The sequence below is a fragment of the Gallinula chloropus genome, assembly GCF_964237585.1.
Source record: "Gallinula chloropus genome assembly, chromosome: 19".
In the NCBI taxonomy this organism is placed as follows: Eukaryota; Metazoa; Chordata; class Aves; order Gruiformes; family Rallidae; genus Gallinula; species Gallinula chloropus.
This window is the reverse complement of record NC_140104.1, coordinates 838,580-890,228: the sequence shown is the minus strand read 5'-3', so window position 1 is coordinate 890,228 and position 51,649 is coordinate 838,580. Positions and strand designations below refer to the sequence as shown.

At 59.6% G+C, this 51,649-nt stretch overlaps 3 protein-coding genes across 3 annotated transcripts; 1 reads left to right on the top strand and 2 right to left on the bottom strand.

The window, feature by feature from the left end:
* Positions 1–207: 207 nt before the first annotated feature.
* YWHAG (tyrosine 3-monooxygenase/tryptophan 5-monooxygenase activation protein gamma) lies at positions 208–18,926 on the top strand. Its single transcript, XM_084273163.1, has 2 exons — positions 208–462; positions 18,210–18,926. Exons 1-2 carry the CDS (start codon positions 376–378, stop codon positions 18,864–18,866), a joined length of 744 nt encoding a protein of 247 aa, XP_084129289.1. The 5' UTR covers positions 208–375; the 3' UTR covers positions 18,867–18,926.
* Positions 18,927–24,687: 5,761 nt separating this feature from the next.
* On the bottom strand, positions 24,688–26,746 carry HSPB1 (heat shock protein family B (small) member 1). Its single transcript, XM_084272866.1, has 3 exons — positions 26,357–26,746; positions 25,296–25,359; positions 24,688–25,041 (listed from the first exon to the last, which is right to left on the bottom strand). Exons 1-3 carry the CDS (start codon positions 26,715–26,717, stop codon positions 24,882–24,884), a joined length of 585 nt encoding a protein of 194 aa, XP_084128992.1. The 5' UTR covers positions 26,718–26,746; the 3' UTR covers positions 24,688–24,881.
* Positions 26,747–30,503: 3,757 nt separating this feature from the next.
* Positions 30,504–51,289, bottom strand: SRRM3 (serine/arginine repetitive matrix 3; the record flags this gene model as incomplete). Its single annotated transcript, XM_084272993.1, has 14 exons — positions 30,504–30,726; positions 33,325–33,462; positions 33,687–33,914; positions 34,825–35,138; positions 41,015–41,186; positions 41,735–41,839; positions 41,932–41,982; positions 42,670–42,705; positions 42,988–43,056; positions 43,466–43,495; positions 43,930–44,010; positions 44,147–44,278; positions 47,775–47,876; positions 51,066–51,289. 14 exons carry the CDS (start codon positions 51,287–51,289, stop codon positions 30,504–30,506), a joined length of 1,905 nt encoding a protein of 634 aa, XP_084129119.1.
* Positions 51,290–51,649: the final 360 nt, after the last annotated feature.

Here is a 51,649-nt window from a genome sequence, read left to right as displayed (position 1 = left end):
TCTCCCGCGCCGGGCACGACGGGAGTTGTAGTCCAAGAAGGGGAACGCGGCGGCCGCTGACCCCCCTCCTTAGACTACAACTCCCATGGTGCCCCGCGCGAGGTGTTGGGGGGGGTGTAGACGGGTGAGGCGGGGCGGGGTGAGGCGGGAGGGGAGGGGGGGGTTGTGGTGGCCCGCGGCGCGCGCACAGCACCGGGTGCAGCCGCCGCCTCAGCCGCAGCAGCAGCCGCCGCCCGTTCGCCTTTCCTCCTCCTCCTCCTCCTCCTCCCGTTGTCCGCCCTTCCTCGCCCTCTCCCCTCTTTCCTCCCGAGGCTCCGCAGCTCCTCTTCAACCCTCGTTCTCTTTCCCCCCTCCCTTTCCCCGGCCCCGCGAAAGATGGTGGACCGCGAGCAGCTGGTGCAGAAGGCCCGGCTGGCCGAGCAAGCCGAGAGATACGACGACATGGCGGCCGCCATGAAGAACGTGAGTCCCGTCCCGCGTCCCGCCGCCCGGCCCCGAGCCCCCGCGGCCCCTGCGGGGCTGGGCGCTCGCGGCTCCCCCTCGCTCCCAGCCGGCTGGCCGGGGTCGGGATGGGAAGGGGGGGCGCGGGGTGTCCGTGTGTGTGTGTGAGCGGGGCCCCGGCCTCTCGCCGGTGCAGCCTTTTCGCCGTCCCCCCCCCCCCCGCCCCGGGCGGCTCCGGCCCTTGTGCCGCTCCCTTGTCCCGTTCCCTTTGCCTTTCCCCGCCCAGGGACACGCTGTTCTCTGCCGGCCCCAGTCGCTTGCCCTAGAGCCCCCCGCGCACCCCTCTGCTCTAGAGCCCCCCCATCCACCCAGCGCCACGCACCCCTCCGCTCTGGAGACCCCCACGCACCCCTCTGCTCTGCCCTAGAGCCCCCCACCCACCCGGCGCCACGCACCCCTCTGCCCTGGAGACCCCCACGCACCCCTCTGCTCTGCCCTGGAGCTCCCCCCGCTTCTGCCTCACACGCGTCTCTCCCCAGCACTGGAGCTCCCGCACATTCTCTGCCCTGTCCTGCAGCCCCCCTCTCTGCCCCCCCCCGCCTCTTCCGCCTGCCCTAGAGCCCCCCACCCTGCCCCACTCGTCGCCTCCCCACCCCATCCCTTCTTTCCCCCCACACCAGCCCCCCCCCCCCCCCCCCCGCCTGCCCCCATCCCCAGCGCAGGGGGCAGAGGAGCCAGCCCTGGGGTGTGGTGTTCCCCAGGGAGAGGGGGGCTGCCGAGCTCCATGCAGCAAGGCTGTGGGGAACCCCCGGGGTGGGGAGGGGTGGGTTGGGGGGGGTGTTGTGGGCACACCTCTCCCCGCTGCCGAAATACCCCCCATGACTCCCGTGCATCTCCTTCCCGCGTGCGGTCGGTGAGGCTGGTGTGTGCTCGTGACCCCAAAGATCAGGAGCCCTTTGGCTGCCAAAGCTCTTATTTTTACTGCACTTGGTTGGAGATTTATGAATTGAGTCATGTTGTATTCATTTCACGCTCTTAAAATAAAGACTCTGCATATAGCAGGCTGATCTGATTTGTGACACTGAACGCTCCCCTTCAATACTGACATTTTGACAATGTAAGAAGGGGAAAAAAAACATATCTCTGATCTGATCTTGCAAACAAAGCAATCGTGGGAGGCAGGATCAAGTCATTCCAGAAGATTCTGCATTTGTCATATTGCAGAGAGGCTAGACTGGGTGGAGGGAGGGAGGGGGTGCTTTAAAGGGGAAAACTGTGCTTTATGTTTGTCTTCTTAGTCAGGTCTGAACCTTTGCGAGGAGCTGGGGTGTCCTCCCTGGCTGATGGAGAGGGAATGCTGATCTGGGAATGTCGCAGTCTGCCGTGGGTGCAGCTCTGTTTGCCCATATTGCACCATTTTGTCAATAACCTTGCATTTATCAAGCAGGGAAAGCTGTCACAGCCTGAGAACGGGGAGGGAGGAGATGTCTTATCAAGGAATGAAATACGGATAATGGGAGCAAGATATTATCATATTAAACCAACTGGGCTGTTCCCCTGCTGCACTGTGGCTTTTACACCGTTTGCTGATCGCGACAGCTATTCATTTGAAAGCCCAGCCTGCTGTGTGAGCAGATCCTCCAGCTCATTTCCTACGGATAATGCAGCGGCTGTGACAAAGCCACCAGGGCTGTGCCCGGGACGGACGCACAGCCGCCTGGCAGCACCCCTGCCCGGCCAGCTTCCCCAGCCTGCCCCCCAGGCTGGGTGTCTGGACCAGGGGGGTCGCTGGGGGTTAGATATAAAATGGGGTTGGGTGGTTTTTTTTCCCTTTTAGCCCTTACTGGCCCTGGTGAAACAGTAACCCGGGGTAATGCTGCTTATCAGTCGCTGTGTAGTTTGGCCGTAAGAAAATGATTCACAGCGGGAGCGCTGACGCCTCCCAAAACAGCAAACAAAAGGCAGAGCTTTGTTCTTCCTTTCTGCTGCCCGAACCCGGCCTGTCCGGCGGTGATGGGCATGTCACACTCGCTTATCCCTGTCACCCTCCTCTGTGGTGCCCATCCCCCCCTCCCTACCCCCCCACCCCAATCCCCCCCCCCCTCCCCAAGCTCCGGTTGTGCGGGGAGGCTGATGACCTCGCACTCATTTCCGTAGCAACGCCTAGTGATGTCATACGCGATGGTCCAAGCTGCAATGCACCCAGGTGGTAGCAGAGAGCATGCAGCCTGCGCCTAGCTGAGGTGCTGCAGCAGCATTCCCCTGGTCGTCGCCGTTCTGTCTCCTGCTCTCTAAAGCTAGCTGCCCACCGCCGTGCCGCCTTGAGAAACGCCAGGCTGCTTTCCTGGAAAGCCTGGCGTGGTAACGGTGTGCAGGAAAGAGGATGGCTTCCCTGCAGCTTGGTCTTGCTGTTGTGTTTCAGTGGCTGTCTCATGGGTGGTGGCATGGAAGCCAGGCACGGCATCCGCAAGCCCCAGCCCTGCCTGCTCCAGAGCCTGTGCCCGATGGCTGGTTTCGTGGTTGGAAATGGGAATGGTGTACTGGAGCTCTTACTGTCTTCTATTCACCCAGTGCTGCTTGCCACGGTGTACTGGATCACAGCAGTTTCTTCCAAATATTATATATAATTTTTTATATATATAGTAAGTTCTAGAGCCTTCCTTGCATCAACTGCCAGTGACCAGTGCTCTTCACTGGTACATGTAATCGTGTCGCTGCTGCAGGAGCAGGACTGCTCCTTCAGCCCCCAAATGTGACAGGGTCACTGGAGCTTCCTGGTGAAGCCCAGCAGATGGTCCCCTCACCTGCCAGAGGGAGTGGAAGGGGGTGCCATACCTGGGCAGGGTGATGTGGCTGTGCCCAGGGTATGGCTACATGACCTTGGTCACGTCCCTTGTCACCTCAGCCCTCTCTGGGGCTACAGTTGGCCCTATAACGTGCTGGGGAGTGGGAAAGCTCCTGGCTGGTCCCTGGAGTGGTGGCTGTGTCTGCTGGCCATCAGGTAGACCTTGGGCTTGGCTCCCAAGCAGCATCAGCAGTTTCTTTCCTGGCTCCTGCCCTCTCTGGGGTTTGGCTGCCTGCAGTGCCCATGATTGCAGTGAGGTGCCTTTTATTGTCTGGTTCAGCTCCATGAAGATTTTACCGTCTGACCCAGCGCCAGGGCTGCGGATCGATATCCATTAGCTGAGGAGCAGCGATGCTGCTGGAGGCTTTTTGGAGGTGGAGCCCTGCCAAGCCCCTGTTGGGTGCTGCCTGGGGAACAGAGCACGTGCCCCCCCGCAGACCCTTAGGGCAGGGGGTCCTGCAGGTGAACACGCAATACAACTGCAGTAACCTTTACAGGAAAGAAGGTGCCTAAAAAGGGTGGGGGGAGGATCATTGCACTGCCCCTGCGTGTCATACGTGAGTTCTTGAGCTCACCTGAAGGTTCCCTGTGAGGGGAACATCTGGCAGCTTAACTTTGGGGACCCAGCATCTGCAGTGGGGCTGTGGCTGTGCTGCACGTGAGGGCCATCAGCACCAGAGGTGGGTGTGGAGAGGGGAACTGCTGGAATGCAGACTGCTGCTGCCCAGGGTTTAGAGACAGACAGCTACTGGTACAGCTGATTGTGGTTGTGGGTGGAGGAGGAGGAGGAGGGCAAGTGTGGGGAACCACAGGCCTTCCCTGGCAGGGGCCGTGTGGGCTTGGGCCGTGTCTCTGGCCAGGCTGACAGGCTCTCACCCTCCACAGCCTGTGACCAGGTTACTGCAGATAGCAGGCTTGCCCTTGGAAAGGCTGGGAGTAACACAGATACCAATCCCTGCTATCGGGGGAGTCCCAGGGGAGGGGAGCAGGGATGATTAGCTGCTTTCTGCTTTGGAGACAAAAGGGTGAGCTGGAAAGGCTTCTCCTGGAGTAGTGCTGGGCAGGCCATCTGTGATGGTAGGAAGGGAGCAAGGAGGATGAGCTGCTGTAGTAGCGCTTCCCAGGGGGCTGGGGAAGGCTTTTGGAGAAACCATTTCCAGTGCCAGGTGGAGAGGGTGCAGTGGCATCTAATGACTGCATCCATGCTCTTGTCGCTGCCCCTTTCGCAGGTGTCTCGAGCATGGTCTCCTGAGCCACCACAGCACGGGGCTGTGTGGCTCTCGTTGTGCTTCTTGACCTTCTTTTGCTCTTGCCCGTTGGCAGACTTGAGTGATGGGTGGGCATCTGAGACAGCACGGAGCAGGGCTTCTTTCCCAGAGGGTCACAGGGTTAGGGCAGGGTGGCTGCTGTCACCAGCTGCTGTCCTGCTGTGCTTCTGACCTCCTAACAGTCCACGGCCTGGGTTGTCCTTGTGTAAATCGGCCTCAGGACCTTGTGGCATTAGGCTGGCTCTTGAGCCATGGGCAGGTAGCAACAGGCCCTGTATGCCAGTCCAGTGGGCAGCACACATACCAACTGTGCTAACTGGTGAGGCTTCAGCAGCTCAAGAGCAGAAATTTCCTTCAAGCTCCTGCTAAGTCGACATCTACAGGCTTTAGGACAAGCCATCTTAGGATGGAAGACCATCCTAGGTTTCCCTGAGTTGGCCAAGTGTAACAGCCAGGTGTGGATTTCATTAGAAATAGCTCTTTTTTTAGCTGAACAGAAATTATCTGGAGGCTGTGACAGAGAATGTAGCTGTTGAATCCTCTGCAGATATCTGGGGTAGATGGAAACAGTGATGCTCTTGGGCAGGGGCTTTCCAAGAGCCCTTAAATGTTTTGGGCTTAGCCAGCAGAACTTTGGGGGGGTGGCTAGCTGTGAAGGTGCAGAGAGGGAGTTGCCATGCTTTTTTCCTTGTGGTGCTTCTTGCAGATAAAGATGGCTGGCTCACAGGAGATGGGGGCTTGGGGGGGTGGAGGATGTGTTTGGAATGTCAAATGAACTTCATAATATGTATGGACAAGCCCTACCTGCCCGATCTTTGTTCTCCAGCTGATCCCAAAGTTGCTTTCTGGAATAAGGAACTGTATTTGTGCAATGGTGATGTGAACTCAGGCTTGCTAGAAGCTATTTAAGGGCAACCACAGCACTGCAGCTCCAAGTGGTCTCTGAATAGGACATTTCTGCACCTCTGGAGCACGTGCACTTGCTTCTTGGTGTCTCACCTGAACTGGGCAGTCTTGTTTGGCGTCCTCTTAACAGTTCCCATGAACATACTGGATGGTGCTCACAGCAGAAATGAGGGGCTGTCCAGATAACTGTGTTGTATCCTTCTCCCTCCTCTGCCCATCCCTTCTGCACTGGGTATTACTGGGCTGCTTTGTTGTAAGCTGTTTCCATTCTTGTGCCTGGGCCAAGAGCAGTTAGAGCTGGTCAGGAGTGTGGTCAGCTTGGCTCTGTGGGTAGGAGTAAGAGCAGTCTGATGGTCCCCCATGGCCCATGAGGAGACCTGGACTAGACCAGGGGGTTGTTCCCACGCTGGTGGGTGACCCCAGCCCCTTTGCAGTCGTAATGACAAGGATTTCCAGAGCCTGGCATTTCACTGCACCATTCCATACTGGGGTGCTTGGAAGAAGCACAGTTAGGGCTGAGATGAAGAAAGATGCCTCTGTGGTCAGGTTGGTGCAGAGATGGGGGACTCCAGCTGAACCACAGAGCTGCTCTTCTGCCTCCTGCTGAAATGCTGGGGTGGGGTGGTTCGTGCCGTTTGGGAGAGCCAGAGCTGTGCCCACAAAGGGCCTCTGCAAGTGCAGAATGTGCCTGGTGGGAGGTTTGTCAGCTTGTGTGGTCAGGGGCTGCTGCTGTGGTGGGACTGGTGACTTAACCTTGGGTTCAGTAAATGCTCTGGGATAACATAATGCCTACCTGGGTGTTGTGGAACTGCAGATTTGGGCCAGGTGAGGCGTGGAGCCCGTGGATCTTCATGCCACAAGGCATCAGGAAAGATGACATGTGCTTGTCACCGTTTTGATTGACGCATAGCTGGAGTTAGGAATTGATCCCTGTGACTCCCGAGGAGACAAGCAGCAGCATGTCTCTGGGTGCAGCTGATGGAGCAGGGAACCTCCGTGGTGTGTCACACGTCGGGGAGGTTACAGTGTGTGAGCTCTGCAGCTGAGCTCCTCAGCTTCCATTTTGAGCAGCTCCACGCTAAGTAAACCATGTGTAAATGGATGCATGGAAAGCTGTGTGCAGGGGTTCCTGTTCAGGAAAAAGACATGATCCAAGGTTTTGTGTGTCCAGCCACCGATGCTTGTGTGACCAGCTGGTTCTTGGGTAGTGGCTTTGAGCTCAGCCGTGTCCTTAGATGCTGAGCACTGCTGGGCTCGTGGGTGCTGCTTCTCTCCCTTGGCAGAGGTGAGTAGTGTGTTGGGAGCTCAATGCCCATCTGGCAGGGAAGAGCAAAAAGCAGTGTCAGAGCTAGCTGCTTGGTGGGTCCTGGCCAGACACCGGGCTGTTGAGGGGCAGGTACAGAGGAAGAGGAGGTTGGGAAATGCCTGCGGTCTGGGAGTGACAGTGAAAAATGAGTGTGTAGGGAAATAGCTGCAGCACACAGCAGGGTGAAACAGGACTGGCTTCCCTAGAATTCCTCCACTGGTGGCCTTGAGAGGATACAGGCATCGCCCTCTGCTCCACTGTGGCCATGTGGTGCAGGGCTTTGGTTGTCCCTGGGTAGCTGCTGTACCCTTGGTGCTTCCAGGCAGCTTCAGTGCCCTGCAGCTCAAGAGAGCGTTTCCCAAGGCTCTGTTACCAGTGTTTTTGTGTTAAGTGGAGTCAGATTAGACCCTCTTTTCTTTGCTGTTCAGGCCTTCATTGCTATCTTTGCTACAAAGATGACTAACCTGGCCTGTCCTTGGCTGAAGTCTCCCTCCCTCCTATTAGATACACGTGACTGAAGGCAAATGGCAATTAGATGTCTGGAAAGCAAAAATGTTGTGAGAACAGTAGCAAGTGTTTTCTGCATTCCTTTCTGCAAGCGATGGGCACTGCTGGAAAGCACCTGCTAAACCCAAGGGGAAGTAGCTGTGAAGATACGGTGGGTTTGTCTTTCAGCCTCCAAGACCTTCAGCCTGGCTTCAGGTCAGATAAATAGCCACGGCCGGTCTCATGCCGGTGCTGGTTAGATAAACAGCTCTGCCGAGGCTGCCAGGCTCTGCCAGTGCAACTGCAGGTCTTTGCAGATGGGGGAACTCTCCTTCCTCCCCCCATGCAGGCCAAGTGGCTCTGTGGGAACCCATCCCCAGCTTGCACTGCGTGGGTGTGGGAGGACCCTGCACGCTGTGCGAGGCTCTGGTCTGCACAGAGCTCTGTGCTGGCATTGCTGAGGTCCCTCCTGAGCACCGCTTCCGCCTCCTCCTGCCTTCCCCTCCCTGAAAGCAGAGCAGGCTTGGAGCAGCTGTGGAGGACTTCACAGATCTGCACTTGGTCTGCAGTGAGCAGGAAAGGGGAAGGATGTGGACCCGCAACCAGCTGTGGGGTTGGTGTGACTTGGTGGTGCATCATCTCCTTCTCTGGGCACGGGCAGTGCTGTTACAGACAGCCTGCTCTTGTTCCTTCCCCTGGCTGCTCCATCTAATGGGCAAAGTCCCTCCTCCCGTCCTAAAATGAAGGAAAAAGGTGACAAAAAGACTTCAACTTTTTCCCCCTCCCCCATTTAAGAGGCTGGACCCCTCTCTCCAGAGTCCAGACTTCGAGATGCTGAATTCCTGGCTCTGGGTGGGGAACCTGCCTCGGGGAGGAGCCCGGCAGCAGGATGGCTTTGTCCAGCTTCTCCGATCGCACAATGGCCACAAGCCTGAGCTGCTGCATCTCTCCAGCCCCTCCGGTGGGCTGGGACCTGCTGGGGCTGGTGGAGTGCAGGGCTTGATGTCCACCCAGCAGCCTCACCCTGGCTGCAGTGCTGGTTTGCTGGAGATGCTCAGAAATGGTAAATTCTGGAAAAGTGAGCTGAAATGATGAGGCAGCAATCCTTGGGCTGCAGGAAACACTGAGGCTGTCTCTCAGCAGCAGTGCCTTTGTGTATCCAGTGAAACAAAAGCCTTTGTCTGCCTACTTAAGTACGAACTTCCCCCAGTCTTAGGTCTTTCTGTTCTAACTGGGATTTACTCACATCTCAGGAATGACCCAGAACATGCCCAGTTAGGGACTGAACAAACCTGGGGTTTGGCCCAAAACTGGTGAGGTAGTGACCAGGGGCAGTGCATTAGTTAATAGTAGTAGGGGAGTAACCAGAGAACATGTCACTGGTGACGGCATGAGATTCCCTTAAAGTGATCCCCAGATTAGGGATTAGAGTACTTACTGGTTTTCTTCCGTAAAGGAGAGGTTAGAATTGAGTCAGGCCATGGGAGTCTGCGGCAGCTGCGCTGGGACCTACGCAAGTCTGCAGGGACTCAAAGTACAAAACATTCCCTAATTGTTTGCAAATTCCCTCTGATCTTACTGGATGGGTTGGCTTGCTTGGGATGTATCTCTGCTTACGTACCAGGCAAAGCTACTTGGCATGCCAGGGCTTCTGATTCCTCTCTGAGATGGTGTCAGCACAGCTCTAGAAAAACACTGGTGAGAAGCCTCAGCCTGGGCGCTTAACGAGGCTGCTGATGGACACGTTATTTGGACAGTTGTGGTGCTCTGCAGCACAAAGTTTATTAATAGCAATTGGAGAAGCTGTTGCTGTGCTTTATGCTAATGGACCTGCTGTAGGAGATCTGCGCCTGTAAAAGACTAATGCTTAGCATTCAGCAGTGAATGAGAACTAGGAGAAGATTAACAACCTTTGATTTACACCCAGCTGAGGAAGGCAGTGGAGCTTTGCCTGTTTATGCTGTTGGGCTTCGTTAAGGTGGGATGAATATTTCATTACCTTGAAGTTGGGAGCTTGGCTTCTTGTGCTTGGTGGTGTCAAGACGTCTGCGCCTGAGGGGCTCTGTCACCTGTGATGAACTGAGATCAAATCTGTGGTTGTAGTCCCTTGGGCTTCAAGAGAGGGCTGGAAGAAGATGGCTGGAGCCAGGCAAGTGTACTTAATTCCACAGTCAGATCTAGAATAGTAAAGTCACCCTCCTTTTAATTTAAAATTGGCTGCAGCGCTCCAGAAAGCTGCCAGAGCAAAGAGTTGACTTTCTGTTCCACAAGTTCGTTTAAGAAATTAAAAAACAAACTCTCTGTTAGAGGTCTGTAAGATCAAGCCTGAAATCCCTCAAGCAGTGGGAGGGGAAAGTACATCTGGAGGAATAATCACCTCACTCACTGATGCAGAAATTAAACCTGTCATGGAGCTGGCATGCTGGAGTCCACCTGGGTGTTCTGGAAAGTCTCTTGCTTAATCTGGTAAAACACATTTCAGACACTGCAAGGAACTGCTGGTTCTGCAGACCAGAAGATCTAGAGCAAAAATCTTACTGGTTTTTTAATATATATTACCAGAATCTTGCCTTGACACACACCAAGCGGACTCTCCCTAAGTGTTTGGTAATGACATGAAGCAGTTAAGAACTCGGGCAGGGGGTGTTGGCATGGTGGCAGCTTCTCCTGTTTCATCCTGCTGGAGCAGTAGCAACGCCTGTTCCATGCAGGAGGAACCCCTCAAGCAGCCAAGGGTTGCCCAGTTCATCCTGCTCCAGCAGACTTGGGAGCAGGCTCCCTCAAGCAGCCAGAACTTGCACTCAGCCTTTCCTGGGCTGTCCTGCCCATGGCACGTTGTCCCTCTTCACCATTCAGCTCAGTGGAGCTCGTGGGTGCAGCATACCAGTGTCATTTTTTGAGCCCCTGATTAAGGACAAGCATCTCCTGGGAAGATTTGATGATCTGGTGGCAGGGTACTTACTGCCTGGCAGTGGGGCTGGAGGTGAGCAGGGAAGCACTAAGATCAGAGCCAGATTAGTACTCTTAGAAGCTGTGAGGTAAGTCTTTAAGCAGCTAATGCTTCCAACAGCACTAAACACCCTCCCCACATGGTTCATTTATCAAGTCTGTCCCTGCTTTATGTGCTGGAGTCCCTGAAGTCTGCCTAGGTTGGTTTTGGTTTGCCGTATGCTGGAGGTACAAAAATAGTCTTCCCCTATGCTGACCACGTCTTAAGACTCTAGAAAAAGTCCAGTGGTCATCCCATGGATGGCTGCTTCAGCTGATAAGCCTGTGAGTGGATGGACTTTCTGAAGAAAAGAATGAATAGAGGAAAAAAAAAAAATCAAGTCTTTAAACATGCACAGAGGTGCTGTTGAGGAAAGAGCTGCAGTTCCTCTTCAGGAGCTTCTCAACTGGGACCTGGAGGAGCTTGCCACAGTCCAGAAGAGCCTGTAGAAATTGCTGAATTGTTGTTCTCCTTTCAAAAGGATCTACCCTGAGCTCCTAAAACTCAGGATGCTGCAGGAGCACATCTGAGCTCCCGAGGCAGTGGCATGCTGCAGCACCGATCTTCCACTTGCTTGGCAGGGAGCAGGCTGGATAATCCAAGGCCGGATTGCTCCCCAGGCCGTGGAGTGACAGAGCAGGGTGGTGAGCCTGGGCAGATGCTAAGGTGCTTGCAGAAATGCAAAAGTGGGCAGATGATGCTTGCCAGCCTGACAGATCCTGGGGAAGGAATAGCTTGGCGTCCCTTCTGTTGCTTTGTAGTTAGCAGGCAAAGGTGCTGGCACCCCATCTGCCAGGGAGGGTGAGGTGGGCCCTGAGTGACAGCGCTCCAAATGCTGGGGCTGATGTGGTTCGACTCGTTGCTTTCTCCATCTGGTGGCAGGAAGGCATTGGACCAACAGAGATTGATTGTTTGCCCCAAGGGTTTTGATGGTAAAGAGGCAGCTGGTGGCACCACGACAGTGGAACCAGTTGTGCTGGGGCCGGTTTTCATCTCGCTTGCTAGGCTGTCCTTGGGTAAGGCTGACAGGAGCCGGGCTGTTAAGAAGGAAGGCAAGGAATTAAAATCCAAGGTCTTACTCAAAGAGCAGATGCTCTCATAGGAGCAGCTCCCTGCTGCAGGCTGTGCAGGGCTGATTCAGAAACCGTGTGCAGGGTTGAATGAACCCATGAAGCCCGTGCAGGGATTGTTCCTTCCGGCTGGTTGTGGCCGTGTGTGCTCTGGGTTGCCCTCTGCCAGCTCAACAGCCGTGGCAGATCACAAGGTCCAGCGCCGTGCCTGGGAGCCACGTAAAGAGGGCAGGCGGATGGTACCTTGTGCCCCCCTTATCTCAGATGCTGCAGCAGAAGCTGGCAAAGCCAATCGGTCGCACCCAGGTGCTCTGCAGCAGGAAGAACTTGAGCCGTTGGACCAAATGCTGGGGCTGCAGCCCTGCAGATAAGGGGTGGTGCTTGAAATGCTGCCACCACATGCAGAATGGGAACATCTCCGAGCTCTGCTCTTGTCACTTGTCACTGGCTTTCTCGCCTTGGCTCCCCTATGACCTGCAGGAATGACTCAAGCAGCTGAAACCTGCTTTTTCTCTAGCTGAAATCCATCAGAGCCAGACCGAAACTGAGGTAGATCTGCCGGCTCCAAGGACCCATCAGACCTGTGTGTAGCACGATGAAATTCACTTTGGTTTAAGCAGGTGTCAAGCTGCAGAGGCCAATGAAATCACCGAGCTCTTGGTTCTCACATCTCCCTTCCAGTTTGAAGACTGTGTCTTGGGTGGTTCAAAGTCACCCTAAAGAATAAAGGCTGCAGAGTGGGATAAAAGCAGCTGCTAAACACAGGAGCCTGCAGGAGCTCTAATCGGCGTCTGGAGTGCCTGAGAAGCCTCTGAGACCCAGTTATGCCACAAGCAGTAGGCAGTCTGTCTGTGCAGACACTGGTCCTTGGCACACTGGGAGCGATTGGAAACACAATGGCAGAGCAGCCCCATGTGCCTTCAGCTGCTGTCCTGTGATGAGAGCCAGCACCTCCAGCTTAAAAATGGGAACTAGCATACCAGTATTCATAGTGAAACAGTCACAGGAGCCAGCAGAGGGGAACTAACTTCTGCCCACAGCCTGCTTGTGCTGCTCGGGTCTGCTCCGAAATGAGAGGAAGGGCTCAGCCTGCAGCCTAAAGTCCCTTGGCCAGGCTGAGATTAAACGTGAGCAGAGGGGACAGCGGGAGGGGGTCAGTAAGGAGGGAGGTTTGACTTCCATTTTGGAAGTAGGACGCTGGGGAGAAGGCTAGAGTGCAGGGAAAAAGACCCAGATCACTGAAACCTGGTGAGGTTGAGATTTAGGTCTGGTTTAACACACGCCTACTTTGTGTCAAAGTAGGACAGTGCTTAAGAAAAGCATCTTCCCAACTGCTGCGATGGTGTCATAGGGCAGCTTGCTCTGGGGCACACAAGGAGAAGCTGCTCTTGACTAAGTTGTGTGACATCTAGTCGTGACTGTAATCAAAGTCACCAGCTAATGGTGACAATTTGATGTGCTTGAGGGCAGCCATCCCCTGGGAAGAGTGAGATGGAGACAGAAACACCAGGCAGTGTCTCTGGCATGTCACTTCCAAAATGACATCACTTGGGCTGCTGAAGATAGCCTGGTGATGGAGTCCCACCATGGGACAGCAGCTAGAGATGGGGGGGAGACAGTCACAGCATCGTACAGAGTCACAGAAGCGTAGGGGTTGGAAGGGACCTCTGGAGATCATCTAGTCCAGCCCCTCTGCTAAAGCAGTCCTGGGTGCCTGTCAGCTGCTCGAGCCTGAAGGGCTGTGTGCTGGTTGCTCCCGTTGCTGGTGGCTTCAGACCAAGTAAGAGCTTCAGTGGTGGGGACTTCTGGTCAGGGCGTTATTCCAGAAGCACATTTGCCTTTTAAAAACTGAAACAGAAAAGGGGACCTTCAGGCCAGACCTCAGCATGACTAACAGGCTGCATGTGCAGGAGAGCGAGGCAGTGCTAGGGCTTCTCTTGAGAGGGGACGTGGTGACGTGGTGCAGAAGCTGTAGATAGAACAGAGGAGACAAGTGCTGAGGAGGAGATGCCTGTTGTTTATCGTGGTGGAGTGGAGCTGTGGTGGGGTCCAAAAGCTGTTCTCAGTGGACTGCTAATGGTTCTCATGGTTCTCACTCCAGTGAAGCTTGGCCCCTTTGTGGATGTCTGATGTCTTCTGGGATCAGGATCTTTCTTAGGCAACTGGTACAGCAAGCGTTGAGGCTTATAATGTGGATTAAACTGTCAAATGCTGATGGTTTTCCCCAGGGAAGACTCTCTGGGTCTGCCCAGCTTGCTCTGCTGCATGCTTTAAGATAAGACATCAAAGCTAGGTAGCAGCCATAAATGATGGCACTTAGTTATAAAACTAAATGAAAATCCATGTCTGTGAGGATAAATAGGTAAAACTGAATCATGTGATGGATCTCCATTGCAGCTACTGAAGGGCCCTCAAAAATGATTATTTCATGATGTACTCAGAGATGATTGCTGCAGACCTACTGATGCGAGGCGAGAAGTGGAGGACAAGAGCCCTGGGATTAGCCCTGTGAGCAGGTCTCCCCCACAGGGCTCACAAAAGCCTGCTAATTAGGAAGCTTCTGGAAAGACAGCACAGTAAGACCAACCCTTAGGCTCTTGGAGAGCATGGATTTGATGTGAGGGGCAGGTAAAGTATCGCATGCTCCCTGGCTTCTCTGTGTCAGTCTGAACCTTCCCCTGGCTGCAATGTGATCCTTGGGCATGGTGGGAGCCTGCCAGGTTTAGGACAGGGTGCAAAGTCAGAGCTCACAGCTGAGGTAGAGAAATTGGAAGAACCTTCTCCAGAACTGTGCTGCCCCTGAAGAGCAGTGTTGCAAATCAGAGGGCTTTGGTTCGTGCAAACCTCTGGACTCTCAAGCAGTAGAAACCCTGAACTTCCAGTATTTGTTGTCCAACAGGAACTGTTGGATTTTCCCTGTGGCTTTAGGGTACCTGAGTTTTGGTGGCGCAGACACAGCACCCTGAAAGGCTGCAGGAACTGGTGAGACTGGATCTTGGCAGCGTCCTTGAGCTTGGTGATGGAGCATGCCTCCAAGCCAAAGCCCAGTGGCTTTTTATATAATAGCTACAAGACTTGGATCTGTTGAGCTTCCAGTTGCCTGAGCACATGCACTTGCTGTTGTGCTCAGCTTTTTATGCCACATGTAAGGCTGGACAGCATTTCAGCTGTGTGTGTCTCCTGCCCACCCCACCCTCTGAGCTGCAGGGGCATGAGGGTGAAACGGGGCAGGACTGGGATTGGCAGCACGAGTTTCTCCTCTCTCTGCTGTCAGGCAGGGAAGTAAATCTCCAAAAGAACAGATCTGTGGAGAGCAGATAGGTTGATGACTTTGTGTCTCTGTGCCTAGCCTTCTCAATGCCACACTGAGGTTTTTCTTGGGATGCTTGAAGCCACTGGCTTCATGTAACAGTGCTGGGAATGGCACCAGGGGATGCTCTTCTGTATGTGAGGGTGCTGCTCCTGTAAGGGAGGTGAGACCCTGCTGGGGGTCAGATTTGAGAAGGGGAAGGGTTCTGGTAACATGAATCAGGGTGCTGGAAATGAACAATGGCAGAAGTTCTCTGAAGGGACTTGCAGAGTGACCACTGCAGTCTCACCCAGGCCTTACCCATGTGCCATCATGGATGGAACTCGCTTTGCCCTGGCATCCTGCAGCGTGAGGAGGAGTCAGCGCCTGGCTGGCTGCAGGCTTACAGCCCAGACCCGCAGCCACTGGCCAGGTTGCAGCAGCGCAGTCCACGCCGCAGGGCAGAGCGGTGTGGTGGGCACGCAGCGGGCAGCGGCTCAGCTGCAGCTCTGAGGTGTGGCAGGCAGGCTCTGGCACACCAGGGGCAGGGCTGACGGCCGCTCTCAGAGGCAGCTTAACCTGGGCTGCGTCTTTGCCCCATTCCGGTGACTCCAATAAGGCAGCTGAGCGTGCCCTTGCTGTCTGGTGTCCGGTGTCCTGGGCACCGTGTACTTGCTTCCTGCTGGGAATGCAGAGCCAGATGGTTTTTCATCCTGTCTCTCCCTCAGCTCAGCTGCAAACTGAGATGCCTGTGGGACTGCAGCCTCTCCTAGTGCTGAGGGATGCAGTCCCTGGCTCTGGCTGTGTTACACCTTCACCATTTCTCTGCAGTGCTTGACCTTACTGGGAGGCGAGGCACTGCTGGGAAGCAGTTAGGTGGTTAACAAGGCTTCCCTTCTGCTTTGGTAAGTTCCCCATGAGCTCCCTGGAGGAATCTGCTTTCTCCACAGGTGTACTTCCATCTGTCAGCAGCTTTGTTGCAAGGATTTTGACAGGCAACTTTCTTCTGTAATCCTTAATAGCTTTGAATTTCGAATGTTTATGGCAGAGCTAATCCTACAAAACTCCCTGTAGTTTTAATAAATCTGTCCTCCAGCAAGACTCTTCTGGTGAGAAGAGGCAAGTCTATGTCTTTCTGCAGTGATAAACATCAGCAGGCTCAGCTGTGGGGCAGCTTTAGTCACCTGCTTGGTCCACACTTAAAACTGGTATCTGCTCAGAGAGTGTCTTGCTAAAAGCAAGACAGCATGTGGTTGTCAGGACAGAAAGCTGCTGGGGTCAGCCGGTCTCCTGTCTGGCTGTCGATGCTGGGTGCTGTGTTCACAGCCGGGAGGTAAAAGGCCAAGTCAGGCTGAGTGTTGTGGGTATGTCTAGTCCCACTTCCCTTGCTCAAAGCAGGGCAGCTTAGATGGGATGAGACTCTGAGTAACCTGACGAAGCTTCGAGTATCTCCAGGGATTGACAGTCCATAGGCTCCAGGGCAGGGGGATGCTGTCACTGTGCTCTGTATCTTTCAAAGGTGGGTTTGACCTCACAGTGTCTTTAATTCGTGTTTGTGCAGGTGTCGCTTAGAGGGAAGAATGAATGGAGTCATTTTGAAGCTCGGTCCTCTAGACATGCAGAGAGGCAGAGACCTCTGAACTTGGAGCGCAGGGCGGGCTGGGAGCAGTCTGTGAACAACTTGCCAGGGAGGTTTGTCGCAGGCTGCGTGCAGGGCTGAGCCTCCGCCCCAGGAAGCGGCGTATGGCAACACCCAGGGCTGTGCGGTCAAGCAGCTGCCGCGGGCTGGCTGGGCGAGGGGCGATGGAGGTTACTCCGAGGCACCGGGAGCTGCTGGGTGGCCCGGACGTCACGCACCCTGCTCACCTTGGGGCGTGAAGGCTGGGAGCTGCCTTGGCACGCTGCCCCCTGCACCTTGTCCTGCATCGGTGGCCATGGCTCATGGCCACGGGAGATCCTGCCTCTCGAACGTGACTCCCGTTTCCCTGCCCCCCGTCCATCTGTGCTGCGTGGCACAGGAGGCAGTTGTGCCTGGCTTGCACAGCCAGACCCTCCCCTGTGTGGAGACGGTTTGTGCTTCCCTGCCAGGCCTTGGGCAGCTCCTGGAGCAGCACAGGCCTGCACAGTGCTGGGCAGTGGGGGTGGAGGCTCTTCTTGCTGCCTCTGCCTCAGAGAAGGGAGTGGAGGGGGTCTGGGTCAGTGTCCCACTTGCTGTGTGGGAGGCTAAGGTGTAGCTGTGGCTTGATTTTGGGAGCAGACATTCAGGAGAGCTGTGAGTGGCAGTGGATCTTGCTGGAGTGAGCGAGTCATAAGCAAGGTATAAGCAAGCGTATGCTGGTGTCAGCAAGGGTGAGTCATTGCAGGGCCCTCAGATGAGGTCCTGGGCTGGACCATCCTGCCTGCCCCTTCCCACATGAGCCTTTGGCCTCCTGATCACCGCCATAAACGTGGTTATCTAGGCCCAGAACAAACCTTGTCCTTGAAACGCTTGTGAAAATGACTCAGTGTTTGCAGAAGCCTTTCACATCCAAACCATTACCTAATCCTCATGAGGAGCGATTTCTGAGGGGAGCCTTACGGCCCCTGCTCTGCTGGCCTGCTTCCCAGGTGGCCAAACAGGAGGAGGGGGGCTGGGGGAGGTGAGCCCCCAGGAAAGGAGACACCAGCAATACCCAGGCTCTTGAGACCACCTGAGCAGCTGTGTGGAGCAGCCTGGCTGCTCCAGTGTCCTGCACCTGCTCCAAGGGCGCAGAGACCCACGGACAGGGCACAGCATGGAGACAAGGGGGGGTGCGAGCCCTCCCCCAGCTGCCTGCTGCCCGGGAGGCAGGGCAGCTGGTGCCGCGGTTGGCCGCCTGCCTTGCTCCTGCTGAAGGTGCCGCCTGGGTGGTTTCAGCCAGCAAGAGGGCTGCAGGAGCTGGGATGAGATGATCGCAGTGTCAAGTGTGACACTTCCCAGCGAGCAGAGCAGCCGGGCTGGCGTTCGGCAGCCGCTCGTGAGACGGCTCAGTGTGCTCTCGGCCCCGTAATGCCCCCGCTGCGGCGGCGTGCGGGGCAGGGAGAGGAGCCGTGCTGTGTGTGCACCCTCAGCAGAGCACTTCCCTGTGGGGTGGCCACGCTCCTGCCGCCTGAGCTGCCCAGCCCTTATCTGCACAGCTGCAGCTGTAACGTGAAGGTCTAACATGCTCTTCAGGGGAGTGGAAACACCCCGAGCTGCTGTGGTGTTGTTAATCCCTGTGGCTAGCTCATAGCCCCAGGCCATCTCCACCCTCTTGCTTTGACTGTCCCTCTCCTCTCCATCTCAAAGCCAACGCAGGTGAAAGGCAGCTCTATTTTAGAGGATTTCTCTCATTCTAGAAAACGCTGATCATCTAGGAGATGGAGACTACCTCGAATGACACACCCTTTTTGGTGGGCAACCAGACCACAGGGCCGTTTCCCAGCCAACTCCTGCTGGGATGGGAGTGGGCGCTGGATGACGAGCGGGACTTTGAGCCTTCTTCCATGTCTCACTAGAGATGTGAGGGAGCACCCAAACGCGTGATGGGAACGTGGAGTGGCTGGGGCTTAACCCGAGTGTCTCTGTCCTCTCTCCTTCTCTCTGTGCAGGTGACAGAGCTGAACGAGCCTCTGTCCAACGAAGAGAGGAACCTGTTGTCCGTCGCCTACAAAAACGTGGTGGGGGCGCGGCGTTCCTCTTGGCGAGTGATCAGCAGCATCGAGCAGAAGACCTCTGCCGATGGCAATGAGAAGAAGATCGAAATGGTGCGTGCCTACCGCGAGAAGATCGAGAAGGAGCTGGAAGCGGTGTGCCAGGATGTGCTGAGCCTGCTGGACAACTACCTGATCAAGAACTGCAGCGAGACGCAGTACGAGAGCAAAGTCTTCTACCTGAAGATGAAAGGGGACTATTACCGCTACCTGGCCGAAGTGGCCACCGGAGAGAAGAGGGCGACCGTGGTGGAGTCCTCGGAGAAGGCCTATAGCGAAGCCCATGAGATCAGCAAGGAGCACATGCAGCCGACCCACCCCATCCGGCTCGGGCTGGCGCTTAACTACTCGGTTTTCTACTACGAGATCCAGAACGCGCCGGAGCAGGCCTGCCACCTGGCCAAGACGGCCTTCGACGACGCCATTGCCGAGCTGGACACCCTCAACGAGGACTCCTACAAAGACTCAACGCTCATCATGCAGCTCCTCCGCGACAACCTAACGCTCTGGACGAGCGATCAGCAAGACGACGACGGTGGAGAAGGCAACAACTAGACCCCCCCGATGGACTGGCAGCCGCACGCTGATGCTAACTACTGCAGTCTTTATTTTTTTCCCACGAGTCGGGGGGGGGTCAGGGGTGGGGGAGGGAAAGGGAGGGGACACCTTCCCAGGGAGGCCCCCCACAACCTGTCTTTGATTGCCTCGTTGACATTTTTGCCAAAACACCACTAGTGGAAGTCAGGCTGGCTGTGCTGGTATGGAATAGCAGCCTCACTGGCATATGGACTGTTCTGTAGATTATTAATACAAGTGGAGCTGTCTTTAATTTAACTTTATCGCTAGAAATAAAAAGGGTTTTAAGACGAATTTGCGTGGATGGGATGGCCCTCGTTTCTAAGGAAAGCAACACAAGGGGAAAAAAGGAAAAAAAACAAAAAAAACCAACCCAAACCAGAGTTCTGTGGTTCCAGTAAGGCTTCGTGCGTGTGCTTCTCTGCAGTCCAAGTGCCGTGTGTCCGTACCACGCCGCGGGGCGTCTCTCTGCAGCGCTCTGCCTGGCAGGGCCTAGCTTAAAAACCCCCCAAATTGAGAAGGAATTTAAAAAAAAATTTAAATAAATAGGAGTAAAGAATTTGGGGTTTTGCAAAGCCCTGGGATTTAGGCCATCCAGTCTCTCCCCATTGTCGTCGTTAAGGTATTCGTTAGGGTAGCTTACAGTATTAACACTAAATTGCAGTTTACAGTGTTTCTACATTACAGCCATATGACATCAAGCCTTTGAGTGTGTGTTTCTTTCTTTTGCTAGTTCTTTTGGCTTGCCTTCCTGATCAGTCCTTGCCTGTGGACTGGCTTTAGCTATTCCGTGTCGCCCAAGGCAGGAAGACCGCCCGCCCGTGCAACATCAAAGCTGCTCTAGTTTTTTGGTCAACAGCTTAACAGGTGCTTGGCTAGCGGCTGTTTCAACTATTTTAAGTCCACGAGCAAAAGGTTTAAGAACTTAATTAGACAAGGGGGAAGTGTTTAAAATTAAAATGCCACTTAAATGATAATAATAATTAAAAAAAAATAATTAAAAAAGAAAAAAAAAAGAAAAAAAAATGAGCATTCAGGTCTGTATGTCATGTACTGTGTTTGGTATTTCAAAAGACCATCCTGATTTAAGGTGCCACAGCTGCTTCCTCAGGGATTGCACTGCCATTTCACTCTGCCTGACTTTCTCCCACTGTACCATGAGGTTTGTCAGCAGATCTCCAGCACCCAGGCTCCCTTGTTTGTCACCAGGGAAGCCGGGCGCCTTTTCCTTTCTCCTGGGGAAGCTTGTGGTGTAATGAGTGAACTTCAGGAGCTTAGAAACTTAAAACTTGGTAGAGAAATCCTCAAGGGAAGAGCTACAATCATAGACATTTCTATCGGCCGTCGGGAGCCCAGGAACTTAGTTCTCTTCTTAGCAAAATCTTCTCCGAGTCTGTCTGATCCGGCTGGGGGTGGGAGACGGGGCATCTGAGTTGCTTAGCAGGAAATATTTACCCCATTTTGAGTAAATTGGTTTTTAGTCTTTTGGTTTGACTTTAGTTTGACCATCGTTGTTGGAAGTTCACTGCTGTTCTCTGGCTCGCGGAGTGCTGTGCCACGCGGTTTTGCCCCTGGAGCTGCGCAGTGAGGAGAGCGAACGGCACTCCTGCATAGGTTGTGTTCAGGGCTGGGGGCTGGGGGGGTCGTTGTTGTTGCTGTTGTCGTTGTTGTTGTCGTTGCTTTTGTTTGGAAACAGGCTTTCATTGTCCCTTCCGAGAGTCAGTCCGCGAGCAGCGCGTCGTGGTGTCGCACACACGGTACAGCCGCTCCCGCTGCCGGGTTGTGCGGGGAGACCCGGCTCCAGCTCCCTCCCTGCGGCCCAGCGGAGCCCAGGCCGGTGCTCGGCCTCCGGACGCTGCCCGGCGGTGCTGGCGGAGTGGCAAAGCCTTTTCGGTTCTAGTGCCCCCCTGGCCGCGGGGTGCTGCACCCTGGGCCGGGCCCCTGGACTGGGAGATGGGTCAGGCCTCTTCCCCCCCTGCTCCTGCCCGGCGTCCCGTGAGCAGTGCTGTCCCAGCTGTATCATTTGGAAGTGATTTACTGGAATTACAAAACCTCCTTCCCTTCCCTCCTTTCTCTCCCCTCCTCTCCCTCTCTCTCTTTTCCTTCCCAGCTTTTGCTCTGGCTGCTTTAGGAAACTTCTGCAGGTGAGATGGCACAAGAGGGCTAAAAAAGGAGCGGGGCGGGGGGCAGGGACTTGATTTTTAAGCAGCTTGAATGGTTCCTTTTGGTTTTTTAAGAGATGCACTTGCCTATGATACTGTCTCCAGTGAAATGATTACTGCTCCATTACTCTATTGATACAATATTGTGCATGCTAGTGTCGTATTTCTATACAGTAGCTTGAAATTTATTAACTTATACTGTAGATGTTACGTATTCCTAGGACAAAATAGTCTTCAAAAAAAAAAAAAGAAATTTTTTTTTTAAGGTTTTTTAATTTATTTTTTTGGGTTTCTTTGGTTTTGTTTTGTTTCCTCCTTCTTTTCTTTTTCTTTCCTTCCCTCTCTTCCTTTTTTTCGGGGGTAAAAGTTTGCTCTACCAAATAGTGATCGTAACAAACTGATCTGTTCTGGATGTTGCTATAGTGACATGCAATTATATATGATTTTGTTTTTAAAAATGGAAATAAAAAAATAAAAACGAATAAATAAATAAAAAAAAACACAAAAACAAAAAAAAAAGCAAAAGCAAAAACACCAGTGTTAGCTTAACCTTAATGTCTGGTGTTCGTCATGGTGAAATTATAACTATTACAGTGTAGGAGAACAATGACCGTGTTCTTTGAATGAGCCTTTGTTTGTGCTTTTCGTCATGTTTATGCAGTGAACTATTTTTAAGGTCTGATCAGTGATTCTTTTTCCAACTCCGTGTTCCTGTGAGGGATCCTTTCACACACGGACCATCCTCCGCGGTTTTTCCTCAGTGATGGAATCTCATGAATGTGAGTCATTATGTAGCCGTCGTACATTGAGCAAATAAACTTACAGATCTGACGTCAGCGCTGCTGAAGTGGTGTCGCCTCAGTGGAGTTTCTGGGGGGGGCTTTGGGGGGGTTTGGGGTTGAGGGGGGGACCTGGGGAAGGTCCCTGGAGCCTTGTGGCTGCTTCCAGGAGCGGAGATGCCGCTCAGCATCCCACGGGGGTGTGGGTCGCGTGGGGCTGGGCGGGCTGTGGGGCTGGGAGAGCTGTGGGTGCCCCTGGGTGGGTGGTCCTGGGTGGGTGGACCTTCCCCCCCCCCACACACACACACACACTCCCCCGCTGTTTTTTCCACTCCGGGCCACACACCGTGACTCACGCTGTAAAAATACCCCCCTCCCTTGGAACTACAACCCGAATCTGCGCCTTGACTCACGCGCCCTGCCAGGGAGCCGGGGGGTGGCACAGACACCCCGGGGAAGGGGCTGGGAGCACCCCAGGGTGATGGCAAAGAGGGGATGGGGACTCGGGAGCACCTGGTGACAGCACCCATCCCATGGGTGCAGCCTCCCTCACACCAAGGCTGGGGTGGCTTTTGGGGGGGGCAAGAGCCACCGTGGGCTGGGGCTGGGGTGACACCTGTGCTCACCCCCTCCAGCATGGCCACAGCAGAGGGGAGGGGGCCAGGGATGCCCTGGGGGGGTCCTGTGGGTCCGTGCTTGGGCTGGTGCTCTGCTGATGGGCACCCTGCTGCTCAGGGTGCACTGGGCCAGCAGGACCCGACCTGCCCAGCTGAGCCTGGCCCAGCGCCCTCCTGAGCCTGGCTTAGCTCCACACACCCCAGTCCTGTCCCCCCCCCCCCCGACACTCCCACCCTGACCCCCTCCTCATCCTCCCCTCGCTGGTGGGGTCTTGGTTTCCCCACCCAGATGGGGAAATGGGTCCCCGGGGCTGGAGCAGCACCCAGGCTGTGTGCAAGGTGGGGAGGGGGTGTGTGCAGGGGTGGGGTGTGTGTGTGTGTGCAGGGCTGTGCATGGATCAGTGCCCCCCCCAAAATGCCCGGGGGGGGGCACACAGAGAGGAAAGAGCCTGAGCCGGGGGTCAGGGGCCTCCCCACTACTTACCAGGCAGGATTTAGCCCAGGGCAGCCCAGAAACTCACAGGGGGCTGGGGAGGGGGCACAGTCCCCAGATGGTACCCTCTCCCTCCCCTACAGAGACCTTCCCCGGGGCTGAAGCTCCCCCCCCCGCCTCAGGAGGCATGAGACCTGCCAAACTCATTGCACCGAGCCCCCGCCGCAGGGCTGGTGCTCATCCCCCAGCTCCCAGGCTGGGCTGCCAGGCTGCTGCTCACTATGGCAACCATCTCCATCACTCTGGTTGCCGTGGCCACCCACCCCCAAAATGACACACGCGCGCACGGGGGAGCCCCCAGGCCCACGTGTGACACCCCCTCCCCGGCAGCAGGACCCCACCCCGGACCCACCCTGGGCATCGCGCCCGAGACCTGCCAGACTCATTGCACCTGTGACTGCCAGGGCAGAGGGGCTGGGGCGCAGGAGAAGGGGCGCAGGGGGTACACGGAGCCCCCCCCCCCCCCGTGCTCAGAGAGGGGCCTCGCAGCCGCGGGATTCCTCCCAGGTCACCGTCTGCCTGCGGGATGACTCAGGGGGATTAGTGGGATTTGGCGGGGCGGGAACACGGGAACATCGGGCCCCATGTAGGGCCGGTGCTGCCGGGGGGGCACGGGGACCGCACCCTGGGCTGACCCCCCAGCCCCCCCAGCCTGCCCAGCCCACGGCAGCGGGTGAAGGGAAGGGGGATGGGGGGGTCTGGGGGTCCCGCTGCTGGGACGGGGCGTTTCCCGGGCAGAGCTTGTCCCCGGTGTGCCTTTGGGGGGGTCTGTGCGTGTGTCTCAGGGGAGGAGGGGACCGGGATGGTGACAGTGGGGAGTGGAGACCCAGGAGGGTCGGGTCTGGGGTGTTGGGACCCCGAGCTTCGGACACCGGGGACGGTGGGAGCCGGGACGCTGGGTCTGGGGTCTGACAGACCTGGATTGAGGAGATCAGGGTGCGGAGGGGTGGGAGACCCGGGACCCGTAACCACACGGGGTGCTGGAGAGCTGCGGTGTGGGGACCCGAACTGTGGACACCTGGGATGTGGCAGACTGGGATGCTGAGCCTGGGCTGTTGGAGGTGTGACATGGGGACACGTGAGACTGGAAACCCGGGGTGGAAGGAAACGGGATGCTGGAGGCTGGCACACGGAGAGCTGAGTTGTAGGAGACCTGGGATGCGGGATATGTGTGTGTAGGGGACCTGGGATGTGGGATGTGTGGATACAGGAGACCTGGGATGCGGGATGTGTGGGTGTAGGGGACCTGGGATGTGGGATGTGTGGATACAGGGGACCTGGGATGTGGGATGTGTGGATACAGGAGACCTGGGATATGGGATGTGTGTGTGTAGGGGACCTGGGATGCGGGATGTGTGTGTGTAGGGGACCTGGGATGTGGGGTGTGTGTGTGTAGGGGACCTGGGATGTGGGATATGTGTGTGTAGGGGACCTGGGATGCGGGATGTGTGTGTGTAGGGGACCTGGGATATGGGATGTGTGTGTGTAGGGGACCTGGGACGTGGGATATGTGTGTGTAGGGGACCTGGGACGTGGGATATGTGTGTGTAGGGGACCTGGGATGCGGGATATGCAGGGCAGAGATGCGGAGTGAGAAGACATGGGGCGCTGGCCCCGGGGCGCTGGCCCCAGGCTGCTGAGCCGGGCTCAGTGGCCCTTCTGCCGCCCACACTGGCCCCAGGCAGCGGTTCCCAGGGGCTCGGGGGGCTCATCCCGGCTCGGGGGGCTCATCACGGCACAGGGGCGGTTCCTTCACCACGGTTTATTTCAGCTGGTTCCTCCCCTCCTTCCCCCGGCTCAAGGCACTGGGTGACCGGGCGAGTACAAAACAGACACTAGAAAGGGGGCTGTGGGGGGGGGGCAGGCGTGAGGATGCACCTCGTGCGATGGGGGGCGGGGCAGCAGCTTCTCCTCCTCCTCCTCCTCCTCCTCCTGGCTGCCGTCTACTTCTTGGCCGGCTCCTTGCCTTGGCTCTCCACGGTGACGGGGATGGTGATCTCGGCAGACTGGATGGCGGGCTTGGGCAGGGGCGCCTCCACCGTCAGCATGCCGTCGGGGGACAGCGAGGACCGCACGGCCGTGGCCTCCACACCGGGCGGGAGGCTGCGGTGGAAAGGGGGGGGGCGTCAGGGCTGCTGCACCCCCCACCCCACCCTGCTCCCCGGCAGGCGCGATGCTGAGCCCGGTGACACCCGCCCAGCCCCAAAGCGCTGCCTTCCCCTGCTCCCAGTTCGGGCCAGCACCAGCCCCAGTTTGCCCAGCGGGCACTGGAGGGGGTGGGCAGGCAGCCCGGGGGGGGGGGGTGGGGGTGGGGGAGGGGCTGCCAGGGTCCTGTCTCCCCCCGCCCAGGTACTCACGTGTATTTGCGGGTGAAGCACCGGGAGATGAAGCCGTGTTCATCCTGCTTCTCCTCGTGTTTGCCTGCCAGGGAAGAGGAGCCGGGAGGGTTGGGGGAGCGTGGCCGGGTGGGTGGTCGCTGGGTGGGTGGGTGTGCACCCTTCCCTGCCCCCCGGTCCCGCTGGTGTCCTGGGGCTCATCCTGCCCCTCTTGGTTTCCTTTGTCTGGGGGCAGCGGGGCCCCTCCAGGAGCATCCCCATGATGCAGGGGGACAAAGAGCAGGGAGCTGGAGGTGGGGAGGGGACCTGACCGTTTCCAGCTGGCCCCAGAGCCCGTGTTTTGGCTCCCCAGCCTGGCTGGGATGGAGACTGAGCACCCAGCTCTCCCGGGGCTGCACCCCCAAATCTCACTGGCTGGGGAATCGCCCCCATCCCATGCGGACCCCCCGCAGGCAGCAAACACGCTGCTGGCCTGGTGCCACATGCTCTGGGCTTCGTCATGTCACGGTGGCCCTGGCTGAGCTCAGGGTGCTGTGGGAGGAGCAGTGGGGGGCTGCGGGGCTTGTGACATCCCCCTCCCCATGTCTGGCTGGGACAGCAGTGAGGGGTGGGGCTGGGGGGGGGGTCTGCAGCCTGTTGAAAACTTTCAGTGTTCATGCACCCCGAGACTGAGCTTGTGACGCTGAGCCTTCTCCTTCTCTTCCTCCTCTTCCTCCTCCTTCTTTCTCCTCCTCCTCTCCTCTCCTCTCCTCTCCTCTCCTCTCCTCTCCTCTCCTCTCCTCTCCTCTCCTCTCCTCTCCTCTCCTCTCCTCTCCTCTCCTCTCCTCTCCTCTCCTCTCCTCTCCTCTCCTCTCCTCTCCTCTCCTCTCCTCTCCTCTCCTCTCCTCTCCTCTCCTCTCCTCTCCTCTCCTCTCCTCCCCTCTCCTCTCCTCTCCTCCCCTCTCCTCTCCTCCTCTCCTTTCCCCTCCCTTGCTTCCCATCACATACTCCACCCTGCTTCCCCTTCCCACCCTCTTTCCCCCCAGCCCAGTACCCAAGGCCCGGAGGGAGGGAACCCCCAGAGCTCCATCCCCAGCACCCACCGGTTATCTCCACTATGTTGTCCTTGGTCTTGACCACCAGCTCCTCGGGCGCGAAGTGGTTGACGTCCAGGGTGACCTTCCAGCTGTCGGCGGTCTGGCGGATCTCGGAGATGCCGCTGCTGAGCTGGCGGCTCAGGGCCTGTCCGTAGGGCGAGCCCGGGGCCGGCATCAGCGCGCTCTCCCGGGGGAGAAGCCGGAAATAGCCGGGCCAGGCGCTGCCGCTCGGCCACTTGTACCAGTCCTCGGGGATGTGGGGCATCCCAAAGGACTGGTCGAAGAGGCGGCTGCCATGGTACCAGTCGCGGAAGGGGTCCCAGCTGGGGCTGCGCAGGAAGGTGAAGGGGACGCGGCGCTCGGCCATGGTGCGCGGGGCTGCGGGGGGGGCGGCCGGACACGACTTATGAAGAGGGCTGGAGGTTATTTTTAGCTGGGCGGCTCAGCTGGCTATTAATGGAAATCGCAGCAGGGCCCAGGGAAGGGACGAGAAACTTTCCCAGCGCCGGGGCGGCCGCGCGCAGCCGCACTGGATGGGCGGCACGAGGCTGGGGCTGGCAGCCCCCCGGGTCCCCCCCGCCAGCGACGCGTCCGTCCGCCTCTCGCCGCGGGAGGGTTGGCTGGTTGGGAGTGATGGATGGTCCTTGGAGCCGCTCCCAGGCTCCTTTCTCGCCTGTAAAACCATCCCAGGGATGCGCAGCCCCGCGGCCGCGTGGGGAGGGGGCTGGGGCTGGGCCAGCACCTTGCGGGGGGGGGGGGATGAGTCAGTGGAGGGGCCCGTGCCCAGCCCCACACTCGCTGCGTCACCCACCAGCCAGAAGCTTCTGGAGCCTCTCGGCTCCTCCAGCGGCCCTGGGGCCCTGGGGCTCGACACGGCGGTGGGGACCCCCCAGCACCAAGTTGGGGTGAGGCTGCTCCAGCCCCTGGGGGTGGGGGGTCACGGGGGCCTCTGGGGCTGATGGGGGCCAATGGGACCTGACGGGAGCTCACAGGACGTGGTGGGGGCTGGTGGGGCCGGTAGGACGTCCTGGGGCTGGTGGGGCCCTGGGTGCTGTACGGCTCATGGGGCTGGGGGGCTGGAAGGGGAAGCCCCTGTGGGGCTGGCTCCTTCCCACGCTCTTTGTCCTCGTGCTCCAGCACATCTCCCCAGGAAGGAATTTCCTGCCCAGGGCCAGAGTCCAGCCCCCATCCCGGGGAAGGGCTGTTCTCCCAGCCCGGCAGCCCTGAGGCCCCGTCCCCTCTGCCCCATCCCCTGCTGCCCCCAGCCCTGCAGAGTGGGACCCACCAGCTTTTGGGGGCCAGAGGGCTGTGCCTTCCGGGGCTGGGCTCTGCCTGCCGGGTTTCGATGAAGCCTGTGACCAGTGCTGGGAGCCGGGCGGTAGCTGAGACCTGACACACTCAGCTCAAGGATGTGTGACCCCAAGGTGCCCTCGCCATGGGGACACAGTAAGGAGGGAAGGGGGACGAGGTGCAGCAGGGGGTTTGGGGCTGTCCCCCCACCCGCAGGAGCACCCCACAGATCCCTACCGGTCCCCTCTGGGGGGACAGAGCCCAGCATTGTGTCTGACAGGGCTGGAGGCAGCTGAGCTCCCTGGGGCTGGAGGCCACGGGCCGCATCCTGCTGGGACTGGTGCAGGCTGGAGGGGAGCCTGGGGAAAGGGGTGGGGCAAGGTGCTGCGGGGACTGGTGAGGTGAGGGGCTGGGAGGGGTGCAGGGAGGGGTGCAGAGATTCAGGGAGGGATTCAGGGATGCAGGGAGGGACAGGAGGGATGGAAGTGATGCAGGGAAGGAGGCAGGGAGGAATGCAGGGATGCAGGACAGGATGCAGGGAAGGATGAGAGGGATACAGGGAGGGATGGAGGGATGCAGGGAGGGATGGAGGGAGACAGAATGGTTGCAGGGAGATGGGACAGATGTGATATGAGACCCCCTGCCCTAGCAGCAGGGCCTCCCCAGACGAGCCCCCCCAGTGCAGCAGGATGCTCTGGGGGATCAGCCACACAACCGATGCCCAGCGCTGCTCTGCGCCGAGCCAGTGAAGAGCCAGGGAAGATCCAGCCTTGGGTGGGGTGAGACGGGGGCGGGGAAGGAGGATGGGGCTGCGGCTGGGGCGGTGGGGCTGAGAGGGAGCAGGGTAACCCCGTCGTGCCACCCCCCCCCCCCCCCCCCCCCATGAAGAAACCCCTCGGTGCCCAGCAGAGTCATTTACAATATATACTGTGTTTATTGTCATGGAACCAGCTCACTGACTCTACAGCTGCCCCCACGGCCCGGAGCGCGCCAGAGAACACCGCCGGCTCTCCAGGGTGGGTGTCCCAGTTCGCTCCCCCGGCAGGAGACGAGCCCGTGAAAGAGGAAGACTGGACTTTCCCTGATGTGCTGGCTGGGCCGCGCCGGCGCTGCAGTCGGGGCTGGGGGCCCTGGGGGGCTGCAGGGCTGTGGCCACCGGCAAAGTCACCGGTAGCTCCGGTTCGGATGTTTCCAGGGGGCTCCCTCCCTCCCTCCCTCCCTCTCCCAGAAGGGTTCTGGGGTTCCTGTGGCCGGTCTGAGCCCCCCCACCCCGTGGGGCGATGAGGAGGGGTGGGGGCTGCAGGGTGCCCAGGGGCTGTTGGGAAGGGGTTGGGTGGGTTTTGGAGCGCGTGGTGGGGGTGTGGGGGGCACTCATGCACTCGGGGGGAGCAGGACCCACCCGGAGCTGCTGCCCTGCCCGGGGCTGGCACAGGGGGACAGGCTGAGCCCCGGAGAGCCACCAGCTCGTCCCCTCCTTACCCGGTCACCCCAGTTCTCAGGGCTCTGCTTATCCAGGCACCTCGGGGCGGGGGTGTGGGGGTGGGGGGGTGGGTTTGCCGATGGAGTGGGGGGGTGGGGGACCCAGGGTCTGGCAGAGCCCGGCCCCAGAGATGCTTCTCCAAGGGCTGGTGAATTCTCCGCCGGTGCCTGAACCAGGTTCCTCGACGTGCAGGGTTTGGGAGGTGACCCCAGGGGACCCTCTGCTCACACCGCCGCCCTGCCGGGACCTCCGGGCCATCAGGCCGCTGGGTAACGAGCCCGTGGCGCGTCCAGCCCAGCACAGGACCCCCCCACCCCCCCCAGCCCCCAGCGGGGCCGCCAGAGCCCGGCACCCCCCGGGGCAGCGGGGGAATCCCGGCAGCTGCTCGGCCCCATCGTCCTGCTCCAGCCGGCTGGAAAACGCGGGGCCGCCCGGGTTAAGCAGCAGCAGCAGCAGCAGCAGAGGGGTGCAGGGCTGCCCCGGTGCCCGGGGGGCTGCTTTTGGCGGGGGAGGAGGGGGAAATCAGCAAAGTCCAGCAAAAGCCGGGCTGCAGCTGAGCCCTCGCCCTCCTGCCCCCCCTTCCCAAGGTTAACGGCCCCCCCAGGCAGGGTGTGGGGTGCCGAAGCTGGAGGGTGGCTGGATGTGGCCCCCCCAAGGTGGAAAAGCTGCAGCCCCGCAGCGCCCTGCTCCTGGGGGTGACCCCCAAACCTGGGTGAGATGGAGGGGTGCCAGGGACACAGCGACAGCCCGCAGGGTGACAGCCCCGGCGTGGGGTGCTCTAGGGCTTTTGTTCATCCGTGGCTCGGTGTGTGCTTGGGGCTGGGAGGGGCTGCGGAGGCGGGGGGGGGGCAAATGGTTCGTGGTGCCCCTGTCCCAGCATGGGGACATGGTGACTCCTCTGCCGGGAAAGTGGGGGCTCCCCCTGGGATGTCACCCCCTCCTCCAGCAGAGCCTGGGCTGGAGAAGCCCCTTCCTGCCCCATCCCCTCCCTCCCCCCCAAGGATGCGCTTGTGCTAAAAAAGTCAAACCAACCCAAAAAGCGCAGGGGGAGTCCCAGGGGGGCCCCAGCCGCCCCCAGCCGCTCGCCCCGAGGTCTCTGCTGAGTTTGTTCCTCGCTCTGTGCTCGCCCAGCCCGTCCACCCACCCCAGCGCTCGCAGAAACAAGAAGATATCCACCCCCACCCCACCCCGACCCCAAAAACACCGGGGGGGGGGACACACACAGCCCCCTCCCAGGGGATGCACGGACCCAGAGGGGGTTTTGGCCCCGCTTTGCCCCGGCACCAGGTCCATCCTCAGCAGCTCCCGGCTCTTCTCCAGCTCCCCGGCGGTCACCTGGGGAGCGCGGGTGGCAGCGGGGCGGGGCGGGGGGCGTCGTGGGGCTCAGAAACCGGCGCTCTCCGAGCTGCTGCGGCTGTTGTAGCTGGGGCTGCGGCTGGGGGGGCTGCGGGAGCGGCTGGGGGGGCTGCGAGTCCGGCTGCGGCTGCGGCTGGTGCTGTAGCTGTCGTAGCTGCGGCTGCGGCTGCGGCTGTAGGAGTAGGTGGTGCTCAGCGAGCTGGAGGACGAGGGGCTGGGGCGGTAGTAGGGGATGGGCCGCTTGCGGGCGCTGCGAATTGAAGAGGGAAACGGCGTCAGGGGCCCAGCGGCGGCTGGGGGGGGGTCGGGGGCCCGGCACCCGCTCCCCAGCTTGGCCGAGCATCCCCGCCGGGCAGCCGGGCTCGGGCCGGCCGCGGGGCGCGGGGTGCGGCCGCCGGGGCTCACCCTCCCCAGAGCAGCCCCCTTCCTCCTCCCCACGCCCCGCGGGGGGGGTGTTAGAACTGGATTAGGCAGCGGCGAGGGCGGAAAGTGAGCGGGTTAATGCGGCGCTTGTGCCGCCCAGACACCAGAGACTGAAAGCTGCTGAAAAAAGAGACGGGGGGGGGTTAGCAGGAGGGGAGCTGAGACCCGCCGGTGCCTGAGGAGGAGGAGGAGGGACGGGGGGGGACACACACACACAGTGGGGATGGGGGACACGGGGGGGCAGCGCCATCTGGGGCCAGTGCAGGAGCCGACGCCCTGCCCCCGGCTCCCGGCCCGGTGTTAGTGGGACCGGAGGGACACACGGGCACAGCCCCGAGGCGGCTGCGCGCCGGGGGCTGCCCGGGGTGTGAGGAGACACAGGGGGGGTCGGGACACAGCGGAGGAGGAGGAGGAGGAGGAGGAAGGGGGGAGGTTACCCTGGGAGCCAGGCTGGCGGCGATGCTCTCCAAGAGGGACCTTGGGATGAAATGGAAAAGGACACGTTGGCATCACTGAGGCAGCACCAGGCGATGCCAGACCCCGGGGGGCTGGGGGTGGTGGGGACCGGGGACAGGGCAGGAGCACGGGGAGGGGCCCTGGGGGCAGGTCAGCAGGGCTGGTGGGGGGTGTGTGTGGGGGGGAGAGGTTCCCCCCGCTGCCCCCTCCCCACAATATCCCCTTTGCTGCGAGCAGGGCTGGGTCTGCTGTCCCCAGCCCTCCCAGGGCCGGGTGGCAGGGCTGGGGGGACAGTCCCCTCATGGGCTGCGTCCCCCAGCTGTGCCCGGCCACCCTCCTGGGAACACCCCGGCAAAGTCCCGCTCAGGATGGAGCGGGGGGGATGCAGAACCAGCGGCGGCACCGGGATGGGAAACCCTCCTCTGGGCTTCCCTTTCTCCACGGGACACACGGACACGGACACAGACACACAGACACACGGACACACAGACACACGGACACACGGACACACAGACAGACGGACACACAGACACGGACACACAGACACACGGACACAGGGACACACGGACACACAGACAGACGGACACACAGACAGACGGACACACAGACACACGGACACAGAGACACACGGACACACAGACAGACGGACACACGGACACACAGACACAGACACACGGACACACAGACACAGACACACAGACAGACACACGGACACAGACACACGGACACACGGACACACAGACACAGACACACGGACACACAGACACACGGACACATGGACACACAGACACAGACACACAGACAGACGGACACACGGACACAGACACACGGACACACAGACACACGGACACATGGACACACAGACACAGACACACAGACAGACGGACACACGGACACGGACACACGGACACACGGACACACGGACACGGACACACGGACACACAGACACACGGACACACAGACACAGACACACAGACAGACGGACACACGGACACACGGACACGGACACACGGACACACGGACACGGACACACGGACACACGGACACACGGACACAGGGACACACAGACACGGACACACAGACACACGGACACACAGACACACAGACACACGGACACATGGACACACGGACACACAGACACGGACACACGGACACACGGACACACGGACACACGGACACAGGGACACACAGACACAGACAAACACACACACGTGTCTCGCTGGGACACGCGCACGGGGTTCAAACCACCTCCCGTGCTCGTGGCCCTGTGCAGGAAGAGGCAACAAGGCTGCAGTCCCGGGGTCAGCCGGGTCACGTCTGCCTGGGCAGCTGCTTCACCCAGGTGAGGTACCCACCCCCAGAGCCACTCACCGCTTGGCTGTCCATCCGTCTGTCTGTCCACCCACCCACCCATCCTTCCTTCCTTCCTTCCTTCCTTCCTCCTTTCCTTTCCTTTCCTTTCCTTTCCTTTCCTTTCCTTTCCTTTCCTTTCCTTTCCTTTCCTTTCCTTTCCTTTCCTTTCCTTTCCTTTCCTTTCCTTTCCTTTCCTTTCCTTTCCTTTCCTTTCCTTTCCTTTCCTTTCCTTTCCTTTCCTTTCCTTTCCTTTCCCCTTTTCCTTTCCTTTTCCTTTTTACTTTCCTTTTTACTTTCCTTTTTCCTTTTTCCTTTCCCTTTCCCCTTTCCTTTCCTTTCCTTTCCTTTCCTTTCCTTTCCTTTCCTTTCCTTTCCTTTCCTTTCCTTTCCTTTCCTTTCCTTTCCTTTCCTTTCCTTTCCTTTTTCCTTTCGTTTCCTTTTCCCTTCCCTTCCCTTCCCTTCCCTTCCCTTCCCTTCCCTTCCCTTCCCTTCCCTTCCCTTCCCTTCCCTTCCCTTCCCTTCCCTTCCCTCCCCTTCCCTCCATCCCTCCCTCCCCCGGAGCTGTGCCGGGCGGTGCCCGTGCCCCGCAGCGGCCCCGCGGGGTGCCGGCGCCCACCTGGTGATCCTCCTGGGCTCCATGAAGCTGGGGGAGTCGCGCCTCCTCTTCCTGATGGGCGAGTAGCTCCTGGAGCGGCGCCGGGCGCGGGCGGGGTCGGGGTCGCTGTGGCGTGTTCGGGGCTCGTTGTCCTTCTCCCTGCGCCACGAGGAAGAGGAGGAGGAGGAGGAGGAGTGTCGGGGGGTCGCTCTGGGGCCTTGGGGGGGACGCAGGGTCAGCCCCAGCTGCCTCCAAGGACAGCAACGACCCGTAAGCCCCCCGCCGGCCCCGGGGCAGCCGGGACCGCCCCGAGCCGCAGCCGGCCTCTGCCCCCCCCCCCCCGCTGGGACCCCCCCCCCGGGACGGGGCCCCCCGGCCCTGACCTGCTGGCGGGTTTCTTGGGCGAGGGCGAGCGGGAGCGGCTGCGCCCTGCCCGCTTCTCCCGGGAGCGGGACCGGGACTTGGAGAGGGAGGCGCTGGAGCTCCAGGAGCTGCTGCGCTGGCCCGGGCTGGGCGACAGGCTCTTCCTCCGCTCCGAGCCGTGGCGGGAGTGCTTGGCCGGCGACGCCGAGCTGCTGGTGGGCCGGCCCCGGTGGTGCCGCTCCTTCACCCTGCAGGGACACCCCAGCACCCCTCACACTGGGGCAGAGCCCAGAAACCCCCACATTGGGGCAGACTCCAGCACCCCTCACATCAGAGCAGACCCCAGTGCCTTTCACATCAGGGCACACCACAGAAACCCTCATATTAGGGCAGACCCCAGAAACCCCCACATTGGGGCAGACCCCAGTACCCCTCACACTGGGGCAGACCCCAGCGCCCCTCACATCAGGGCATATCCCAGTGCCTTTCACATCAGGGCAGACCCCAGAACCCCCCATATTAGGGTAGACCCCAGCGCCCCTCACACTGGGGCAGACCCCAGCACCCCTCACATCGGAGCAGACCCCAGCATCCCTCACATCTCGCCCGCTGTGGCCAGCAGCACATCCCTGCAGGAGCCACAGACCCCAGTTCTCATGGCAGAGAAGTAGGAGCACCTACAAGACCCCCATTTTTTGGCTGGGCTGCACCCCTGGTTATAAAGCCCGGGGTGCTCACCCGCTTGGGATCCTGCATGCTGGGGGATGCTGAAATGCCCCGCAGCCAGCCGGCCCTGCCGCAGGGGCAATGGCCTGTGGGCTTCACCCTGCCACAGTGCGCCGGCACAGACTCGCTGCGGCCCTCCCCCATCCCGGGCTGCATCCCCATCCCCATCCCATCCCATCCCATCCCATCCCATCCCATCCCATCCCATCCCATCCCATCCCATCCCATCCCCAACCCCCCAATCCCCACCTCAGTCCCCCCCATCCCTGTCACCCCACCCCTGTCCCTTGAGCACCCCAACTCCAATGCCAAGCTTGTCCCTCAGACTTTGCTGGCTGGACCCGGGGTTCCCACATGGGGCTGCACCCCGAGTGTCAGAGAGCAGCTCCCGTGCCCCCAGCACGCCCCCAGCCCAGGGACCCCCTCCCTTACTTCTTGGCGTGGGCGCCGTGGTTCCTGTCGGGGCCGAGCGGCGGGTGGTAGGGGTGGGATCCCGCCGAGCCCTCCGAGTCGCTGCTGGAGCCGGCGGGGCTGAGCGGGGCCGGGGGGGGCTCCCGGGGGGCCGGGGGCCGTCCCTTGCTCTGGCCGCGGTGGGCGCTGCGGGAGCGGTGCCGGTGGCCGTGCCTGGCCCGCTCCGGCGTGAGCGACCGGGGGCTGCGGGCACCGTGTCGGCCCCCCCGGGCGCGGGGGGACGCTGGCTCCGTCCTGCCGTGAGCCCGAGGAGAAGGGGACGCCGAGGCCGGCCTCTGGCAAGGGGGGAGAGAGACAGAAGGGGGGGGGGGTGGGGGGGGGGGATGTGTGGGGAAAAGGCAGAAGGAGGGGGGAGAGAAGAAGAAAAGAAGGAGAAATGGGATTTTAACGGGGGGGCGCGGGGCGGGGGGCGCGGCTCACAACGTCAACGCACATCGCATAAGGCAGGCTACACAGACGCTACCCTGCACCTTCCTCTGGCCCTCGACAACGTGGGTCATGCAAACCCCGCATGCAAAACGCCAAAGGAAAGAACTGAACTGCGACTGCCAAAACAAACCCCCCCAAACCAAAGGGACCCAACTGAAACGACACGGGAAGGGGCGGGATGGGAGCAAATCAAAGGGGGGGAGATCCAAGAGAACTCCCGAGTCCTGGGGAGGGAGAGCTCACAGGGAACGACACAGCCCCTCCCAAAGAGGGGCGAAGCAACACCCTGGCACCCCCCCACCCCAAACCAAGAGAGGTGATGGGGAGAGGGGGGTAAAACCCAAGTGAGGGGAGGGGAAGGGGGTGGGGGGAAGAAAAGATGAGAGGAGGGAAGTTGGGGAGGGAGAGTAAATCCGAGTGAGCCGAGGGGAAGGGGTGGAAGGGGGGGTGATGGGGGCTGCTCACACAGGCATGCACAGAGACACGTGTTGGGGGTCACACACTGTGCGGCGCTGGGCTCAGACCCGACCAAGGCACGGGGGGGGCAGCGCAGAGCCACGATGGAGGGGGCAGGGGGGGGGCAAGGGGGGGGCGTGGGCTGAGAAAGCAAAAAGAAACCAAAAAAAGAAAGGAGAAAAAAAAAACAACCCATCCAACGGAAATCAAACGGAAACAAGAAAAACAACCAAAAAGAAAAACCCAAAAAAACCCCAGAAAACAACCAAAAAATAAACCAACCAACCAAAACCAACCAAACCAAAGCAAAACTGCACAACCGTCCTGGTCTCTGAGATAAAGGAATGTGCCTGAGCTCGTCCTGGGACACGCATCGAGCTGTTAGCTGTGACTCTGCAGGGAACTGCTAAGTCCTCCTCAGCACTCAACACAGACTTTGCTTTCTGCTTCCTCTTTTTTTTTTTTCCATTATATGCTTTTTTTTTTTTTTAAGTCCCTCTTGGTTAACATCCACTTACCAAAAAAGTGGCATTTCCTCCTTTAGTAGGTAAGGTATGAAGAGAAGGGAAAAGCGGGGCAATATAAGTGCATCATTAGATTCACAAAAATGCAAGAGAGAAAGAAAAGAGCGAGAGGAGGAGGAGGAGAGACAGAGACAGAGCCAGAGAGAGGAGAAATAAAACAAACCAACTCACTTCTCCTACGGGTGGGGGAGACCCTGGGCCGCTGCCATGGCCAAGGCTGCGTGCTGGGCTCTCATCCAGAGCTGGGGGGGGGGGGGTTGCCTGGCCCCAGGGTTCAGCCCGCAGTGGATCTCAAATCTCTGAGCTCCTCGGAGCCCCAGATGCTGCCTGGGTTGGTTTCCACCCCCACCCCATCTTTGTCAACGCTGCTGGACTCAAAAGATGGGTGGGAATGGACCCTGCGCTGCCGGCCCCGACCCAGCCAGCAAAGCCCAGCCCGAGGGGCTCTGGGGGCTCCTTCCCCCACGGGGGTCCCTGAGCATCCCTGGAGGGGTAAATCCCGGGCAGGGCAGCGCTGGGCCCAGCCCTGGGGATCTAACAGGGTTCAGGGGGATTGGGGTGCTGCTGGGATCGTGTCACCACGCCGGAGGGTACACAGGGGTGGTGGTGACCCCCATTCCCTGCTGGCTCTGCACCCCAAACATACCTGGCCAGTCAGTCCCCGAGGACAAGGCGCTCTCTGCCTGCCTGCCACCTCCTAAACGCTGCTTTTCTCCCCCAAAAGGGAAGCAGTGAGGTGCCAGGGTGGGAGTGTGGGGACCACCATGAAGGTGCTGCCAAAGGGACACGAGGCCACCATGTCCCTGAGCATCCTGAGGGTCACACAAGCCGCTCTGCCCCGCACCAGCGGCATGTCCCCATCGCTTCCTGGTCCTCACAGACAATCCAACCCCTCCAGGCGCAGCCCAGGCAGCCAGAGCCAAACTGAGGGGGATTTGGGGGAAGGGGGGGGGGGTAAAATCTGTTGCAGTCTCTCCAGTGAGGGGGAAGGCTGGAGGCGACAGCCAGCCCTGCCCACCACACAAACCGCCCTCCGAGAGCTGGGGGCACACGGACCCCTCCAAGGGGATGCAGCAGCCCTGGAAGGGTTGGCTCAGCTGAGCCTGTGCCCAGCCCCATGTCCAGGCAGGGGCAAACAAAAGCAGAGAAGATGAAGACGACGAAGAGGAAGAAGAAGAGAGCAAGAGAGGGGTTTCCTCTTCTCCAGGGTGACATTTCGGCGCAGGCTGGCTGCGCCGCGGGCTCGGGATGCGGGGTTACCATCCAAACCCTGGGGAAAGGGGGTGCAGAGGGGTCTCCTGCCCCGCCGTGGGGGAAGGCAACAAAGGGAAAAGCACCCCAAACAAACCCAGATGGGTACAGGCCCTGCCTGCCAGGGAACACACACTCCAGGGCACTGCGGGGACGGGGCAGCCAGGGTGGTGACGCTGTCCCCTGCCCCTCTGGGACCGCGATGCCCCGGACCTGCCCCTCTCCATGCAGGATGATTCCAGCCTCTCTCCATTGCAGCCCCCCCCGATATTTTGCCTGGGTTGGGATTTTTTGTCCCCTCATGGCCTGAGGAGTGGCTAAACCCACACATCTCCCCAGATTTCTCATTCCTCATCCACCCCATAATGCCCTGTGCCCAGAACCTGCAGCCACTCCCACCCTGGGCTCTGGCTGCTGCCTCCCTCCCCCCCCCCCCATTTCTTGCTAATTAAGTTTGCCTTCGTTAAGGGGTCCCCTAAGAGGGGACTGAGCCGTGCTCGGCCCCTGATGGAAACGAACACAAAGTCAGAGGGCTGAAAGACACAGAAATGCATTCTACCGACGGCACAAGGAGATGGGGGAGAGAAAAAGGGGGGGAGAGAGAAAAAATATTACATGGACAGGGCAAAAAATGAAATAAAAATAGAAATAAAGAACGAAAGAGAAGAGCATGGCTTTGCAGCTAACTGGGGAAACCATACAAAGTAAAAAATACTGATATATAGCCACCAAAAAGAGACAAAATGAAAAAAAAAAACAAAGAAAAGACAGAGAAGGAGAGCCAGGAAGAAAGAAAGAGAGAAGTCAGAAAGAGAAAAGAACATTAAATCAAGCTACGGTGCTTTTCAACAGGCTCATCTGCAGAAGTGAACGTGCAGAGGTGGACGAAATACCTACCTTTGCCATTGGCAGTGACAGGAATGCGATAATAAAAAAAGAAAACAATAATCTCCACATTTGGAGGGCAGAATGGGAAAAAGACAAGGACTCTTTAGTACGGCGATCCAGACCCCTCGGCTAGTCCCGTTTGCTTGCCTTAGAGCTCTTTAACTCAGCTTTTTAACTGCTCTCATTAGCTTTTACTTTAAATTTTTTTTAAAATCCTTTTGATTCCTCTATTTTTTGTTGAAAAGGAAAAGTTGTGGCTGGCCACCAAGCAGGGTGGCAGCGGGCTGGGGGGCACAGGGGGTGGTTTCTGGCTGGTGGCTGTAACCCGGCTGCCTTTCGGTCTTAAAAAGTCCCTCTGACATGGCAAAGTCCCAGAGAACATGCAGGGGGCGATGGGAGGAGGTGGGACACGCAGGGGGCTCTCGGGGTGTGCTGGCCCAAAGAAAACCGGAGAGAAAGAGGGGCCGGAGGGTGTGTGTGGGCGAGGAGGGGGAGGAGAGACCCAGGAGGAAGGCTTGGGGAAGGCAGCAGGGATGGATGGAGATGGGAACGGGTATTTAAAAGGGAAGGACACGCCGTGCAGCACCCTGGGCCACCCCGCTCTAGGGGTGCTGATGGGGTACACAGCTCGCCCAGTTAGACAAGCTGAGTCCAGCACTTTTTAGGGGGGTCTGGAGGAGATGGGGAGGGGGAGGGGGGCTGGGTACCAAGGATGCTCAGCTGCCAGGATGCAGGATGCAGGACCTCACCTGGCACGCTGGGTGCGCAGGATGGCCGAGGGGTGCTCAGCCCAGGGCGGGTGGGTAACCCAGCACCCAAAAACCATGGAGGGAAGCCTCCCACAGCAGCAGGATCCAGCACCAGCAGAGGCAACGTGGCAGCAGCCAATTCAAGGGGACAAAGATCACTCCACCACATCAAAGCCAGCCCACCACCTTTGCGGTGCAGAGCTGCTCGGGTCTCTTCCCTTTTAAATCCCTGGTTCAGGGGACAGGGAATGGCAGGACAATGCTCAGCGGGCGTAAATATTTAGAAAACACAGCTGCTTTCTTGGCTTCTTGTTGGTTTTTTTTTTTTCCTTCTCCACATTAACACACACAAAAGCAAAAAATTCTAGAACAACACGACGACAACGGGGGTGGAAAATAAGAGAGAGAGAGATATATATATATATTGATTGCATTTCTGTACATCACGAGGGGAAAGAAAAGAAATCATGAGAAAGGAAACTAAAAACAAGGAGCTGGGGTGGGGGGAATAAAGCACGTTTCATTGCCCTTCCCTCCCCCTCGTCCCTGCTTCTGCTGAGCAAGAAATGGAAGTGTATATTACCGTCTGGGGTTTGGTCAAATGGGAGGCTAAAGAAAAACACAGATGGGATTAAAAAGAAAAAATAAAATAAAATAGAAACCAGAGAGAGAAAGGAGAGAGAGAGAGAGAGAGAGAAAGAGAGAGAGAAAGTTGTCGGAGAAAAGTCCCGCTGGTGCCGGGAGCTGTGGGAGCTCGTCGGCCTGGGCGATGCTGGGTGCTGGGGTGCTGGGCAGGGGGAGAAGGGGGCGAGCCGGGTGTCTGAGTGGGTGCTCGGCACCTGGACCCCCCCCCACCACAGCCCAGCCAAAACCACAGGAAAGAAGAAAGCAGAGAGGTGCCCCAAGAGGTGGGCAGGGTGCTGGGTGCTGCTGGGAGGTGCTGGGCTGGGGCTCGGGAGGGCAAAGGGGATGTAAGTGGGGGGCTCCTGGCCCCGCTTTCGGGGATGCCCCAGCTCTGCGGGCACTGGGGTGGCAGCACTGGGTGGTGCCAGCCCAGGAGTGTCCCTGCAGCACCCTGCCTGTGTGAATAAAGGCCCCTGGGGCAAGTGGGGATGTGTGTGACCCCCAGTGAGTGGGGTCCCCCTGCCTCCAGCCCCCTGCTAACCACAGCAGGCTCCTCACCACCCAGCACTGGTTAAACTGGGTCCTAATGGGTTAGGGCTTAGTCCCACTCAGTGTGGCACCGGCCCTCTGGGCTTCACTGGGGTGCCAGAGCAGAGCTGGGGACACCTAGCACCGATGTCACCCACCATGGGGACCCCGAGCTCCTAAAACCTGAGCACCCAGCACCAAACCCCCTCCAAACCCTAGCCTGGCCCAGACTGGGTGCTGGGGTCCTGAGCGCTGGTGCTGGCACCTCGGCGCTGGGGAGGATGGGGGCTGGCAGGGAAACAAGAATGTTCCAGCTTCACCCATTTCTTGGCCATCTGGGCTCAATCCACCCCCAGGGAGGTGCTGAGCCCGGTGGAGACCCTGGCAGGTGACACCAGCCTGCCAAGCCACCACCCCTGGGGAAGGGACATCCACAGAGCGACGTGTGGCTTTGGGCTGGGGGGGTGACCTGTCGGCTGCCCCCATACCTGCCTGAGGTGATGGGCTGGCCCCCCCAGGGAGACTGTGCACCCAGCAGAAGGTTGATGGGTGCTGGGGGTGCAGCCTGCACCCTGTGTGCCCTATCTGGGAGAAGGGGGAGCCGAGGAGGGGGGAAGGAAGGGAGAGGAGAGCTGGGGTGGGGGTTCCTGCGGAGGGAGGAGGCGAGGGAAGCGAATGGTGATCCAAGAAAAGCCTACGTACATCCGAGGGCTCCGGGGCCGGGGCGCCGTGGCTGTGGCGGCCGTTCTGGGCGCTGCCCTTGTGCCCGTTCTGGTGCGGCGAGGCTGAGCGGCGGGGCGAGGGGGAGGACGGGCTGCGGCTGGAGCGGGCGCTGCTGCCCTTGGGGCCGTCCTGCCGGCGCTTGGGGCTTAGCCTGCGGGGCAGCACAGCGTGAGCCGCCGGCACCCGCCCTGCCCCGAGCCCGGCCCCGGCGGAGCTGCTGCCTGCCAGCCGGGGCTGAGATGGCAGGGCAGGCTCTGCCAAGCAAGAAATGGGCTGAAAAACCAGTGTTTTGTGCTTCCTCCGGTATTGAAACCATGTCCCCACCCTCCCCAGGGGCGCTCCAGGGCTGTCCTGCTCTCCTCCATCCCTCTGAGGGTCCCTATCCTGGGGACACCTCTCCCACCTGCCTCCCTGTCTCCATCCCCCAAGGGTGCCCATCCTGGGGACACCTCTCCCACCTGCATCCCTGTCTCCATCCCCAAAGGACCCCAGCACATGGACACCTCTGCCACCCGTCTCCCTGCCCTCCATCCCATAAGGATGTCCATCATGGGGACAGCTCTGACATCTTCCTTCTTGTCCTCCATTCCCCCAAGGGTCCCCATCATGGGGACACCTCTCCCACCTGTCGCCCTGCCCCCCAGAACAGAGGCTGGGGGGTTGCTGGGGGTGGGGACAGGGCTCCCGGGCTGCTCCTACCTGCTGGGGGATTTGGAGTCGCTGTCATCCGAGGAGAGCGAGGCGCTGTGGGAGCTGCAGGAGCTGCGCCGGTGGGAGCGCCAGGCCGGGGACTCACTGCGGGACCTGCAGAGGGGGCAGCCAAAGAGCAGGCTGAGACGCCGGGGGGCACCCTGGGGGGCACGTCACCCCGCCCCCCCGCCATCCTGGCCCCTCACCTCTTGCGCTCTTTGTTTTTCTCTTTCCGTTTGTTCTTGGGGCTTCGGGACCTGCAGGAAGAGCCAACAGCTGCAGAGGGGCAGCAGTGGGTGGCAGGGCCACCGAGCTGCAGGAGGAGCCCAGGGGAGGTTGGGGTCCACTGAGCTCCAAACCACGCTGGGGGGCCCAGCTGGCTTTGGGGGGACCTTGGGGCCACATGCTGGTCAGCAAGGCAGGGCAGGAAAGGGGGGAGTGGGAAGAGGGGACCAGCTCTGCTTGGCATCCACAAGGCTCAGGCCCGTTGCCACCTCCACTGTCTCGCCTCTGAGCCCCTCTGCCTGCCTGGGGACCCTGTGTCTGATTTTTATCCCTTTCACCCTAAACCAGCAGTGCCAGCAGAGGGCATCTGCAGAGCAGGGCACAGCTGGGCTTGGCCATGGCTGCCCAGTGTCATCCCTTCTCACCCAGGGGACATCTGGGGCTGTGTGGGACCCTGCAGGTGCCCAAAGTGGCCCTGTGACACCTCCAGTGTTGGGGGATACCCAGTGTGGTCTGGCTGTGAAGTGAGGAACAGATGGACTCAGCTCACAGCCACCCTGCCCAAGGGGTCCATCCCCTGCCCGGTGGCACAGGGTCTGTCCCCTTGGGTGGAGGGGATGGGGGCGGCAGGAGGGCAGGGGACAGGGGGTCCCTGACAGAGAAAGGTGGCAGCCAGCACTGGTGGCAGTGGGATGGTTCCCAGCAGCCAACGCTCTCACCTGTGTCTTCTCTTCTTCCGTGACCCTGATTCAGACCTGAGGGATGAAGAGGAGGCAGAGATGAAGGAGAGGTGCTGAGCCAGCTGGCAGAGAGCAAGGGCTGGGCAGTCCCAGGGGACAGGAACAAGGGCAGCAGGTGGCCTTGAGATGGGCTGCTGGATGGGGCAGGTGACAGCTGCCAGGAGGAGGTGATGGCCCCACAAGGAGCCACCAGCGTCCAGCCCTGTCCATGCCTCCATCCCCAGACCAAGGGCCACCCCCCAGCCCTTGTCCCCAGGCAGCCCCACTGTCCCCAGGCTGCTGTGGTGTCCATCCTACCTGTCACGTCTGTGTTTCTTTCCAGTCTTCTTTTTCTTTTCCTTGCGGATGGGTGAAGAGCTGTCACAGCTGGGGGGTGAGGGAAGAGTGGGTGCCCTTGAAGGGGGAGCACGGGACTCCCCAGCCCCATGGCCCAGGGGATCCCATCCCGCTTTTCCCTGGACCACCCATGGGGTGCATGAACATCACAGGGAAGTTAATTCCTGGGGGGATTTGGGATGGGGGATAGAAAGGGGCTTTTGGCAGAAGGGCTCTGGCTGCCTTCAGTGCTGGAGCACCCAAACCCTTCTGTGCCCCACTGACACCTCATGGGCCCAACAGCCTCCAGCAGGAGACAAAGAGGCCAGTTCCCACTGGGATTTTGGGGGGGGGGGATGACAGACATGGACAACAGTGAGTGGCAAAGGTCAGGCCATGCCCAGTGGCCTCGCATAGCCAGCAGGGACCCCACAGCCCACCCAGCTGGAGTGGCACTCACCTGCGCTCCGAGCCGGGTTTCCTCTTTTTGCTGCCACAGGGAAGGCAGAGAAGAAAGGGACATTAGGGACAGCACCCTGCCCAGCTGGCCAGTGCTAACTGGGGAGGGGACCAGCAGCTAGACAGAGCCAGACCCTTTGGGGAGCCACATCCTGCCCAGTGCTGTGCCCTGCAGCAGCCGGCTCCTTCCCAGCACAGACTGGGCAAGGGCAAGGTCCCAGTCGTGGGTGCAGCTGGGTGAGCTGGCAGTGCACCCCGCAGCGCTGTGTGTGTGTCCCCACACCTGTGTGCCTGGCACCACCGGTGCACACAGAGGCACTGCACCCCTGAGGGTGCGCATCTGGGGGTGCACTGCCCCCCCAAAGAGGGGGGACTCGCCCCACTGGAGCCTGGGGAAGAGGTGAGCTGGGAGGAATGCTGCCCACCCAGGAGAGGGGACAGCACAGGGACGACTGGGGGACTCACCGGCTCCGGCGGTGACCTGATTTCTTTTTCTTCTTCTTCTTGGGTGGAGGGGAGGTGGAGCTGCTCGAGCGCCTTTTCACCCTGCGAGGAGAAGGCAGGCAGGGCTGGAGGGAGAAGGGAGAGCCACCCGGGGGGCTCCTGGCCCCTGCGTGCCCCAGCGGGGTCCTGGCAGGCAGGGAGACCCCCCCATCTGCTCCCCAGCGCCCCGTGGCTGCACCTGTACTCGCGGTGGCTGCTGTCCTGGTAGCACTCGGCCGAGCAGTCGCACTGCAGCAGGCAGCCCTCCCCGTAGCCCGGGTACTCCGCCACGTACTCCTCCCCATCCAGCTCGTGGTGGTTCTCTATCACGCTGGCGAGGGAGGGAGCACAGGATTAATTTGGGGGTCCCTGTTCCCTGAACACCACCAGAGCAGCTGGGGGGAAGCCTGGGGCAGCCCCAGTGTGGCTGCAGGAGCCAGGGGACGTCCCCTCCCTCCACCACAGCATCCCCAGGAGGCCTTGGTCGCATTACTGGAGGTCCACACATAGAGGAGACCCACAGTGGGGGGTCTTCTTGGGGTCTCCCTGAGGCTCCTGTCCCTGCAGGGAACCCCTGCCAGGTTGGCACAGCGACAGCCCCGGGCTCAGGCCACCGTCTCCCCGTGGGGTCCAGCCCTGGCACATCTGGAGCCCCTTTGGACACTGCCCAAACGCCGGGGCTGAGCGGGGGGCTGGGGTCAGCCCAGGTAGGCATCAGGGCAGGATTAGGGTGAGAGGAGCCAGCAGGAGGCTGGGGGGATTCGGGGGATTATCCATCTGCTGGCAGGAGCTGCCCAGGATGATCCCAGCTTTGAGACTGACGCCCCAGCGTGCTGCTGGCACAGAGCTTCAGGCAGGTGATGGGTGATGTCCCCACTGGGCCAGGTGAGATGGGCTGGGGGGACATCAGGCCTGGAGCCATCAGGGTCTCTTCTCCCCCGAGGGACTTTACCAGCATTAATTTTTCCTGCTGCCATGGAAACCGGCAGGAGGTTGCCATTGACTACCGGGGCTGCGGGCAGGGCTTAGCAAAGGCCTGGCAGATGGACCAGGCAGGCAGCAGGGACCCACAAGCCCCCTGCCCAGCCTCCCCCTGCCAACCCCCACCTCCCTGGTCCTTCTCTGCCATCAGCGCCAGGAGTAGCACCAACCCCCCAGGGCCTGTTGTGTGTTCTTGGGGGATGCAGGACATCTCACCCAAGGGACTCGGCCACCCAGGGGCTCTGGAGGGAACCCTAACAGTTGGGGTGGTGCTGGGAGGGTCCTGGTACCCCACGGCCCAGGCATTTCCCAAGGGAGATCTGCCCTCAGAAACCCAGTGTGGGCTCCTCTGCCTTCCCCAGTGCAGAGGCGTGGGGCAGGGGATGCCAGTGAAGTGCAGCCCCCATGGCCCCAGTCCCCTGCCAGATCTGTGGCTGGGCAAGGAGATGCTCCAAGTCCCAGAGAGCAGATCTGAGAGCTGCACGTGTTGGCATCCCTGGCCCTGGCCTGTTTAACCCAATTAAAAACCATTTGGACCAAAACTACAAGCAGAGCATCCTCCTCTTGACCATGGATGATCGCTCAAGCAGATCTTGGGCTCCCTCCTGTGCTGTAGCCAAGGCTTTCTGGGTCCTCTCCAAGAGACTCCTGCCTTGGCCATGCCCCAAGGGCAGGAACAACCTTTCAACTACCCACCCAACCACTGGAAGGGGGAGAAAGGAGGAAAAGAGAGGAGCAAGCAGGGATAATTCCCTGCTGGACTCTGTGTGTAGGTGCTGCTCTGCGCCAGAGCCTGCTGCCAGCGTCTCGCCCATTAGCCGTGCTCAGCGGCTCAAGACCAGCTCGTGCAGCCCCAGTTACTCCTCCCTGCCAGACACATGCTCATTTTCAATGCCACCAGCCTGTCCATCAAGCAGTTACTCCTTGGGGACTGGGCTGCATCACCAGGCTGTGAATGCACAGAGAGCTGAAGGAGCACAGTGAGCTATCCAGGGACACGGGGACACGGCTCTGCTCAGTGCCTCAGTGTCCCCGGGGTGGTTTGCAGATGATGCTGAGCTTTCACATCTCCTTTGAAACAAAAGCAGCTGGTTCAGACTCAAAAGTCCCAGCAGCAAAAGATGGAGCTGTAAAAGTCCAGAGAGGTGCTGGAGCGGGCCCAGCCCATGGGATGTGCTGACTACTCTCCCAGCCACTGTGAGAGCTGGGGCTCTGTATTTAATTAACTCCCTCACCCAGCCTCTTCAACCAGTGCAGACCTTTTGCACCCAGGACATCCTCTGGCAGGGACTCAGGTCCCCACTGCTTGAAGAGCCACCTCCTTTGGACCCAGCTCCTACCAACCTCCTCCAAGTGCCTCTGGCTTTGCTCTCCTCTAAGCAATCCTTTGCTCTGAGACTGCTCCTTCCAGCTCAGCACTATTATTTATAGCCCCTAGCTAATCTTTAATGATTACTCTTCTTTTTCCTTTTCTTTTTTTCCCAAACCCAAGCCCACAAAGGTGACAGCTAGGGCTGCTTGGGCAACCTCAGTGCACCTCTAGCCTTCCTGCATGCAGCCAGCCCTAACGAGCCTGCCCAGGAAGATGCCCTGGAGATGCCTCACGCCTCCATGGGCAAAGGGCACTTGTTAACACCTTGCCTTGATGCTTGGTGACCCGGGCAGATTGTTTTTCCCCATGCCTTGTTTCTTCCTGCCTGGAGAAGGACCCCAAATGCTTTGGGATCCCTGCCTGCTCCACGCCCCTCCCTGCTGGGCGTGCTGGTGGGAGGAAGGCTCTCCCTGCTGCCGTGGCTTCCCTGCCTCCCCCCTCGCCCTGATTTCCTGACCCTAATGAAGCATTAATATTCAGTGAACCTGCAGCATCTATTCCTGTCCCAAGTGACCTGGTTTCCAGGCTGATGGATGGTGTGTGCTGGGCTAGCCACGCTGCCTGAGCCATTAAGCATCGTGTGGATAAATCATCATCGAGCCAGGGCGGACCCTCCCGAGGCTGGGAATGGTCCTGTGTGGGGTGGGAGGAGCAAGTGGCACATCTCCAGCAGGAGCTTGGCTGCTTTGGAGCTTTGGACACCTAACCTGAGCCTCAGGCTGCCCCGGGGCAGAAGCAGCCCCCTGGGAGCAGGCAGCATGAGGAGTAATTGGGAACTAGAAGCATGGGGCAGGAGGTCCTTAGAGGAGCTGCTTCTGTGGGGCTCCTTGGGGTCACACCAGTCCGATGGAGACACAGACTCTGGGTGAGAAGCAGACTGAAGTCCTGCCTATCCAGCCTGGGCACCTTGCAACTAGATTTAAGGGCAAGGATGGAAACCAGTGCCCTCGCCTGGCTGGAGGCAGAACCTGCGATTTCAGCCCTGGGGAGAGCAGGAGAGGTGACCCGAAGCGGCAGGAGCAGGCAGAGGGCAGGCACAGCGAGCCTGCAGCTTGGTCTGTGCCGCTGGCTGGTGGGGTGACCCGAGCATCGAGACCTTCTGCGCTTGGGTGTCATCACCTGTGAGGGCAGCACTGCAACGCTGACCTGTCCCTCCGGACAGCAGCTGGAGGTGCCCAGCAGATGAGTGCAGGGTAACCTCCTCTAACCCCTGCAGAGGTAGGATCCTGCCTCTAAACACCCAGTTGACTGACCATCCATCCATCCATCCATCCATCCATCCATCCATCCATCCATCCATCCATCCATCCATCCCTATATGCCCTCTCCATGTCCATCTGTCTACCTGTCCATCCAACCATCTCTCTCTGCATCAATCCACCCAGCCAGCCACCCATCGCTAGCCAGAGGCAATCTGGGCTGTGCCTCCCTGGGATGAGGGACAGACAGACGGACGTGGAGCTGCCTCACTCACATCTGGCGCCCGTGCTGGTCCTCCCTGGTGAGCACGCCCTCCTTCTCCATCAGCATTTGCCGAAAGGTCCCCACTTTCTGCCGGATCTCCTCCTCGGAGTACCTGGGTGGGCAAAGACAAGACCAGGGATGTCGTGGCTGGAGTGTGGGGCTCCCCAGGGACCTGCTGAGCACCTCCACACCTCCAGGAATGGCATGTGGCCTGAGAGGCCAGTCAAAAGCAGAGGTGGCATGGTGAGGGTCAGCAGGGCCGGGAGGAGAGAGGGTCACTCCGCTCTGCCCTTTGCCACCACCCTCTGTGGCCTCCTCCCTCCTGCCCGCCCTCCCAGCAGCGCCTGGCAGAGGAACGGACATCAGGAAGGGGAAAGGAAGAGGGTGGTCACGACGCTGCCTTTCCCCCCCGCCGCCCCAGCTGTTGGGGCACATCTCTGCTGAGCCCCCTCAGCAGCACCAGCGCCGCAGCCGGCGGTGGTGGGTGTCACACCGGGCAGCGCCCTGCCACCCCCAGCCCCAGCCCCGTCCCCACGCTGCGCCGGGGCCCTGGCAGCCCAGCCAGCTCTGTGCCGACGCCGAGCGCTGACTCAGGCCGCTGCAGTTATTAACCAGAGACACTAATCACTCTGTCCCTGGCATCTGAGAACAGCCGCGGCAAACCACGGCACTCCAGCCATCCCTGGGCTGTCCCTGGGGAGCGATGGGTGACAGCCCTGTGCCGCATCCCACGGATGCCCAAGGACACTGAGCAACCCCCCCTCAACTGAAGGGCCCATGGTGGTCCTAGCATCAGCCCTGGGGACAGGGCAAAAGGAGAGGGACCCCATGTCACCACCAGAGCCGGGAGGGAAGGGGTCAGGCTCTGTGTGTGATTCCCCCCTCACCCAGCCCATCTACAAGGGGCTTCCTGCAGCCCACCCTCACCATCGTGTCCCATCAGCACACCCCCTCAGGAGCCCAGAAATGTGGGTGTCACAGCCTGGCCAAGCCCTGCAGTCCCCAGAGCTGGCACCTCCCAGACCCATGCAGGGGACAGCAATGCCCCGTGCGGTCCCATGGGAGCTGCTGAGTGCCCTTGGTTGTGCTGGGTGCAGGGGGGCGCATGGCAGCACCCACCTACCCCCCAGTGCCCACAAAGGGGAGCAGCAAGGAGACAGGAATTAATACTAACGAGCTTATTTGCACTGAGAGGCTCCTATTAATTCCCTGGCCAGGCAGGACTCCCATGCAGGAGGAGGGCTGCTAACCAGGCACGGAGCCATCCTGGCTGTTTCCCTTCGCCTTGCACCCTGCCTAGGCAGGGGTGGGGCCCTAAACACAGGGCAGCACCCCCAAATGCTGCTCTGCTCCCCAGCCTCAGCGGTGGTGCAGCTGGCTGGGGAGTGTGGCCACCCCGCAGGGACAGGGAGGCCAGCCCAGGCACCCTGGGGACATCAGCTGGGCAGCAGCAGGAAGATGTCTGCCTGAGAAGAGAAGGGTTTGTGCAGCGTGTCACACCGGCAGCCCATGCGCTCGGAGAGGGGATGTGAGGCCAAAGAGGAGGTGACAGATGGGCCACTGTGCCTGGGCTGGTAGCAAATCTGCAGGGGCAAGGCCAAGCCGAGGACCCCCCCCTGCACCCAGTGACCATGAGACAGAGGCAGGAGCACCCCAGGCAGCCCCTTCCCTCCTGAACCTCCCTGCACCCAGCGACCCTGCGATGGAGGCGGGAGCACCCCAGGCAGCCCCTTCCCTCCTGCACCCCCTGGCACTGCTTGTAACCCCCCGGCAGGGATTCTCCTGGTGCATTTAACTCGCAGGTCGGTGTTGAGAAGGACAGGAAGAAGGAAACACTGCTGCTGCTGCTCCTTTTCCAGGCAGCCAATCCAGCCTGCAGGCTGGGAGTGACCGCGCCAGCAGCCGGGTACAGCGCGGGCAGGGGGAGCCACCCCCCTTGAAGGAAACAAGGGAGCGCTCAAATCCTGAGCACCCTCCCTGCTGTCACAGCCGCTCGTCCCGGGGCTCCTGCCCTCGGCGGTAACTCCCCCCAGGCTGTAGCTGGGAGGGGGCTGCTGGCTCGGGCAGGAACCTCAGGGGTGCAAAGCGCTTCCTGCAGAACACCCCCCCCAGAGCCCCTGCGCGGGGGGAGGAGCAGGAGGAGGATTAACCAGGGTGACCAAGATCATTGCTGTAATTATGTTATCATTCTGGTGTATCACCATCATCACCCTTATTAATAGACTTAATAACAGCCAAGGCAATTACAGCAACAACAACAGTACCCGCTGCAACGTCGCTATTACCCATCGCAGTAATGATACTACCAGTAGTAAGATCCCTAGTAGGGCTCAGGAACCTGAGAGGAGGCTCTGGGCTCCCCAAGGCTCCAGGTCAGCCTTATTTATTTCCATAACGACAAATTAGGCACAATCATTATTCCAGCCTGTGTGAGGCAATTTAATTCCAGGTCATGCCTGCACTCCTAATGACAGCCTTGGCGAAGCCTTCCCTCCATCCATTATCCTTCTCCCCAGCTGATACCAGTCCTTGTCTACCCACGTGTGCCAAAGCATTGTCTGCATCCATCAGGTTTCAGGGGGCTGTCAGGGGGATCAGGGTGTTTGGTGCTGGAGCTATGGGGCAGCCAGCATGACAGCCATGGGTCTGGCAAGGATGGGGGGCTCCTCACTGGCCCTCCAACTCCTCTTGTCCACCCAGGCAGGGAGGTTCTCCAGCCCCTCAGATTTTCCCCCAGCCCTTTGCTTCTGCCAGGGAAAGCAACAGCTGAGGAGCAGCTCACAGTTCTTGGCAGGGTCATGGCAGGATGGAGGGGGATCCTCTCATCCCAAAACTGGGGAGAGAGAAGGAAGGCAGGACAAACTGAGGCACCAAAACAGCCTCACCTGGGACTAAACCCCAGGTCTCCTCCATCTCCCCCGGATGAGAGATTGAGACAGACCACCTCCCACGCCAGGCTGGGTGGCACTGGCAGCTTGCATGACCCTGAGCAACTCGTTCCTCCTTCCTGCCCTGGCACAAGGAGCCAGAAGCCGAGATTTCCAAGCAGAGGGGTCAGAGTGAACCTCCAACGTGTGTGGATGTCCTCCTGGGTCTGCCTTTCTTGGAGACACACAGCTTCACCAACCAACCCAGCACCCTGCCCTAAACCAGTCCGATTCACCCCGAAGTGGGTTCGGTTCCACCCGGGGCCATTGGCCCCATCACTGCATTTCTTTAGAGGGGGCAAAGGGGGCGAAACAAGATGCAGGAGGGTAAAAAGGATCCACTTCCAGCCCAGCCCCCACTTCCCCAGGCTCACCCCTGCTCCTCCATCATCTCCTGCAGCTCCATGCACTTCAGCTCCACGCGCCGCTTGCGCTCGTGGTCCAGGATCTCGCGGTGAGCCTTCTTCACCAGGCCGGGCTCCGCCGCGCGCGCCTCCTCCTCGCCCCTGTGCCACGCGCCCGAGGCGCCGGGCTGAGACAGGCCGTTGGACGCCTCCTGGGGCGACGGCACGGCGGCCCCGTTGTTGTAGAGAGCCATGCTGGCGGGGGCAGCACCTGGGGGGCACAGGAAGAGGGGTCAGTCCCTGCCCTGGCTCTGCCCTCGCCTCCTGACAGGTTGATGGGGATGGAGACTGAGAGATTGGGGTCTTCTGCCACTGCCCTTCCTGCCCCTTGCCTCAGTTTCTCCCTCTGCAAAGCAAGGCTGGGGCTATTCCCATCGCAAGGGCTGGCTCATGGTGAAGAGAGGAGGATGCTCTGGGAAAGCCTGGCATGGTTGCAACCTCATGGTTGCAAAAGACCAGCTGGGCAGGGGTCCCTATGAGGCCCACAGACCCCGCTGTCCACTGCTGTGGGTTTGGAGCAGGGACAGACATCCACCCTCACAGCCCTCCAACAG

What these genes read in the sequence shown, in the direction of transcription:
- HSPB1 (XM_084272866.1), bottom strand. Translation starts at nt 26,717, where the DNA reads ATGGCCGAGCGCCGCGTCCCCTTCACCTTCCTGCGCAGCCCCAGCTGG. An exon ending in CAACATAGTGGAGATAACCG is followed by an intron (nt 25,360 to 26,356) that starts GTGGGTGCTGGG and finishes CTTCCCTGGCAG; the next exon opens with GCAAACACGAGGAGAAGCAG. An exon ending in TGCTTCACCCGCAAATACAC is followed by an intron (nt 25,042 to 25,295) that starts GTGAGTACCTGG and finishes TTTCCACCGCAG; the next exon opens with CCTCCCGCCCGGTGTGGAGG.
- YWHAG (XM_084273163.1), top strand. Translation starts at nt 376, where the DNA reads ATGGTGGACCGCGAGCAGCTGGTGCAGAAGGCCCGGCTGGCCGAGCAA. An exon ending in TGGCGGCCGCCATGAAGAAC is followed by an intron (nt 463 to 18,209) that starts GTGAGTCCCGTC and finishes CTCTCTGTGCAG; the next exon opens with GTGACAGAGCTGAACGAGCC.